This window comes from Pinus tabuliformis, chromosome 6, assembly GCF_031772625.1.
Source record: "Pinus tabuliformis cultivar Carrire ecotype Pingquan chromosome 6, CPIR1, whole genome shotgun sequence".
NCBI lineage: Eukaryota > Viridiplantae > Streptophyta > Pinopsida > Pinales > Pinaceae > Pinus > Pinus tabuliformis.
Window position 1 is genome coordinate 896182006 of NC_142292.1, and position 72089 is coordinate 896254094.

At 37.7% G+C, this 72089-nt stretch overlaps 1 pseudogene; it reads left to right on the top strand.

The window, feature by feature from the left end:
- The first annotated feature begins 14113 nt into the window (after window positions 1-14113).
- LOC149261814 (uncharacterized) lies at window positions 14114-47244 on the top strand (annotated as a pseudogene).
- The last annotated feature ends 24845 nt before the right edge of the window (window positions 47245-72089 follow it).

Consider the following 72089-nt stretch of genomic DNA (forward strand, 5'->3'; position numbering starts at 1 on the left):
ATTCCGGATGAGACTTTATTTCTCATCAGCACCCTCGATCCCTGGTACGGTGATATCATTATATATCTACAAACGTCCTCCTTTCACTCGGGCGTGTCCAAAGACGCTCGGCGAAGGATTCATCATCAGTCTCAACCATACCGTATCATTGGAGATACTCTATATCGCCTCGGCACCGACTTTGTTCTCCGCCGATGTTTAACTCTCGAGGAAGCTGAGCATGTCTTGAATGACTGCCACTCAGGTGCCTGTGGTGGTCACATGTCCGGATATGCTACTGCCCAAAAAGTCCTCTGCGTTGGCTACTTTTGGCCCTCTATCTTCAAGGATTGCATTCTTGTCGTCCGCTCTTATCATGAGTGCCAGATATACTAGCGGAAGATGCGAGCGCCCCCTGCTCCATTGCACCCTGTTGTCACCGTCGGCCCTTTTGCAAAATGGGGCATTGATTATCTGACCTGTAACCCTCGCTCGGCTGGGGGGCATGGGTTTATTATCGTTGCCATCGATTACTTTACTAAATGGGCCGAGGCGATGCCTACATTAACTGAAGACGGTCACACAGCGGCGCAATTTTTATTTAACCATGTTATCTCGCGATTCGGCGTCCCTCAAGCCATCATCACTGATCACGGGAAGCATTTCCGTAATCATATGATGTCGGAATTAACAACCCAGTTAGGCTTGCAACACGATAGTTCAACTCCATACTACCCTCAGTCCAATGGCCAAGTTGAAGCTATCAATAAGATTTTGGTTACAATGCTTCAACGTACCGTTGGCATGCATAAGTCTAACTAGCATTTGATGTTGTTCCCTGCCTTGTGGGCCTACCATACCTCCGTGAAGGATGCCACTGGTTTCACTCCATTTCAACTAGTTTATGGACTAGAGGCTACCCTTCCAATTGAATGTGAAATCCCTTCATTAAAATTGGCTGTCGAGCTACTTCCCAACACCACTCCGTTAGAAGAGCGCCTTCTTTACTTGGAACGGCTAGATGAGACTCGTCGCCTGGCCTCTTTGGCCATCGAAACACTAAAGAAGCGAGTCAAGACTCAGTTCGATCAGACCGTACATCCACGCTCTTTTGTTGAGGGTGATTTAGTCCTGCTCTACGATCAGGCAAAAGATAAGCTAGGAGCAGGAAAGCTCGAATCTATGTGGCTAGGCCCTTACATTGTCAAGAAAGTTTTGCAGAAAGGGGCCTACGAGCTAATTGATTATGAAGGGAACCCTCTTGGGAAGCCACGAAACAGGCTGTATTTGAAAAAGTACTATGCATGATGCTGGTACATTTTATTTTGTACATACATGTACTCTAGCAAGTGTGTTGTGTGTATATGTGTCAGTTTTAAAGGTGTAACTGCCACTTATTGTGTCTTTTGCTTCTTGTGCAGATGTCTGATGCACCTTATGTTGGTTTCGCTGATGGTGCCTGCCACAGTACTCGCCACTTGTCCTCTGCGGCGTGGGTGATCTATGATCCTCATGGCGAGCCGATAGATTTTCAAGGTGTGTGCTTGGGTCGTACTACTAACAATGTCACCGAATATTGTGCTGTAATCGAGCTACTTGCTGAAGAAATTAATCTCGGCATTCGTGCATTGGTAGTGAACCTGGACTCTCAACTTGTCGTCCATCAGCTCAACGGGCAATATTCCATCAGAGACCATCGCATTCTAAGGTTGTATTTACATGTGAGATTGTTAGAAAGGAACTTTGATTTTATCACATATCAGCATATTCCATGACAATTAAACACATTATCTGATGCATTGGCTAATCATGTATTAGATAGACATTTGCGTAATTTGTAATCAAAACATTATACAAGTAAGCACATGAAAGCACAATAATAAACCATAGGCATATGTATATATATACGTCTGTATCATAATGTTTGCGCCACGCGCATTACATAATCCAAAAAATAATACATGTCCGAATCTTATATGGCCGCAGACAACATGTCTCTCAAAAATATGCAAAAATGAAACCTAGGCGTCTAATCACGGTGATGCTCATGATAGCATGTCACCGCTCGCACCAAACGTCTCAGCAGATGATGGACGCGAGTAGGTACTCCCACTGTGTGCCTCTGGTATGCGAAGGGCACATCTGCCAATCTGGCATAGTCTGGAATCCCTCGAGTGAGTGCCTCAAGGTTCTGTACTAGCTCATCACCCGCACCACCCTCTACTTGAGGGTCGGCTGCAGGTTGTGCCCTTCGTGCTATGTGAGACAGCTCAGCTGGTCGCTCTGCACCAACATCTGCATACATATATATAGCTGTTGTTAGAAACAGACATGTATTACAAAAAAAAAAACTTAAATACAAAAAAAAACATCAAAAACACAAAGAGTTCTTACCAAGCTCCTCATCCCAGTCTTCTCCCGCAGGCAATGGGAGATCTGGGTCTCCAGTAAAATCGGTGCCCGCATAGGGCCAGTCCTCTATAACGATCATCTGGTGACGGAGCCATATGAAGAACTCGGGCCTCCAGGCCATCTGCTGGCCCCCTCCTCCTCTGGGCATGAGTGCTGCCCATCGAGCCAACCTCGGCTCCCGTGGCACTGGATTTGCCACTATACCTCCCTGAATCCGGAATATCGGCAGTCGCTCCAAAAAGAAGGACACCACAATCGATCCGTACCCGAACTGTTTTTTGCCTCCACGCTTACACTTCGTAAGCTGTCTCTTGATGTTAAGGGTCACAGCCGTGGCCCAGTCAAACAGTGTAGGATGGAGACACTCGGTTGCCAGCAGTAAATGATTCTTGCTGGCCTCGTGGGGCGCCTATACCCCTGCCATCTGTGTGATGGTGAATAGTATCACCTGTAGCACTAAGTCTGGAACTGTGCCGATATCTACCTTGGCACTGTTCGATCCGAACTGTGCCCATGGACAAACCCGTTCCATCACCTCCCCCATCTTTTCTCAGGAAGGCCTACTTCTAGTCAAAACGGGTCGTGCACCTCTCCGCGATAATCCAGTAATAAAATAGACATCGGAAACATCCAGCTCCAATGTCTGATCCTTCAGGCAGAATACCTGATCCTCTATGTCCCAAGCATCCACAATAAATCGTAGAAGCTCCGGTTGTGCACGCAAATAGGAGGTAAGGAAGAACTTTTTTAAGCCACAGTCCCTCAAAGCCTCCATGCAGGCTTCATCTTCTAGTGTCATAGCATCTATGGCATCATGCTCTCTTTCTCTCCATTCTACAACCATTTTGGCGGGTCCCTGCAACCATAAAGTCAAAAATATCATCATTAGATCACTGGTTAAACCAAAATTGAAAGAAAATTGCAAAATCAATGGTTGAATCCATGGGAAAATTAGGTTGCGCGGTTGGCGCGACTGTTTTCGAAACAATCGCGCCAATGTTGCGCCCCCTTTGGGAAAATAATGCGATTGGCGCTATCCCAAGCGGGAAACCTGCGCCAATGGCGCAACCCTAAATTTTGCAAATCCTCTTGCAGGGGATCCATCTGTGGATGAAAAACTGAAAAAATGGAATGAAAATGAAGCTAAGGACAAGGCCTCTTACCTGCTTCAGACGGCGGCTCGATTGCTCTCCTGGATTGATCACGATCAACGGTTGAAGTTTGCACCCAAAACCCTCCAATGGTAAACTCACAAGGTGAAAAGTAAAAAGTAAATTTGTTTTTTTACCATTTCACTATTTTATAGCATTTTTTGACCTAAAATACATTAAAAATGTTATTTTTTGGGTTAAAATAATTTCTTTTAAGTGTATTCTGAATATCAAAGTGGGTTTTACGCTGTTTTTGTATGATAACAGGTATTGGTGCAACTCAAGCAACGAGACGAGCTCCTTTTTCTACTTTTTCAAGCTCGGTAAAACATGTGAAAAGGTTACTTTAAGGTCCGCTTTCAGCCCTTTTCTGACCGTTTAAAGATGAAAAGATTACCGAGTTACTCCTCTTGACTCGTTAAACGTTAATAAGGGGCGGTCATTTTAAGTTCTTTTTGTCGACCATTAAAACATAAAAAGATTACCCGGTTTTTGTCGTTTCAGACTCGTTAATGGTTACGAAACGACGTGGTTTTGATCACTTTTTTACTTTTTTAGGTCGAAATCACTATTTATGAAAAGTACTCCTCGATCGTAATGGTCGGGCGGTTCTTTCGAGCATTGTTTTATACTTTTTCGGGCTCGCGAGACACAACTTTACGAAAAAGGACACCCTTGGAGTTTCCTTTTCTGCTGTCTTTTCAAACTCTCTAAACATGAAAAGACGCCGAGTTCTTCCTTTGTCAGACTCGTTAAAACCTGATGACATCAGATTTTGTCGAAATGACGCACCACAAGCATATGTTATCCCCATCAAGCTTGTTAAAAATAATTGGGGTACTCGCCAGAAATGGCGGGGGAAAAAAGGAACCATAATTATTGTCGTGTCAGCACTATGTCGCTCTTGAACATGGCACTTGTTTGCTTTCGTGTCTGGGTGGGGATATCTCATCTCATTTTTCACTTGCCTCCGTGGATTTGGATAATCCTATTTGACCTCTCATCTGCTCATTGCCTCGTCACCATGACCTCTGATCCATTGATGTCAAATACTGCCAATTCCACTGTTGTGCCGCCGATACGTTCAAGAGAAGTTGACCTCTGCAAAGAAACAACCTCCCTCTGATAGTTCACATAATCTTGATTCATAACATTATCTCTCTGTCTCGTGTCGATGATGTGGGAAACATTATGGCCCACCTTCGATCAAGGTCACTTCCTGTCGACTTCAACTCATTATCCAGGAAGCTGATCTAGAGACTCCCTTCCGGTGCCTTGGAGCCTGCATGCCTCAATGGCAGGTTCTTCATGTTCGACGTGAGGTTTTCATCATTGGCCTCCGATCGAATGATTCTACGGGTGTTCAACGTCAGATCACTAATTCGCACGTCGTAGATTGTACCTGTAGTACCTTGAGGGCCATTGTCATTATTGGTGGTACCTCTCGCGTCTGTTAACAGTTTTCAATATTGACTGGTAATCAGACGATGTTCATGCATGTTCGACTTCAGCTCATATATTCGCATGCTTGAACTTGTACTTTTGTTCGGGTTGAGATGGAGCGCAAGACCATGGATTTTGTCTGTTGTAATCCAAGCGTGATTCTTGATACATGACTCATTCACTGGATGGCTACGACCATACCTGAGTCAATTCATTGATCCTAACCAGTTGGCTGCGTCCATACTATGGATCTAGATTATTATGTACTCTCTTATGGATGGCTGCGACCATACCACATATATCATGTACTTGAGCTATCAGTTGTGTCTCTCAATGCAGATTCTCGGCAGCAGCTATGTGTGTTCTTGTAAATCATTTCACCCCTTTCTCTCTCTCGAGCCTCATGCTTTAGGGGGCATCTGTTACACAGTAATTTGTCACCATTGGTCACCGTCCCTATTTCCCCTGTTTCCGTACTTTGGAGGACTCATTCCGGGACCTGTGAGCAGTGACATAACCTAAAAACACTTGAATTATGTTCCCCTAAGTATGTACTTCATGTTCCCTGAAGACACCTCCTGCAAAATATCCCTGAAAAGTGCCCTTTTTCCATTAGAGCGGGTCCACAATGTATTACTCGCGCCAATCAATGAGATCCTCAAAAGAAGGTGCGACCATTGGCGCTCTGTCTTAGAACAACACCCGCGCCAACCAAGTTTGGTAAAGATTTTTGACAAATGCGCGCCTAAATGTTTTTTCCCTTCAAGTCATGAAGTCTTTTGAGGATAAAGCTCATCTGATAGATGTCGAGAGTCATCATCTATCCTTGACATCTATCCATAGCGGTTTTTTGGAGATAATGCCAATCCGTAATGGGTGTCCTGGTGCATTGTATCTTCTTCCCCTTCTCCATCTATAAAAGTCTGTCCTCATGCATTTGACAAGCTAGTTTTTGAGTAATGCTAGTTGTGATAACGCTTGTCTTGAGTGATAGTAAGAGTCTTGAAGCATAGGGAGGTTATGCTGCCGGAAGTCTGAGAGAGAGAAGGTCTATTGCAAGACATACATAGCTGCTCGCCCAGCCAGAGGAGAGGTTCAATGTCAGAACCTTGGTTGTATCTTTCTCTGTTGATTATTCATTAATAAACGACTATCATTATGGTTCCGATCTTACTGTTCATTATGATAATGTTTGATCTATTTCCTTTCTGACTGATATATAGTTGTATTTTAGTGGATTTTATGCTTGTATTCGCTTCGTTCTTTGCATGTGCAGGTATCCATTTGCGGGGATCATGAGGATTGTGACCTGCCGAAGCAAGGGAACGGGAGTATCAACTCTTCTTCGACATTAGCGTTGGACTCCAGGTTGGTTCTCGTAATCCACTTCCGATTTGCAACTAGGAACTTGCGTGGTAGCGTGAATTGATTATTGCTAGACCCATTTTGGGCTAGTGGGATCGCCTCTGTCCGTAGAGGGGATTTACCTCTCCAACAGTCACTTTCGTTCCTTTTCAACTCTTTAAAAGAAAAGGTCCATCTGAGCACTTGTCACTTCAGGCTCATTAAAAATTGAAGGTGACTAGAGTCATCCTTAGATTTTTCTCGACTCTTAAAAGTTGAAAAAGCAAAGTTGTGTCAAAGCGTCATTAAAATTTATTTAAATCAAAATAACGTCCCTGTTCCTTCATTGATCTTAGGTTGAGATAATGGATTCCACCAATCAAGGAACCCCTCTTGGGGGGAATCCTAGTCCTTTCTCTTATTGGGGAGACTGGTGCTCTGTATATGGCTACATTGTCCCTTCCAGGCATCACAATTGGCCTACCAGTATGGCTATTCTCAACCTCTGTCGTTCAAAATACTCTGATTCCTCAACAATCGAATTAGCAACCAGATGATACTGAAGTTGTCCCTTCACCTTCTACTTCGCTTGTTTCTCCCTCCCCTTGTTCCTCTTCACTTGGTGAAACTAGTGACACTAAAAGCCATGTAGCTGAGAAGAAGAAGAAAGGGAAGGAAAAGAAGAAGAAGAAGTCAGTTAAGCAAGGGGGCAACCATGCATCATCCGATGAAAATCTGCACACCGAACTTTCCAAGCATAGATCTCCATGCATAATTTTCAAGGGAGACCACATTCATCGAGATTTTCCTTGCATTCCGCAGATCTTGAGAGAATGGTCTCCCTGTTCGCACCACTCGGTGTCGTCAACCTCTGGCAATCAGGTTGACAGCTCACCATCAACTAGTGAAAATGAAGTCAATGGATAGAAAGAAAAGGTCATATTTCCATGTAGGTTATGTGAAGGTAGTCATGCTCTTCACCGTTGTCCTTTTTTGGGTGAAGCCAAAAGTGTCTTTGATAACCTTCCTACTTCAATGTAGCGACTTCCACCTGGATACAAGAAACTCTCACCAAGTCCGTCGCTAGTTGAAAACGCGACTGGCATAACTCAATTGTCGGTCAAAATGCCTATCATTGAAAGTAAACCTTCTAAGTCCATACCAGACCAAAGTTAATGTGTAGAGATGGCAGTCGACCGAGTCTTGCCTTAAAAGGTCCACCTTCAGATGAAACAATTTCCAAAGACAATGAGAACGATACCATTCAAATTCTTTTTGTCAACACAGAGTTTGATGAACTTGGGGGTAATTCACCCATTCCTTTATAATAGGGGAAAATCCCCCCAATTCATGAGGTTCATCCAGCCGTTTATCTAGTACCTCCTCCGAGCAGTCTAGTCATTTCCTTTCATTGGAATCAACTAGCAAGACCTCACCTTCCATCTAATGTACCATTCCAGATCATAGTACAAGTTTACAAAATAATAATTTCTAGCACTATTATAGTTGAAGGGGCTTTAGTGAGTATCCTTTCCTCAACTGCTTGGAAAGCACTTGGTTCACCATCGCTTCTGCCCGAGACACAAAATTTGTCAGGCTTTAACAAAGGAACCAGTCGACCATTAGGGATCCTTCCGAAGTTGCCGATAACTTTGAAAAGGAAAAACATTCACTCGAACATGATGGTAGTCCAAGGGCCATTAGATTACAATCTACTCCCTTGGTGTGACTATGTTTATAGCATGGAAGCTATTATTTCCACACTCTTTCGAGTGATGTGTTTCCTGCATGAAGGCCAAATGGTACAGCTTATCAACCAGCTTTCATTTCCCAGTTCAAACACAGCTACGAGTCAAACATCATCCCTAAATGGTCTCTTTGCATTGAGAATGTCTCTTCAACCTTCATTCCATCCACCTGATTGCAGCGAGTAGTCTGGTGAATGTAACGAAGCTTAGGGGGCCTGCACCCTGGTCTGCCTCAGCGAATGAACCCAGCTGAAAAGGTAGATTTCCTTGTAGGTTATGTGCTTGGTCCAAAACACCATTTCCTTGTAGGTTATGTGCTTGGTCCGAAACACCATTTCCTTGTAGGTTATGTGATTGTTCTGAAACACCATTTCCTTTTAGGTTATGTGCTTGGTCTAAAATACCATTTCCTCATAGGTTATGTGATTGTTCTGAAACACCATACACTTTTGTCCGCTATGGGGGACAAAGCCAAGGAAGTTTTTTTGTCTAACCGCTGACAGAAACAATCCTGCCTAACCACAGTGACTTCCATATGGTTACCTGGAGACTCTCCTTTTCTCGATACATGGGGGCATGCAAACCTTTTTATGCAAGCAAAAAATGACCAATTTAATTTTTTAGCTTTTTAGCATTTTAGCTTTTTAGCTCTTTAGTTCAACTTCTTAGGATAGGTGATTGGTTTGATCCACCATTCACCTTTGTTTGTAGCATGTAGATGAAGCAAAGGAAGTGTTTTTTCTAGGCGAAAGATAGAACTATCCTACCTAACCTCAGTAGTTCCTTAGCTTTAGTGTAGTTAGCCTTGTAGTTTGGTCATTTCTAGCTTACATAAAAAGGCAATGAGCACATGTTATCGTAGAGTTCAAGCTCACTAAAAAATAAACCTACCATTGAGAGACATATTTAAACGAATGGTATGAGAAATGTTTCTGCAAGGTTCAAGCTCATTAAAAAATAAACTCACCTATGAGCATAGTCTCTCCCGGTTCAAGCTCATTAAAAAATGAATCCACCCTCGGTAAATAACCTTTGTGATTGCCCTACTATCTAGTTTTTGAACCTTGGTTGTGTTCCTACCATCCCCTCCATTCATTTTTCCAATCATACACTTCCACTTGATTGTTTACCCTTTTGAGGAACAGCTGCGACAAGCGGTCCTGTTAGCCACCCTCTTCACATCACCATGTTTTGAGAAGTTCCAAGCTTACCAGGAACCAGTTGCCAACCCAAAACACCACTCGTTCCTCAAAAGTGAGTCTCTTTTCAACTCTTTTTAGACTCATTAAATAGAAAAAGATTGTCGAGCTATTGGCCTTTCCAACTTGTTGAAGTAAGGGGAAATGCCATCCCTCCTGTACATTTTAATCTTTTTGGACCTAAGGGATTATCAAACAAAAAGATCGAGCGCTTGTCTTTTTCGACTCACTAAAGCTATCAAAAAGTCATCCCTTTCGTATTATTTTATACTTTTTCAGAATTAAGGGATTATGCTACAAAAAGGACTGCGGGAGTTTCCTTTTCGTGCCTTTTCAAACTCTCTAAACATGAAAAGCACTAAGTTATCTTTTTCATTAAACTTGTTAAAACAATAGTGACAAACTTGTCCATCCAGACAAGAACGAGTTTCACTATCACTAGGCTCGCTAAAACATATTGACAGGTTTGCGTGAAGAGCAAATTATAGAACAAGCATATGTTATCCTCCTCAAGCTCAACAGAAAATAATGAGGTACGGGTCGACAATGACTAGGGAAAAAGGGAAGAAAACTTGAAGAATTTTATTGGTAGCAGGTCGCTCTTGAACATGACACTTTCATTCCATCACAATGATTGAGTCGGGTTGGGTTATTCCGTTCACTGGTCATATCATTGTTGGTCCTCCATACATCCATCTTTTGGGGTTAACACTACCAATCCATCTCAGAGTCACCGACATGTTCAAGAGAAGTCATCCAGAGAATTTACCATCTAGCTAATGCCTCATCCACTACAATACCTTCACCCTTCATTTTTGATGACCGCCATACCTGAACCTTGTATCATCAGATTGTTTTCACCTCTAGAAAAATCATTTGCCTCGTTTCATTTCATAGATGTGGGATACATCAAGGCCCTCCTACAATGGGTCACTTCTTGTCGACATCAGCTCATTATCCAAGAATTTGACTTGGAAACAAACCTTTCAGTACTTTGAAGCTTGCATGCCTCAATGGCAAGTTTCTCATTTCCGGCGACATGTTTACATGAATGGCCTTCAACTGAAAGATTTTTCATGGTGTTTGACATTGAATCATATATTCACACCGCATGAATTGTACTGTAGTACCTTGAGGTTGATTATCGTTATTGGTGATTCCTCTCATGCTTGTTAACGGGTTACATTATTGGCTGGCAATTAGGCGATGTCTTTCCATGTTCGATTTTAGAACATCTTTTCACATGGATCGACTTGTACATCGGGAAAAGATTGAATGAGTTTTGAATACCCCGGATCTAGTTTCATCCATCTAGGCTGTGATATATTCAGGAACATAAAGACATCAAGTGTACACAGAAGCTACACAGATAGTCATCTAAGCCAAGGAAGATGACTCTTCATGTGAAGAATCACTAGTCTGCAATAGCAGACTATTTTCTATCCTATGTACATGAAAATGAATCTATAAAACTGAGCATGGGAATTCCCACCTCAGCTAGATCACGAAAATAACATGATGATGATGTATTATATTGTCTCTTATTCAGGTCACCTTCCAGTTCGAATACCTCAGATCCTCATGATAAAGTATTTCACCTGACATCAAAAGATTTACAACTTCATGCTTCAGGGGGCAACTGTTATAGACATATTTGGGCACTTCAACCCCAGTCACATATGTTGATAAACCAAGGGCTCTTTAACAACTAAAAGTTTTGTTTCATACCCTAAAGGATCATGGTAAACTAATTAAATCATTTCCCAGAAGTTTGACCTAAAAAACCACTCAGAACTGGCCAAAACTAGACCATACTGACTGCTCCATGGTCAAGGTATGATGCATACTGGCTGCTACACTAGCCAGGTGTGATGCATACTGAAGAGGCCTTCTGTAGGGTATGATGAGAGAGAATGGACAAATGGCAAAGACAATTTGCTAAGTGGAGCTCATGGAATCTTCTAGAAGCTTCTCCCATGGCACTCTAAATTCGCCTAGGAATGAGTAAGAGATCAATGAAATCTCCAAGTGGAACCAAGAACTATCAGTGGAATGACACTAATCAAAAACCCAGAGCTGACTCACACCCTTGTAAGACATCTATAAGTGGATCCCTCTTCTGAGAGATCTAGAGGCTGGAATTTTGTAATTTCTAAGGAAGTGTTGTTGGTCTATCTTTGAGAAGAGACATTGTATTGTTGGGTGATCTTGCTTTTCATGAGGTGAAGAGGGCTTTGATGTTGGGAGGATGATGCTGGATCAGATAGATGGGTTGTAATCCTCTCTTCTACTATTAATAATGTTCTTCGAGTGTTCCTCCATATAATCGTGTATTTGTGAATCTTGTTATTTGTGAATGCAATTGTATGGTCAATGTATTTCTGATTTGGCATTGTTTATGGTATTATAGGTCAAGATGCTTTGATGGTGTTCTGTTATTGTGACTCTACAGGTATTCTCTAAAGTGAGACGAGCAGGAGAGGAGTTGCAAACTCTATCAAGGGAGAGAGAAATCAAGGAAAGAGCCAAGCGGAAGATCCAGGTTGGTCCCCTTTGCTTCTCTCTTATTTATTATACATAAAGGAAATCACAAAATGCTTTGATTGTTTGTTTCTAAGAGAGCTACCTGTTTTAGTGGGACTAGCAGATCAAAAAGACACTAGTTTTCATATAAAACTACAGTTTCCTAGATTGATAGTGGTTTTTCCTAGCCTTTCCATTTCCTCAATAGCCATGGTGTTGTGGGTTGAGTTATTAGTTCCTGGAAGACTTTTTTGGACAAATGCTCCAGGAGCGCTGTAACAATTTGGGTTGAGTTACTAGTTTTCAAAGCCTTGGTTGTAAAAATTCTCTAGAAGCCCTTGGTGAGTTGATTTACTAGTCCTGGAATCCTTGGTTGGAAAAATTCTCTGGAAGCCCTTGGTGGGTTGTGTTACTGGTCCTAGACACCCTTGTTGCAACACATGCTTCGACATCCTAGAAATATTAGGTACAGACCAATATGGTGATGGTTACTGATGTCCGACTGTGAGGTGGAATCACTGGTTGAGGGTTGAGGTGGTTTGGCCTATGAAAGCCCTAATTTGTTTTAATTGATTTCTTTTATGAGATCCCACATTCATGCTTGGAATATGGCATGGGGTTGACACACTGAAAGAAAGATTTAGTTCAGCCTAGTCTATGGTTGGGTGGTTCGTGGAAGTCCCATATCTGGTCCTTTTATGAAATCATAAATAAGAGCTCTTCCTCCTTGGTATTTTAAGGGTAAATATACTTATTTATATGTGGCTTATATGTATGTTATATATTTGATATTTTCGTTGGTTATAACCTGGTTGTGAGTGAGTTTTTTTACAGTGAGAATGTATGGCTCTCCTCATGTTTTGGTTAATCACTAAATGTAAAATGAATATATGGCCTAATATATGGTAATGCAGTTACTGTTGTGAGGCAACAATGCTTCTTAGTGATTCTCAGATAAATGTGAGACCCCTATGCTCAAATTTGTTGTTTAAACCTATAGAATGCGTATTTCTGACATGCCTGAAAAAATGTCTGTCATGGTTATTAGGGGTCCAGTTAAGTCCTTGTTCAAGTATTTTAATTTTTATCATTGTTCTAAAGTTAATTTTAAATTCCAGACGTTTCATGGAGTTATGGGTGGTGGTTGGAGTCCTCGCCCTAAAAAAGTGGCACAAAATTTGGAGTCGCTGACACAAAACTTCCTAGAAACGTCCTTAGTTGTAGGCATGCCTTATTGTGGGAGCGACTATACGTTCCAATTCACATGTAAGACCAAGTAAAGGGAGCAACTGAGGCTTTAATTCAGCAAAATGTCACTTTTTCTCAGTGGTCGATCATGTGGATGGGTTGGATGCCTCCTAGCGGCTTTGTTACATGTGTAGAAGGTTTGGTTGGTTGTGTTCCATCGGGTTGACTTCCTTAATTGATACATAGGGAGTTGAATCATATCATAATTACTCTTCATCACATGTTTACCTCAGTTGGCCAATTACTTGGGTAGATGTGGGAAGGTGGTGTTACAGACTTGTGCCAGAGCATGGTTCCATTCTCCTTCAGCGATGTCTGGTTTCTATTTCCCTTGGATGAATGTGTTTTCCTATGTACATGTCAGTTGTATATAGGTCCTTGTGCTTGTTGTGTATACATGGAAGTGGTCATGATTGTAGTGGCGTTGCCATATGAAAGTTGATGGTTCCATTGTTGAATGTATTGGTTGTGATTGTATGTCGGTCATGCATTAGTTATCTATGTTAGTGTCTTTATGTTGTTATGCATACATAGGTTGGATGATGGTCATTGTGCATGAAGTCATGTTATGTGGTTAGCATAGTCAGGCATTAATAATTGTGTAATGGCTGAAAAGATGCTTATATGTTGATTTGATTATGTTTATATATGTATTGTGCTAATTTGGTTGGTCTTACAGATGAGACACCCCCCTAGAACTATACTAAGGTATGTTGGTTTGTTTATGACATGGTTTATTTGACATGATTTAGCTTGCAGGAAGAAGAGATCAAAGATGACTAGCAAGATGGTAGACTACATAAATTCTCCTTACAAATTAGATGAGCAACATGATGTTGGGCACTCTTATTACTTAGAGGACACACTAAATAGTTTGAAGGGAGAAATAAGCAGTTTCATAGTAGACAATGATAGAATGATGTAGGCTTGGGAGAAACAAGCAGAAGTCAATGCAATAATTCTTTAGAGTTTGCCAGAATTGTAGAGATAGGGACAACTTTGGATCATCTATGGATAGGAGGATATGAATAATGGGGCCTATAGAAGTAGACCCCATAGTTGGAACATGTCAGATAGAAATGACACGATCAAGGATGGTAGGTTCTTGGATACTTTGGATAGGAGGGGTTATGGACACAAGTATTATTCTAGTTATGGTTTTGACAGGTATCATGGTTATCATCATTATCATCGTTATAGGAGAAGTGATAGGGGATATTTTTTGGATGAGTTCAAGAAAGAAAATCTACCTACATTTGATGGGGACATGAAGAAAACACAAGATGTAGAGGCATGGTTGCCTGGAATGAATAAGTGCGTAAAATTGCACGATTACTTAGAGAACATGAAGGCCATAATAACTACATTCTATCTTAAAGGTAAAGCATATATATGGTGGGAAGATGTAAAGAACATTAGAGATATTTACGAGGAGGAGTTGACTTGAAGTGAATTTAAGAGACTATTCAAGAATAAGTGTCTTTTTCTTTCCAGGTGAAGATAATAGGGAAAAAGAGTTTTATGAGACAACAGGGAAAAATAGTTCTTCAAAATTGAGTTTAAAGCAAACAAAAGGGAAATATCTGTTGAATAAGGATATTTAATATCCTCAATATTCTTTGATGGAATCTTCACTAGAATACTCATTGATCCAAGGATGAAGCAAGTGTTTCAATAGAAACTCACATGCAAGTCATATATTTTTGTTCCATTCAATGATAACTAGAAAACTAAAAGATTCCCTCTTAAATCCCTCTTAAAACTAATTGCCTGCACAACTCCAAAGTAACAAACTTCTACAAGAAATGCACACAAGTTGCTTAAGGGAAACCTAAGATTCAACATTAGGGGTGAAACTACTTTAAACTCAATTTCGAAGAACTCTTTTTCCCTATTATCTCATAAAAGATATTTAAGATACTCAAGATTCCATGATGGAATATTCACTAGAAGATTCACTAATCCAGGGATGAAGAAAGTGTTTCAATAGAAACTCCAACCTATGGAGGTCATGAATAATGTTGTGATGACGTAAGATAAGTTCAAGGGGTTGAATATATTTCAATCAATGAAGTTGTTAAAAGAATCTTGGACAACCTAAAGGTAAAATTGTATGTATACTTGTAATTAAGCTTTATAATGTCATGTCACATGGTTGCAGATCAATAATTTTATCTTGAAAAGCAAGATCAAAATAAAAAGGATCTCCTCCTCTAAAAGGATGCAGAAAGACATAAGTCACACCAATTGAAATCAACATAATATGTTCTCATATGAAATATGAGGTGGTTGACTACAATTACATAACTCTGATTAGAAAACTCTAAAAGACACCTGGGAATATGTAAGGAAGGAATAGATTGTGAGAAATGAAACTCTAATGAAGGCAATCAACATCCAAAACTATTAATAATACTTGACTAAAAAATCTCTCGGAAATATATGAAGACTCTCATGGAAAATATGTAGACCCTTGACTATGGATATCTTTGGGAGATGTGTCAACATGAATGAAGGATGCTGATACCTAAAGAAAGATGTCATGATGAAGAGCCACCTAGTAAGCTATGATTTGATTTAATGATATATTTTATTTCTTTAATAATATCTGGATAATTTCATGCAGGGCTAATTACAAGTACAACTAGAATTGATGTGATGAATGGAAGAAGCATGATGAGAAAGAAGTAGTCAAATGATGAAGGTTCCATATATGAAGAAGGCCACACTCCATACAGAAAGGAATGACATGATGAACTAAGGAGGAAAGTGATTGATGATTGTTGCCCTACAAGAAATAATCTCAACTAACTTTCATGACATCAAGGAAAGTAGTTGATCAAGCAAATGAAGGACCCACGAAGAAGAAGGTGTCCCTAGCTAAGAGGGTGCTCTTACAAGTCGCTCATCAAGAGGGGGCTTGAATTAGATCACTCTTGATTACAAAGGAGTGACAGTTGTGTTTTTCTATTTCACGTGTCAAGCACTAGACCAAGACTAACAGTGGTAAGTCTAGGTGAAGGCCATGAATGGAAATGAAGAGACATGATAGACACAACATTCTTGTCTTCACCTAGAAAGAAAAAGAGTTTTATGAGATCGAGGTGGGCTCTATGACCGATGAGGAGTACACTAGCATATTTTTGGAGTTGTTGAGATATGTTCCTTACCTCAAGAAGGATAAGGTCGAGATTCATAGATTCATCAATGGGTTATTGATAACATTCAAAGGTAGGATTGAGTTTGATGAGGCCAGATCATTGAAGGAGACCGTCCTGAAGATAAAGAATTGTTATCAGCAATCAAAGCATAGATATGAGAATAAACCAGATTGGAAAGGTAACGCAATGAATAAATGAAGATGGGATAAGAAGCAAGCAAGGCCTCAAGACACGGGTAAAAAATAGAATGATGCACCACAAAAGAAGTTCAATGAATCTAACAAAGGGCAAGGATTTTATTTTGAGGAGTAGAAAAATGGTGCAAGTTGGAAGCCTATACAATGATGAACTTGTGGCAAAGATCATTGCAGGAGAGATTTTCCACAATGTCAGGGTGGTAGACCACAGATCTACAATGCTCAGGAAGCACAGATAGTGGGGGATTTTGGACAAATCATTCCTCGTATCTATGCAACATTGGATAACAAGCAGGAATATCACCATGAAACTGTTATCGATATGGATAGTAAGTTGTATGATCAAGTTGTTTCTATATTGATTGAACCTAGATCTAATTATAATTATGTTAATCCTAACCTGGTGGATAAATGTTGTTTGAATAAAGAAGTGCATGAAAAATCTTTGTTGGTACAGTTGGCTATAGGTACTAAGAAGCGAGTTCATCATTGGGTAAGAGCCTATGCATTCGAGTTGAATGGTATATCTACATCAACACATTTGAATGTATTTTCGTGGATTCGTATATCATGATTTTGTGTATGGACTGGTTGTATCTCCATAGAACCAAGGTGGACCGTTATGATAAAGCTATTGAGTGCTTGGATGACAATGGAGAACAGACAATCTTACATGGTAAGAAGAATGAAACATTAGTTAGAATTGTGACAACTATGCAGGTGAAGTGTACTCGTAGGAAAGGGTGTGTGTTATTTGTGGTACATGTTTCTAGTGAGAAAGGTAAGGAAATTGAGGATGCGTATTTTTTGAGTAGGTACCCAGTTTTATAGAAATTTCAGGATGTATTTCCCACAGATATTTTAGAGTTCCTGCCTCACAAGGAAGTGGACCTTTTTATTGCGTTGGTACCAGGGGAAATTCCAGAATCAAAAGCACCATACTCGATGAGCACCTCGAAGTTGGTAGAGATGGAGTTCCAGTTGAAGGAAATAATTGACAAGTGATACATTAGGCCAAGTGTATCACCATGGGGCACACTGGTATTGCTTATGAAGAAGAAGGATGGTACTCCCAGGTTGTGAATTGATTACAAACATTTGAACAAGGTGACCATTAAGAACATGTATCCATTGTTGAGGATTGATGATTTGTTCAATCAATTGAAGGGAGCAGTAGTGTTCTCAAAGATTGATATGAGATCATCATGGATGCCTTAAAGAAGATGACATTCACAGGAAAGTTTTATGGAAGAGGTATGAGAATTATGAGTTTTTTGTAGTTCCATTTGGTTTGACTAATGCTCCAGCTAGTTTTATGTGTTTGATGAATAGTGTGTTGCATCCTTATGTAGACAAGTTTGTTATTGTATTCATTGGTGATATATTGATATATTGTAAGAATGAGGAAGAGCATGCCGAACATTTAGCAGCATTGTTGAGATTAATAAGAGAGCATAAGTTTTATTCTAAGCTTAACAAATGAAGTTTCTTTCAGACAAAGGTACATTACCTGGGGCATGTTGTTTCCAACGAAGGCATAACAATAGATATAGAGAAGAAAAGGGCTATCATGGAATGGGAAGCTCCTAGGAATATAGATGAGGTAATATCATTTATGGGATTAGTTGGTTAATATAGGAGGTTCAACAAGAACTTCTCTCACATTGCACATTCGATCACATCATTCCAGTGAAAAGGTAAGAAGTTTAAATGGACAGAAGAATGTGAAACAAGTTTTGAGCAGTTGAAACTGTTGTTTAAAAATGTTCCAATAATAAAGATTGTAGATCTGGACAAAGAAATTTTTGTATGCACAGATGCTTGCAAGAGAGGACTTGGTGCAGTTCTTATGCAGGAATGATAGGTAGTATGCTATGAATCATGAAAACTAAATGAGCACAAGAATAATTATCCAACAAATGATCCATGCATTGAAGATGTCGAGGCACTATATTCTTGGTATAATATTTGTATTGATGAGTTATCATAGTGGATTGAGGTATCTATTTGACCAACCAAATTTGAATGCTAAGAAAGCTAGATGGTTAGCCATGGTACACGAGCTCCACTTTGAGATCAAGTACATTAAAGGTAAAGATAACAAAGTTGTTGATGCTCTTAGCATGGGGATACAGGTGAAGCACATAGAAGCTATGAGTTCTTATAAGATAGATTTATAGGCTTAGATCATATAGGCAGGTCACCAGGACAACATGTACGAGTATAAGTGCAGGGATAGATGCACAGGATGTGGGCTATCATCTCACAACATATGTCTTGGTTAGATTTAGGAAGAAGATATATGTGCCAAATGATAGCGAGCTGTCAAAGCTTATCTTGATAGAGTTTCATGTGAAACTGTATTTAAGTCACTTGGGATATCGAAAGACATTGACAATAGTGAAGAAGCTCTACTACTTGGCGAACTTGAAGAAAGAAGTGGGAGAGTTTGTGGTGAGGCGTTTGGGTTGTCAATAGGTAAAGGCAAAGTTTAAGCATCTAGGTGGGTTACTAGAGATGATCTTGATTCCATAGTGGAAATGGGAGGTAATTTCCATGGACTTCATCATAGGTTTTCTGAGGACATCTAGACATCATGAATCGATTATTGTTGTGGTTGACATGTTAACAAAGGTAGCACACTTCATTATAGTAAATTATACTTATTCAACCAATGATGTAGCATAGGTTTTCATCAGAGATGTAGTGAGGGTGCATGGTGTCCCGAAGAAGATTGTGTGAGATATGGATGTTAAGTTCACTTCCAGGTTTCGGAAAGAGTTATTTATGGGTTTGGGTACAAAGTTTCCCTTCAACACAACTTATCATCCACATACATATAAAAAAACAGAGAGGGTCAATAGGATATTGGAGGATATCTTGAGGATGTATGTGATGCATCATAAATGAAAGTGGGAAGAGCATATTCCACTGGTGGAGTCCTCTTACATTAATGGGTATCAGGAGTATTTAAGGATGAGTATGTTTGAGGCACTCTATGGTCAGAGTTGTAATAATCCTATCAGTTGGAGTGATCTAGTTAATAGGGTATTGATAGGATTGGATATGTTGGAAGAAATGGAACACTAAATGCAGCTAATCAAGAAGAATCTAAAGGCAACATAGCATATAAAGAAAATTCATGCATATCAAAACAGGTTGTGTAAGGAGTTTCAAGATGGGGAATATGTGTACTTGTGCTTCAAGCCCAAGATGATCTCGTTGCAGATTGGATCATGTGCCAGGTTGCCACCTCGGTTTTGTGGACCTTTCAAGATTCTTGAAAGGATTGGACTAGTATCCTATCAACTTGCACTGCCTCTGACAGTAAAATTCCATGATTCTTTCCATGTATCATTTCTTAAAAAGTATGTTAAAGATGTTGATCATGTGATTGATTGGTCTGTATGGCAGGTGGAGCTAGAAGGAGAATTCTAGCTGAAACCTCAATGTATATTATAGAGAAAGATTCTCACGCTCCAGAACTGAGCAATCGAGCAATTTAAAGTGTAGCGAAAGCACTTTAGGCCTAATGAAGCTACATGGGAGATGGAAGATTAGATGCAGGCTATGTATCCTTCTCTATTCATCCTCTCACATCTACCCACTTTCATCGGCTTACCTGGGGTAAACATGAGATGAGGTGATACTATCATATCACTCAACCTCCTACATGACCATAAGGAAATGGAGTCAACACAAATAGACCTTATTGACTTCTCTCAGGTGCCATAAGACCCCCAAGAGTAACCTAAACCCTCCAGGTGTCTAATCCCTAAGGAAACTCACATTTTTCTTAACCTACAGCCCCAGTCTCTCCCTTTCCATGGCCTCCATATGACTATGGGTTCCCAGACACTCTCATAGGCTTCCATCAGTGCAATTGTGGCCTTTTTCTACCAGTGTTGTGCTATTGATTGTGAAAATTAAGGATATTTCCCAGGGCTGCAGCTTAGACTCTACCAAGAAGACTATGAAACTTCGAGAACCCATAAAAGACATGAAGACAGTGCTTGTAAAACAAAAACTGGAACCAAGAATTGATCTGACCATCCCTAACCGGGACTGACATTCTACCAAACACTTGGTAGATATGCAACCTACAGGTCATGAATGCAAGTCTAAACATGAGGGCTTAGGTTTAAAAAGATTTTTATGGGAAAGAAAATTCTTTAAAAACATTTTAAATTGCTTTAAAAAAATAAAATGCTTTAAAAACAATTTATAATGATTTATAATGCTTTAAGAACAATTTAAAATGATTTAAAAACAATTTAAAATGCTTTAAAATACTTTAAAAACAATTTAAAGTGCTTTTAAAACATCTTAAAATGCTTTAAAATCAATTTAATTTTTTTTAAAACAATTTAAAACACTTTAAAATGGTTTAAAAACAATATTAAAATGCTTTAAAAACAATTTGAAATGTTTTAAAAACAATTTAAAATGCTTTAAAAACAATTTAAAATGCTTTAAAAACAATTTAAAGTGCTTTGAAAACAATTTAATGTACTTTAAAAACAATTTAAGATGCTTTAAAATTCTTTAAGAACAATTTAAAATGCTTTAAAATGGTTTAAACAATTTAAAATATTTTTAAAATGCTTTGAAAACAATTTAAAAATTGTTTACAATACTTTAAAAGGCTTAATGAGATAATAGGGAAAAATAGTTTTATGAGATAAAGATGGGCTCTATGAACGATGAGGAGTACACTAGCATATTTCTGTAGTTGTTGAGATATGTGTCTTACCTCAAGGAGGAGAAGCCCAAGATTCATAGATTCATCAGTGGGTTTCCGATCACATTCAAAGACAGGATTGAGTTTGATGAGCCTAGATCATTGGAGGAGACCATCTTGAAGATAAAGCATTATTATGAGCAATCAAAGCGTAGATATGAGAATAAACCATATTGGAAAGGTAATGCAATGAATAATGGAAGATGGGGTAAGAAACAAGCAAGGCCTCAAGACACAAGTACCAAAGAGAATGAAGCACCGCACAAGAAGTTTAAAGCATCTGATAAAGGGTAAGGATTTTAGTTTGAGGAGCAGAAAAAGGGTAAAGGTTGGAAGCCTATATAGTGATGGACTTGTGGCAAAGATCATCGTAGGAGAGATTGTCCACAACATCAGGGTGTTAGACCAAAGATCTACAATGCTCAGGAAGCACAGATAGTGGGGGATTTTGGACAAATCATTCCTTGTATCTATGAAATGTTGAATAAAAAGCAGTCATAGCACCATGAAATTTTCATCGATATCGAAAGTAAGTTGTGTTATCAACTTGTTCCTATCTTGATTGAACCTGGATCTAATTATAGTTATGTTAATCCTAACCTGGTGGATAAATGTGTTTTGAATAAATAAGTGCATGCAAAATCTTGGTTGGTACAGTTGACTATAGGTACCATGAAGCGAGTTCATCATTAGGTAAGAGCTTGTGCATTCGAGTTTAATGGTATATCTACATCAACACATTTGAATGTATTCTCATTGTATTCGTATATCATGCTCTTGGGTATGGACTGGTTGTATCTCCATAGAACCAAGGTGGACCACTATGGAAAATCTATTGAGTGCTTGGATGACAATGGAGAATAGAAAATCTTACATGGTAAGAAGAAGGAAACATTAGTTAGAATGGTGACAGGTATGTAGGTGTAGTGTAGTCACAGGAAAGGGTTTGTGTTATTTGTGGTAAATGTTTCTAGTGAGAAAGTTAAGGAAGTTGAGGACATGGATTTTTTGAGCAGGCACCCCGTTTTATAAAAATTTCGGGATCTATTTCCCATAGATATTTTAGAGTTTCCGCCTCACAGGGAAGTGGATTTTTCTATTGAGTTGGTACCAGGAGAAACACCAGAATCGAAAGCACCATATAGGATGAGCACCCGAGAGTTGGTAGAGCTGAAGTTCGAGTTGAACGAAATGATTGACAAGTGATACATTAGGGCAAGTGTATCACCATGGGGCACACCGGTATTTCTTGTGAAAAAGAAGTATGGTACTCTCAGGTTGTGCATTGATTACAAACATTTGATCAAGGTGACCATTAATAACATGTATCCATTGTTAAGGATTGATGATTTGTTCAATCAGTTTAAGGGAGCAGCAGTGTTCTCGAAGATTAACATGAGATGAGGATATGATCAGGGACACATTAAATAAGATGACATTAACAAGAAAAATTTATGGAAGAGGTATGAACATTATGATTTTTTTGTAGTTCTATTTGGTTTGACTAATGCTCCAGCTAATTTTATGTGTTTGATGAATAATGTGTTGCGTCCTTATCTACACAAGTTTGTTATTGCATTCATTGATGATATATTGGTATATTATAAGAATGAGGAAGAGCATGCTGAACATTTAGCAACAACGTTGAGATTACTAAGAGGGAATAAGTTGCATTCTAAGCTTAACAAATGGAGTTTCTTTTAGACAAAGCTACATTACCTGGGTCATGTTGTTTCCAATGAAGGCATAATAGTAGATCTAGAGAAGAAAAGGGCTATCATGGAATGGGAAGCTCCTAGGAATGTGGATGAGGTAATATCATTTATGGGATTAGTAGGTTAATACAGGATGTTCAACAGGAACGTATCTCACATTACACATCATATCACATCATTGAAACAAAAAGGTAAGAAGTTTCAATGGAAAGAAGAATGTGAAACATGTTTTGAGTAGTTGAAATCATTGTTTAAAAATGCTCCAATGCTAAAGATTGCATATCTGGATGAAGAAATTTGTCTCTGCACAGATTCTTGCAAGAGAGGACTTGGTGTAGTTCATATGTAGGAATGATAGGTAGTATTATATGAATCAAGGAAACTAAATGAGCACAATAATAATTATCCGACAAATGATCTTGAGCTGTCAATGATCATCCATGCTTTGAAGATGTCGAGGCACTATATTCTTGGCATAATATTTGTACTGATCAGTGATCACAATGGATTGAGGTATCTATTTGAGCAACCAAATATGAATGCCAAGAAAGCTAGATGGTTGGCCATGGTAAACGAGTTCCACTTTGAGATCAAGTACATTAAAGGTAAAGAGAATAGCATTGCAGATGCTTTTAGCACGCAGATACATGTGAACCACATAGTAGCTATGAGTTCTTATTAGATAGATTTATAGGTAGGTCAGCAAGATAGCAGGTACAAGTACATGTGTAGGGATAGATTCACAGGATGTGGACTATCATCTCACAACAAATGGCTTGGTCATATTTATGGAGAAGATATATGTGCTAGATGACAACGAGCTCTAAAACCTTATCTTGATAGAGTTTCATGCGAAACTATATTTAAGTCATGTGGGATATCAAAAGACACTGGCTGAAGTAAAGAAGTTCTACTACTGGCCGAACTTGAAGAAATAAGCGGTAGAGTTTGTGGTGAGACATTTGGGATGTCAATAGGTAAAGGAAAAGTGTAAGCATCTAGGTAGGTTACTAGGGCCAATCTCAATTCCATAGTGGAAATGGGAGGTCATTTCCATGGACATCATCATAGGTTTTCTGAGGACATCTAGACAACATGAATTGATTCTGGTTGTGGTTGACATGTTAACAAAGGTAGCACACATCATTCCAGTAAATTATACTTATTCAACCAATGATGTAGCATAGGTTTTGATCAGATATGTAGTGAGGTTGCATGGTGTCGCAAAGAAAATTGTGTCAAATACAGATGTTAAGTTCACTTCTAGGTTTTGGAAAGCATTATTTACATGTTTGGGTACATATTTTCCCTTCAACACAACTTATCATCCACATACAGGTACAATATCTTCCACTAGTAGAGTTCGCTTATAACAATGGGTATCAGGATTCTTTGAGGATGAGTTTGTTCGAGGCACTCTATGGTCAGAGTTGTAAAACTCTTATTAGTTGGAGAGATCAAGTTAAGAGGGTATTGATAGGACTAGATATGTTGGAAGAAATGGAACGAGAAATGTAGGTAATCAAGAAGAATCTAAATGAAACATAGGATAGAAAGAAAACTTATGCAGATCGCAAGAGGTTGTGTAAGGAGTTTCACATTGGGGAATATCTGTGCTTGTCATTAAGCCTAAGAAGATCTCCTTGCAAATTGGATCATGTGCTAAGATGGCACCTCGGTTTTGTGGACCTTTCAAGATTCTTGAAAGGATTGAACGAGTAGCCTATCAACTTGCACTGCCTCTAACAATGAAATTCCATTATGTTTTCCATGTATCATTGCTTAAAAAGTACGTTAAATATGTTGATCATGTGATTGACTCGTCTGTATGGTAGGTGGATCCAGAAGGTGAATTCTAGCTGAAACCGAAATGTATATTGCAGAGAAAGATGCTCATGCTCCAGAACAGAGCAATCAAGGAGGTTAAAGTGTAGTCGAAGCACTTTGGGCCTGATGAAGGTACATGGGAGATGAAATATTAGATGTGGGCTATGTATCCTTCTCTATTCATCCTCTCAAATCTACCCACTTTCACTATCTTACCTAGGGTAAACATGAGATGAGGGGATACTATGATATGACTCAACCTCCTACATGACCTTAAGGAAATGGAATTGACACAAATAGACCTTAATGACTTACCTCAGGTGCCATAGGACCCCCAAAATTAACCTAAACCCTCCAGGTGTCCAATCCTTGAGACAACTCACATTTTCCCTAACCTAGATCCCCAATCTCTCCCTTGCCAAGGCCTCCATATGACTATGGGTTCCCAAACACTCTCATAGGCCTACATAAGTGTAATTGTGGCCTTTTTCTGCTAGTGTTGTGCTACTGATTGTGGGAATTAAGGATATTTTCCAGGGCTGCAGCTTAGCCTCTTCCTAGAAAACTATGAAACTTCGAGAACTCATAAAAAACATTAAGACAATGCTTGTAAAACAAAAATTGGAACCAAGAATTGACCTAACCATCCCCAACTAGGATTGACATTCTGCAAAACACTTGGTAGATATGAGATCTACAAGTCATGAATGCAAGTCTGAACATGAGGACTGAGGTTTAAAAGGAAGGGTCACTAACTTCTCTCATTATCTTTCTTAACACCAATTAGGTCTTGCATCCATTATTCATTTAGTTACAAGTAAAAACATGATTAGAGAAATGACTGAGACCTTTCATATAATGATGCTTATAAACAACATATAACGAGATAAATAACAATGAGAGAACAACCATTAAAGCTGTATAATATCAAGTAAATTTACACATCAAAGTAAGAGAAAATTAACTTTTACTAAACATAGGCAAAATCCAACTAGGTTCGGGACTTCTGCTAACCACCTGATCATAGATTGGGGGAATCAAAAATTTCTTTCAGAAAATCACCCCTGTGCCATACTCCAAGCATGAATGTGGGACTTCATTGGATAAACCAATCTATAAACAACCAAAGCAATCCAAAGGTTAAACCATGTCCACCATCATGATACAATGATCTCACCTAGACTGGTCCCGAGATCACAAAACCAAACCGAGCTTGGATTCCTCCAGATTCCTTCTCCATCCTTGATGAATTTTCTCATATCCACCCTCAAGCTTTATCATGTATCTCGTCATTACCGATTAAGGGAATCCTAGGACTTTGGAAATTTTCCTGAGACCACCTTAGCATGGATTTTGAAACCATCCAACAATCCAAAGCTCAAACTGAGAAAAATCTGGTCACACCATGGCTATCCAAAAATGGGAAGGCTAGGCTAAAATCCATTGTCGAAACATGGAATGATACATGCCAATGACAACAAAAGAACCATTTACCAACATGCACATACCATGCATCTCAAAACCAACTAGGAAATCACACATGGAATCTGTTACTTGCAAGTATTCCCATTGAAGCTACTTGATCCTTGCATTCCTCACCTTTCCTTTCCTTTCCTTGATTTTCCATTTATTTTCTTTATTTATTAATTTCTTTCTCCTCTTGGTGTTCTTTCCTCTTTGAGACAAATTCTAACACTAAATAGAAAAAATGATAAAACTAACAAAAGCCCATGAACTAATCCTCTTAAGCCTTTTCATTAATGAGGCTTCTATTTTCTTCTATTCTCCATTATTTTCCTTCATTTTCCTCCTCACATGCAACAGGTGACCTTTCACCTTCCTTTTCTCCCGATTTGCATTATTTTCATAAATAATGTGCCAAAATAACCTTTTTGCCTTTCCAAAACCTTAGCAATTTCCTTTGCCAATTTCCCCTTATCCATAAACAGATCAAGTGATGCCCACTAAGATAATTTTCCCAACATTAATCTTGGAATAAGTGTCCCTTGCCCGTGGTCTTATTTTATCTTTATTGAATTTTATTACATGAACTTTTAATCGGAGGTTGTTACAGACCCATCCCCCTTAGGGGAACACCTTCCTTGGCGTCCTATGACACCTACAACCAACAAAGCTACTAAAAATAAAAAACATACTGCCTCTGGAGCTTTAGAACGCAGCTCGTTGTAGTATTTACAATGAACAACCTGTTGAATACATGACAATCATACCGTGTATTGGGGCTTTATAACACAATGCATTATGATATCTACAATAACAACATCATATACTTATGCACATTTTCTTCAACCAAAAAATAACCATAATGTCAATGGAGCTTGATAAATCTAGCTCGATACAATATTTACAATAGTATACACATATGCACATTTTCTCAACCAACAAGTAAAAGGATATGATGCATACATCCACAACAAGGGAGTCCATAGGTCCAAACCTCCACCCTCAAAGTAATACTAGGATTCACCTCCTTCCCAAGAAGTACATAATCCACTGCCAAAGTCAACCAATATCCAATGCCCAGTGCTACAATCCTATGCCACTTGTCCTCTCACTGAACAATTATTGGCTCATTGTTCTAGGGCATACTCACAATGTGCATTTGATTCCATTTGGAAATTCTAATGACCAAAAAAATTCATTCCCTAGCCTTCCCTTCTCTGTTACACAGTCCCTCGGGAAATCCAGTCACCCCTTTTGTGCAATCACTCACCATCCAAGTTCCACAAAATTCCCTATCACGGATGATCTATCCCTTGGCAAAGCTTCCTCACATCAGAAGGTCAAACAACCAAGGCATATACCTACCTCAGAACTATCATATCGGCCATAGCATGCTCATGGAAATGAATGGAAACTATTGGGTACCAGTGTCCCACAATGGCCCTTCCCTTGAAGTGTTTTACCAACATATCATTGCATGTTACAATACCTTATGTGATTGTTGCTAATCATTTCAGTCAGTTTTAACCACCCAACGAGACATTTCCATGCTTTCCTTCACCAATCATATAATTTCCATTAGACAAAAAAGAATTGAAATAAATTCAATCATACCTCATTGGTGGCCCATCAATAAGGTACACTTGCAATTCTGTTTACTTCTTCTCACAACAACTCAAAACATATATTTTACCAAATCACCATGTATAAAAATATCACATCCAATTAGCTCAAAATGAAACCATCATAAATCATAATCCTAGGTCAAATGTATATTTAAAATTGAAATAAAATACTGATACTTATCCTTCAAATGGTTCTTTGTTTTTGCCTTATTTCTTTGTCCTTTATGTACACACTAAATCGGTTGGCAAACCCAGAAAGCACCTAGCACCTTCTCTTTAAGAAAGAAGGGAATCTGCAGATTGAACTGCCTCCTCCCTCTATATCAACAACAAGGGTATCCCAGGACTAAACTACCTAAACCCTCAATAGCAACACAAGGGCCTCGACAATCCCATATATTTCTATCCCATTACACTTTACAACACATACAAATAAAAACTGTACAACACAACAGATACACCTACCGCCAGTGTACAACACGACACATACACTCACACCCAATGTACAACACACACATACACCCACACCTGATGTATAATACAACACATACACTTACACCCAGTGTATAACACAACACATACACCCACACTTGGTGTACAACACAACACATATACATACATGTTGTACATTACCATGAATACACATATCGTGATACAACAACTACATAATACATGTAACCCATACCAAATATACACAACACAACATGTACAACGGGTACATAATACCACATGTACAACAATACCACATGTACAAGATGTACACCCTACCACCTTTACATAGTGCCACCTACACAATGTGTACATAACACCACACATACATGACACCACGTCAAAACATGTGCACAACACCACATGTACACCACACCACCTACACAGCGTGTACACATCACCATGTGTGCACAGTACCAATCATACGACATGTACATAGCACCACATGTACACAACACCATCTGTGAAACATGTACACAAATCCACCTGTAGGAAACACGACATGTACCACGTGTACATAGCACCACATGCATGCAACACCACATGTAAAATCATCCACACCGCACAATATGTACACAATACTGCATGTACAACCTGTACATTTAACCATATGTATATAGAACTGTGTATACAACATGTATACTACATGAACTATACATAGCACTGCATTCACAACATGTACATAACACCATTTGTACATATCAGTGCAGATATGACATTTACTTAACACCATCAGTACCCAACATCGCATATCCAATCCTGCACACAACACTATATATGCAACATGCACACAACATCATACATGCAACATGCACAAAACATAATATGTACAAAATAGTGCATATGCTACATGTACACAACACCGATATCCACATCTTAAGACCACATTTTCGTTGCCAAGAAAGTTTTATTCTAGTGTCTTATCCATGCTTGTCCCAACATGTTGCAGATCATACTGCTTTCATTCCACCTATGTATCCCTCATCATTACCTGTCCATAACATAAACATAGACATAATATAATCACATAATATCAATTCACATCCACATCATACTAACCTCATAGATTTGTTTGGGCTACTATTTCCACTGGATGCTAGGAACGTCTTCATACCATTCACCTGCATAAACAATCATTCCTCCAAAAGAATGATCTTTGATGACCCTATCACACAACGACATACATACATATATATACACATATAAACATCAACATAAAACAATCATGACCTCTGATGACTCGGTAAGAAAAATTTCATACATACATGCATATATATAATCATTATCATAAATAAATCATGATCCCTAATGACCCTGTCAGACAATGACATACATACATACATATATATACATATATACACATTAGCATAATAATGATGACCGCATAATTACCAGATGTCGTAAGGTCTACACTTTTTTCGTGCAACACATGAACAACATTGAGAACAATATTTCCCAAAATAACCAAGGCATCTAATGCCCCAAATCCATTTACCTTACCTTTCCTATTACCTTTCTCATGAATTTCCTGCCACTATCCATTTACCCCAATGGACCCCACCAATCCAACCGACTATCATACTATTGGATTTAGTTTCCCTCATACATGCACTAGGCTTCATCTAGGTCTTATATTACCTATTAGACTTCATTCATCTCTCCCCTAGATCCACTAACTTTCCTCTTTCACCAACCAATCCAAAAGACCCTCAAAAAATAAAAGGAAATAACCAAAATCAACCAAGAAGAAACCCATGAAAACCAATACCAATACGACACCACAAACAAAGTGGCATGACCATACACTAAACATAACTAAAGTTGCAATCAAGCACAACAAACCACAAAAGAGAAAAAGAGAAATACTAGCAACAAACACCATAACTCAGTCCCCATGGCTTTCCAATACTTCCAAAGGAAATCTCATCCTAATCCTTCTCCAAGATTTCATGGCAGTCTCTTTTCCATGTAATTCCTTGTATCATACTGCCCTAAGCACATAACTATCATTTTATAAATAAATATAACAATATACCAGTTATCCTATGATGTGCCAAGCATGTTGTGCTGTAATTGAACACACATGTCAACCACATGTTCCAAATATCAAGACATTGTATCTATTAATTCGAAATCAACCTTTACCAAGTCTAACAACTATGTCATAATGAAAAATCAACTCACATTCATCAATCATAATACAAAGTGATAGAACTATCACCTACTTACACTCAAGTGCATATTAGTTTTTCTCAGCACATATTTGTTAGTGCAAACATCTCAAACAAGATCATTCCTTCATGCAATATTATAGATACAAACTCATATCATGCAACTAGTCAAACATTAAACCAAAAAATAGATGACACAATAGACATCAAACAGTAAAAAACCAAACGTATGACATAATCAAGCATTCAAGCACCAAGTAGATAACATAATAGACACCAAACACTAGAAAACCAGGCAGATTACATAATCAAGCATTCAAGCACCAACTAGATGACATAATCAAACACATACCAAATAGGCGACACAATGAAACACTCAAACACCAAATAGATGACACAAGCAAACTCGTCCCTCATTGTATCTAAGGGGAGCCTATCTTGTCTGCACAATAAATCTAGATTAGAATGATATAACTTCACAACATATCAACCCAAACATAATTAAGGTCATGATATCCATAACAATATCTAGCTAACACATTCACATCATAAACTCTTAATCAATTGTTATTCATGCATAACAATCACATATACACAATCAATCTAGATTATTATGACACAATATCATAACCATATGGACTCGTACCTTAATGTCATAACCATAACCATATGCATAGGCCAATACAAATTAGGATGATACACATAAAATCAAGATCCTAAGTACAATAACCATAACCGCCATGCATATGACCACAATGCATATAACAATAAGTTACTATCCTTCATGACTAACCAACATAGGTACATATGATCACAATGATTAACTAACATCTATCATAGATGTAACTGCAACAACCATAGACTAATAGACATGTACACAGCCATAATGCTTATAACAATCATTAACCAACATATCTGCGTGCCAACATACAACACCTATATGATGATCTACTCTTACCCTAAATTCTAGTGCTCCAACCTTGATATGATGATCTACATCTCTTGCTCTATCTTGGAAAAATGTCAGCCTCATAACATACCAATGGAATCATTATGACATAAACTGCATGAAATTACCTCATTCACGATAACCTTAACCATGAAATTTCACGCATAACAACATGCATCTAGCCCATCCATTCCAAGTGTTGAACAATGCTATAATACCACCTTGTAACATGCCTCCTCTCACATCTACCCACTTTCACCAGATTAACTGGGGTAAACATGAGATGAGGGGTGACTATGATATGAATCAATCTCGTAGATGACCTTAAGAAAATTAAGTTGACACAAATAGACCATACTGACTTCCATTAGGTGCCATAGGACCCCAGGAGTAACCCAACCCCTCCTAGTGTCCAATGCCTAAGACAACTCACCTTTTCCTTGACCTAGAGACCCAGTCACTCCCTTGCCAAGGCCTCCATGTGACTATGGGTTCCAATATTCTCTCATAGCCATGCATCAATGCGATTGTAGATTTTTTCTACTAGTGTTGTGCCAACGACTACGATAATTAAGACTATTTTCTAAGGCTATCACTTACCCTCTACCCAGAAAGCTATGAAACTTCCATAACTCATAAAAGACATGAAGAGAGTGCTTGTAAACCAAAAAATTGAACTAGGAGATGACCTAACCATCCCCAATCGACATTGACATTCTGCTAAACACTTGGTATATATGCAACCTATAGGTCATGAATGCAAGTCTGAACATAAGGGACTGAAAACGTATTTGAGCTTGAACAAGAAGGGTCACTACCTTCTCTCATTAGTTGTATTAACACCAATTAGGTATTTCATCCATTATTCATTTAGTTAAAATTTAAACCAATATTAGAGCCATGAATAAGATTTGCCATATAACTAGATAAATAGTAATAAGAGAACAACCATTAAAGCCACATAATAACAAGCACATTTACTCATCAAAGTAAGAGAAACTTAACTTTTACTAAACACATTCAAAATCCAACCATGTTAGGGACTTCCACGAACAACTCGACCATAGATTAGCTAAATGAGATATTTATTTTCGGAAATCACCCCCATGCCATATTCCAAACATTAATGTGGGATCTCATGCGATAAACCAATCCATTAACGAACAAGGGAATCCAAAGGTTAAACCACCACCACCCTCGCCATACTGTGATCTCACCTAAACCGGTCTTGAGATCACAAAACCAAACGGAGCTTGCATGCCTCCAAACTCCTTCACTATCCTTGAGGAATTTTCCCATCTCCAACCTTAGGCTTTACCATGTATCCCTCCATTACTGTTCAAGGGATTCCTATGCCTTTGGGAATTTTCTTGAGACCACCTCGCCCTGGATTCTGAATCCACATCACAATCGAAAGATCAAATCGAGAAAAATCCCATCACACCATGGGTACTTGGAAATGAGAAGGCTATGCTAAAATCTACTTTCGAAACCCAGCAAAATCCATGCCAGTGACAACAAAAGAACCATATACCAACATGCACATACCAAGCATTTCAAAACTAGCTACAAAATCACACAAGCAATATGTTACCTGCAAGTATTCTTGCTGAAGTTGCTTGATCATTGCCTTCCATTTATTTCCTTGTCCTTCTTTTCTTTCTTTCCCTTTCCTTTCTTTTACTTTCCTTTCTTTTACTTTCTTGTTTTCTTTCTTTCTTTTTGGTGCTTTTACCTCTTTGAGACAAATTCCAACATTAAACTGAGAAAAGACTAAAACTGACAAAAGCCCATGAGTTGATCCTCAGAAGCCTTTTTATTAATGAGGCATCCATTTTCTTCAATTTTCCATTATTTTCCTTCATTTTCCTCCTCACATGCAACATGTGACCTTTCACCTTCATTTTCTCCTAATTTTCATTATTTTCATAAATAATGTGCCAAAAATACCTTTTGTCTTCCAAAAACCTTAGCCATTTCCTTTGGAAATTTCCCCTTAGCCATAAACGCATCAAGAGATGCCCACTATGATATTTTTCCCAACATTCAACTTGGAAGAAGTGTCCCTTGCCCATGGTCTTATTTCACCTTTATTAACTTTTATTACACGAAATTGTAAACCGGGGCTATTACATATGTCTTTGATATATGCTTGGTATGATGTTTTGTTATATGTAAATAGGTATGTTAATGTAAATATTGACACAAGATATGTTATAAAGAAACAATAAGTGGTATGGGTGTCATGTCATTATGGTTGCCATGTTGTTATGTTGTTATGTTGGCTTGCTTCTGAATAGGTTGATCATTGTAAATATTGTAACAAGCTATGTTATAAAGCTCCATGGGTAGTATGTTTTTCTTTCAGTAGCCTTGTTGGTTGTAGATGTCTTTGAACATTGAGGACAATGTTCTCCCTAGGGGGAGGGTGTTGTAACAACCCTCGTAAAAAAATCCATGTAAAAATTAATAAAGGTAAACTAAGGCCTTCGTCATGGGACACATACTCCAAGCTGAATGTTGGGAAAAAACATAGTGATGGGAATTTGCTATGAAACCAACTCACAAAAGATAGAAAATATAGATCAACGCCTTAGAATTTAGCCTCTTCAAGGGGGAAACCTCCTTTACATTACACAAATGAACAATTCTTGGATGATACAAATGACAAGACCTCCTTTCTATATATAGGAGTCTAAGGGGTCATAATATAATCAGAGCCGACATAACAATAGTAACGTAAGGGCACAATAATAACAATAGTGGGCTTCTATGGGGCACAATAATAACAATATGGGGACTACATGGGCACAACATTATAAAAAGGGGGTTGCATTAATAACAATAAGGGGTTACACTAGTAGTATAGGGACCCAACATGCCCCTCTCCTTCAAAAAATGTTGTCCTCAATGCTTGAGTAGTTCTTGATGCTTCTGTATAAATTCTTGTCCTCCCATGTGGAATCTTCAGTGGATAAGTTCTTCCACTTGATGAGATACTCTGAAATTGATTGATTTTTTAGCTATCGGTTTCTTGTTTCTATGACTGCTCTAGGTTCCAATATGATTTTTCCTTCCTCATCAAGTTCTCGCAATATTGTTTGAACTCGGATCTTCTGCAACTTTTGAATGAGTGGCCACACTTCTTTGTCCTTCTTCCATTCATCCCTTGCTTCATTTATCCCATTTGGTTGGATAATAGAAATAGAAAAAAACAATTCTTCCACATCCTCATCCTTTCTTGAGAGTGCATTTGCAACAACATTTTGCTTCCCTCTTTTGTAGATGATTTCAAAGTCATAACCCAACATATTTGTGACCCATTTTTTTGGTTCTTCTAAAGATAATCTTTGTTCTAAGAAGTATTTAACACTATCATGATCCATTTTTACCTTGAAGTGTCTTCCCTTTAGGTAAGGTCGCCATTTCTTAAGTGCATGTAGTATTGCCAACATTTCCTTTTCATAAATATCTTGCTTGAGATGGATCCGTAAAAATACCCAATCACGTACATCAAAACTTCTTTCACTGCTATGTTGATATTCCTGTTGTTTCATTCAATTCTACCAAAGTTCCATTATCCTTTAAAAGTTGGAGAACTTGTTGTTGAAGCTCGATGTGATATTTCACTTCTTGAATCTTTTTCTTCTTGATATGTCCTTCTATCTTGAGAGTTTGAGGAGTGGTAATTTCTTCCAGAAGATATGGCTAGATTCATTTCTTGATGCTCGATGTGATCTTTGACTTCTTGAACATTTTTCTTCTTGATATGTCATTCTATCTTGATAGTTTGAGGAGTGGTAATTCCGGGAAATGCATTACAAGATATGGTTGGATTCATTTCTTCTATATCGATGTCATATTTTGCTTCTTGAACCTTTTTCTTCTTGATATGTCCTTCTATATTGATAGTTTGAGGAGTGGTAATTCTTTCCAATGCTTTACAAGATCTAGTTAGATATATTTCTCGATGCTCGATGTGATCTTTCACTTCTTGAACATTTTTTTTCTTGATATGTCCTTCTATATTGATGGTTTGAGGAGTGGTAATTCTGGCCAATGCATTACAAGATATGGTTGGATTCATTTCTTCTATCTCAATGTGATATTTCAATTCTTGAACCTTTTTCTTCTTGATATGTCCTTCTATCTTAAGAGTTTGAGAAGTGGTAATTCTTTCCAATGCTTTACGAGATATAGTCAGATTCATTTCTTCTTTCTCTAGGGTTGGTTCCTAGTGTATATACTCTTCTTATGATGTTTCTTGATCCTTTTCTTCCTCCTCTTCATAATCTATGTAAAATAATTTCTTCTCAGCACACTTATGACCTTTAGTGTATTTGCTATCACAATTGTAACGAAGCCCTTTTTCTCTTTTTTCTTCCAATTGTTGTGGTATAAAACTTGTAGGTTGTGGAAGGATAGGAGAAAAAAACACTTCCATAATTATAGTAATGAGTGGTGGGATTCCTTGTTTCCATAATTTCGCTTTCAATTTTTCTTTCCAACCTAAATGCCTTCTCCAATGAATTAGGTTCCCAAAGACGAACATCATGTTGAATGTTATCCTTTAAAGTCCCTATGAAGACATCAATCCTTTTCTTATCTAGAATATCATTTACCCTTATATTCAATTTTTTGAAATCCTCAATGTACTCTGCCATTAAACCCTTTTGTTTGAGAATTATCAATTGGCTAAAGAAGATGTTACTCTTTCTATCCTAAAATGTGATATCATTTCTTCTGTGAAAATTTACCAACTGACAAGTGCTTTATGAAAACATGGCCCTTTATACCATAAAAATTGATCCAGATCTAAATATGAAGATGTAATACGTACCTTTTGTAACAATTTCACCTCATGTAGATCAAAATATTGCTCTATCTGTAGTATCCAATTTACCAGATCCTTGCCATCAAACTTACTCATATTTCCTTTTCTTGATTTTAGGATATCAATCTTCAATCGGCTGTAACTCTGTAATTTCAGATTTCGTAGTTCTAAAATCGTGACCTATAGTAGCCATCTGATTCCTCTTTCTAATGCCACTAGTCTGATCGAAATTGGATTCTCCATGAAAGAGTTATGCACAATCTCCCAAGATGACCTAATTATATACCATTTCAAAAGAACAAAATTGTATGAAGTGCCACGTGTCACTCTTTTGACGTTCAAATCTAAAAAATATAAGCAGGAAACTATAGTGCGTCCTATTTTTGTGACTTCTTACAAAATTTCAATGTGATGCTTAAAGTGAAAGTTATGACAATTTTCCCAAGGTCACTTGTTTAAGATGTAATTAGGGAGTCTGCAAAAACCCTAACTTCCTCAGATCATATATCCTAAAATATAGTTATACAAGATCTAAAATTCAGACTCAATATTTAGACCGATTTCTTCTCAAATGGGTTTTTTTTTCACCTTCTAAAGCTTCGTAGCGAAAAATTAATTGCAAAAATTCCACGATGACCTGTTTTAGATGAAATTTTGGAGCTTGCAAAACCCTAACTTCCTCAGATCATATCAGCGAAAATATAGCAATACAAGATCTGCAATTCGGACCCAAGGTTCAGAAATATTTCCTCTCAAATGGGTTTTTTTTTTAGCTTCTGAAACATCAAAGAAAAAAAGTTATAAGGAGAATTCCATGATGGCCTATTTGGAGCAGCGAAACCCTAAAATCTAAAGCTCTCATATCAAATGTTATGAAACCAACTCACAAAAGATAGAAAAGATAGATCAACGCCTTAGAATTCAGCCTCTTCAAGGGGGAAACCTCCTTTACATTACATAAATGAACAATTCTTGGATGATACAAATGACAAGACCTCCTTTCTATATATAGGAGTCTAATGGGTCATAATATAATCAAAGCCGACATAACAATAGTAGTGTAAGGGCATAATAATAACAATAGAGGGCTTCTATGGGGCACAATAATAACAATATGGGGACTACATGGGCATAGCAATATAATAAGGGGGTTGCACTAATAACAATAAGGAGTTACACTAGTAGTATAGGGGCCTAACAGAATCACTTGTGATTAATTAATGCTATGGAAATTGGCAAAGGCAATGGGAAAGGCTTTGGAAAGGCAAAGAGGCATTATTTCGCATTTTATTTATGAAAATGACATAAATTAGGAGAAAATGAAGGTTAAAGGTCACAAGTTGCAAGTGAGGATGAAAATGAAGGAAAAATAATGGAAAATGAAAAAAATGGAGGCCTTATTAATAAAAGGCTTCTAGGGATTAGGTCATGGCTTTTGACCATTTCAGTTTTGGAGCTCTCATTTCTCTCTCTCTCTCACACATAATCTTAGACACTTAGAGTTTTCATGGAGCACTCTTGGATGATTGTGGCATAATTTGGATTTGGAGCAAGAAGGAAAAGGAAAAGATGGAAAGTGCAAGTGGACATCTGTGTCAACAACTAGAAGAGATTTTTCTTGTAGGTACCAATTTGCATGTATGATTTTCTTACTAGTTTTGACATGCATGTCATATGCATGTGGTTATTTGGTTATGATATGTCATTAGCATGGAGGATTTCATGGATTGATAATGGTTTTACCTAGCCTTTCCATTTTTTGGATAACCATGGTGTTGTGGGTTGTACCTTTATTTTCTCATTGGTTCTCATGTTCCTTTAGTTGTGGGTTGAGTTATTATTTCTTGGAAGCCTTGTTTGGATAAACACTCTGGAATCCCTGTAATAGCTTGGTTTGAGTTACTAGTTTTAGAAGCCTTGGGTCAAAAAATGATACAAAAGCCCTTGGTGGATTGGGTTACTAGTTTTGGAAGCCCTAGTTGGACAAACACTCTCGAAGCCCGATGACAACTTTGGGTTGAGTTACTAGTCCTAGAAGCCCTGGTTGGAACAAATGCTCTGGACCCCTAGACAACTTGGGTAGAGACCAATATAGTGATGGTTAGTGATTTATAACTGTGAGGTGGAATCACTGGTTGAGGGTTGTGGTGGTTTGGCCTATGAAAGCCGTGGTTTGCTTTTGATTGATTTTTTTATGAGATCTGACATTTATGCTTAGAATATGGCACGGGGGTGACTGAATAAAAGAAATATTTGTTTCAGCCTAGTCTATGGTTAGGTGGTTTGTGGAAGTTCCATACCTGGTCAGCTTATGGAATCATCAATAAGAGCTTTTCCTCCTTGGTATTTTATGGGTAAATATACTTGTTTATATGTGGCTTATATTGTTGTTATATCATTGGTATTTCAGTCGGTTATGATTGAGTTTTATGACAGTGAAAATGTATGGCTCTCATCATTCTTTAGTTAATCATTGAATGTACAATGGATATATGGGTTAATAGATGGTAATGCAATTATTTTGAAGAAGCAACGATGCTTCTTATTGATTCTTAGATAAGTGTGAGACCCCTAGGCTTAGATCTATTGTTTAAACCTGTAGAATGCATATTTGTGATATGTTTGACAAAATTCCTATCATCGCTAATAGGTGTCCGGTCAAGTTATTTTTCAAGTATTTACATTTGTTTCATTGTTTTGATATTACCTTTCATTTCTGGAAGTTTCGTGGAGTTCTCGGCAATGGCGTGAGTCTTGGCCCTAAAAAGTGGCACGAAATATAGAGTCATTGGCATACAACTACCTCGAAAGGTCCCCAGTAAGAGGCATGACTCTTTTGTGGGACTGACTAGAGGTTCCCATTCACATGCATGCGAATGTCAAGGGAGTGACTGAGGATTTAATGAAGATAATAAATTTCAGTTTCTCTTAGGGGATGGTCAATTGGATGGTTTGGATAGCTCCTAGGGAATCTGTTGTATGTGTAGAAGTTCAGGTTGTCTATGTTCCGTCGGTTCCACTTCCTTAACTGATACATAGGGAACGGAATCATATCATAATAACTCTTCGTCATATTTTTCCCTTGTTGGCCAGTTACTTGGGTAAATATGGGAGGAGGGTGTTACAACTTTCATACATCTCTTCATGATGTAATTGGAATACTAATCATATCCCACTTTTAAATACTCTCCAAGCTTCATATACAAAATTAGGTTCCCATTACTTTAAGCTCATTCATTGTATATCCATCCCTATGTTTTAATTAGTCACATAAGTAACTTGTAATGTCCTTAATTCCACCTTGTCCCTTCTTGTTTATCCAAATCCTACCTCTACATACTACACCATAATAATATTATTCCACTTAAAATTCTTGGTGTAATTTACATTATGTACACAACATACTTCATAATATATGTATCTTATGTTTTATATATACCACACCATAGAATTGTTGTCTCCCTTCAATCCTATCACAAGATATATATATATAAACATTTGAACTATATGTATGCCCAAATGGGGTTGAGGTTGTTGGTTTGTTTTGATACCCATGTGACTATTACCACCTGCCAACTTATCAACGAGCTAACTCACCTTGCTCACTTGTCATTATCATTCTATGGTGGTGATGAATGAAGATGATCTAACATATGTGATCAAAGAAGGGTTATACGACAAAGGTATGGATGCTTTACCTTTGTTTTGTTGTTTCTTTCATCACCACCATTCATTTTTTTCTCTATAGAGGTCCAATTGAGGTTTTGAAACTCGACGTTTCACTCATGATAGGTGTTATTTGTCACCCTTAGCTATTTGATGTTCAAATTGTTTCTTTTTGGTTCAACATTTTTATCCCCATGAGCCGAAATGAATGGTATTCAAAGGTAATTTCATGTCCATTCTTTTCATTTTGATAGGGTTTATATTTGATATTTTCTTCTATCCTAATTAATTTGTCTAACGTTTTCTAGTGTTCTTTATTTGTAGGCTCCATGAGGATTCATGACTTTCACCGCAGTGAATAATATTTCCAATGCTTCTATTCATTTTCATAGAGAAACATTGTCTAATACTTTAATGCATTCTAGGATTTTTGCACAAGAATGCACCGTCAGGTATTATTCTCCTAATTTTATGCCTAATTTACTGAACCTCATGATTTAATTTGTCTTCTTTTCATTATCTTTTTCTCTCCAGACTTATGATTAAGGCTCTCACCTATATTTTTCTCAAACTTTATGAGTGTTTTCTTTTTATTTTTTATTATGAGATCTCAACTAATTTCCCAATATTACTATTCATCCTCCTATGCTCTAGGGAGAAAATGGACCATTGTATCCTTGGTGGTTCACCAAATATAATATAAGCATTCTATTTTGCTCTTTCATTTCCTCTACACATCTATTTTGTTTTTATTTCCCAATATTACTATTCATCCTCCTATGCTCTAGGGAGAAAATGGACCATTGTATCCTTGGTGGCTCACCAAATATAGTATAAGCATTCTATGTTGCTCTTTCATTTCCTCTACACATCTATTTTGTTTCTATTTCCCTTTGTAGTGTAATATGTTCACTTCCTGTGTAATCACTAATAAAGACAAAATGGAGAAATTGAAGAAGGATCCAAGATGACAGACTGGATTTGTCATCGAGTCAATTACCGTGTCATCCAAAAACTATGGTTTCATAATTTACCACCCTGTTACATTTTCCTTTTTAAGATCCCCTTTAAAACGTTTTTTCAATATTTTGCAAATTAATGATGCATTGTGTGATGATTCAATTAACTTTCTTTCTAGGTTTAGCTGAAATGAAACTATTGACATTAATTTACACCTTCATATGTAACTTCTAGTGTCAATGAAGGTGTGATACCCCCAATAAAGTACCATTCTTTGAGGAAACCGTGAGATTCATCAGGTGTGTTTATTTCAATGTCTTTTTATTGAAAAAAAATGTCCCAAGTAGAGGGAATTAATGCTATTTTTTGTCTCAATAACAATTATTCATAGGCATGTTTCTTGTATTTAAAAACACAAATCCCTTTATGCAATTTTAGTTGATAGCCATGATTTTATAGATTGTTGGCTTGATTGGGTAACCTAATCATTTTTTTTGAAATTGTTAGAACAATTAATTAAAAGCTAAGTTAAACTACTTCATATGTTGTATTGTGACAAATCACTCAAGTATATGGATTTGTTGAAGTGCCCCATGTTGAAGGAGTATCACCTTCAAAACAATATGTAAAATCTAACACCTTCGTATCAATGGTTTCTTATTTTAAGAAATACATCTCATAGAATCTATTTGGCTAAGTTTTCATTCAATGAGACATTGTTTCTATGCAATCAAACTCATCCAAGGCTTGTACCTAGCCTCATCCACCCATATTCAAAGAGTTTTGAACATGAGTCCCAAATTATTATAAGATTGATCACCTTATATGTTGAAGTACACCATACTCGCCATACTCTTGTTGGCCTCTCATTGTATTGTTTTTTCTTCATTTATTCAAAGTTGTTAGTGCCTTTGTTCTCGGATGATTAAGGGTGTTTTGGTAAGTTCTTGAACTTTAATTTTTTCCGCTAAGAGGTGCCCTACAAGCCATTATAGGGGAGATGTGTGTAATGTAAGTAAGTAATGTAATGTAAGTTAGTCAACATTTATTAAATGTCTGAAAAATATATGTAACAAAAAAAACCAAAACAAAATTAAGTGTCTAGCTCATATTCAAATTAAAACGTATGTAAATGTCAAATGTAACATGGAGTCTAAAGTGAAAAATATATAATGTAAAATGTAATGCAAAATGTAAACCTTAAAATCCATAAAAATTAAAATAGTGATTTTGTAACCATATTTAATTTAATTAGTATCCACGTAAAAAACTTAATACTTACAATAAACTTACAATATAGCAAGATTTTTAACCATGCATATTCACCCCACTTTACCATGGATATTATTAATTTTTAAATATGATTTGTTACAATACCATGGGCCAATACCATTGCTTATCATACAAAATGCCCAAAAACTATATTTAAATTTAATTAATAAGCACATAGAACCTTAATACACATAATAAACTTACAATATAACAATATTTTTAACCATGGATATTCACCCCAACTTTACCATGGATATTATTAACTTGTAAATATACTTTGTTACAGTACCATGACTTATCAATATCAGATGCCCAAAAACCATAAATCATTTCACAATCAAAATAATTTAATTTTATAACATTTTTTTAATTACATATAAAAGAAAAAACTTATAACTAGTTTTGAAATATATTTAAACCCTCTATCCTAACAGCTACTAAAAATGTTTCTTAGGTATTCTAGAGAGAGAAGGAGAGAGGGAGGGAGAGAGAGATGTAGCTTAAGGGGTGGAGAGAGGGAAGGAAGAAAAAATACATAGAGAGATAGAGTTGGAGAGAGACACTCAGTGAAAAGGGAGAGAAAGAGAGATGGTGGGTAGACAAAGGGAGGTGGGACAAAACGGGAGAGAGGGGAAGGAAGAGCGAGAGGACTTGACAGCGAGAGAATGAGAGAGTGAGCGAGATAGGAGAGTGAGAGGGAAGGGAGAGATATTACTTTTAGATATAAAGCATATATAATTTATTTGAGCCTTAAGAAATCAAAGCCTCAAGTGAGGTGACATGATTAACACTAGCAAGGGTTGTATAGAGACTACATCCAATCATTTTAATGTTCACATACATGTATAGAAGATATACATTTGGAAAATTGGGTTTATGATACTAGGTAATCATGCTACAAGTGGACAATAGTGTATATGATAAATGGTTTAGTGGTAAATTATAAACAACTTCAAAGTTGGAAAAATAACATTTAACTTGGTTATATTTTTTCTATGTGTTTATGTATTTATATTAAACTAAAAACTAAAAATATTATTTGTTTAATAAACTAGCCTAGATCCATTTAACTCTAGATCTACCAAGCACTGTGGATCAAATCCCTTGAGGTGAAAACTTATTTTAGAGTGAAAAATTATTTTATCCCTCTAAGTGCTTAATAGATCCATAGTTAAGATAGATCTAGGTTGGTGTGTATTGAAGTTTTTTCTGTGACATAATTATTTATCCTTAGTCTAGTTATCCTAAAAAAATTATTCAAAGGGCCAATTCCTACTGATTTCAAGTTAGAAAATACATTCTTAAACATAACTTCATTGTTGTCGTGAGTTTACTTCTATACGGATTATTATGATTTTTAATTTTGTGCCACATCTTTCCATTGTCATGTAACCAAGGTGTGAGCAATTCTTCATAGGGATAATCATTTTCCATTAGAAATCCCCAAAATAATACGACTGCAATTATGTTGGTATCACACCAGAATATAAACAAATAAATTGTGGAAACCCATAATAATTCGATCAGGTAGCACTTAAACTTATTGGTCTCCTTCAAATTCAGCACAAGCCGTTTTTATTTTTGAAAAATTCGATGGGTTACGTTTTCAGTTGTTTCCTCTATATAACTTTAAACAAATAATGCATTTTGCTAAATGTGCTTGCACTAGTGTTTGAGTTTACTACGTGACTTACCCTTCAATTTTATTTTATGGACAGGGCATCACTGCTATCACAAGAGAATCCAATGATGTCAAAGTATGAATCCTTGTTTTAAGGCCTTTTCCCTATCTTTATGGATACACACTCAAGCACATGTATATAGATGGATGGATGGTAAATTGGTATTGAAGAGTCGAAGTGAGAAAAGGGTATGTTTGTGCAAATATCTTCGACATCTAGTTAGCTTATGGGATTTTGAAGGTCCATATATTGTTTGTTATAATGACACCAAAGACTCCAACATTATAACTTGCTATTGAAAAATTCCACGTGTATTGTGCACATATATCAAAAGGGTTATTGCATATTGCCCACAAAGAATTTCTTAGACAGGTTACTTGCTTGATAAAGTTTTCTTTGGCTACCACAATCAACACGATGTTCCTTGATTTCACAATGTACATTGTATTTGATCATTGCAACCAGCCAGGAGGCTGGCAAAGAAACCTCAATATTAAATTCCAAGCATCTATATTTTTGGCTTATCTTTACAATTTAGTTTTTGTGTGGTTCTGGTATGTTTGATTTATAATGCCCAACATATATATGATTGATCTCAATCTGAATGCATAAATTGTAAACATACTTGTCATCGGGAAATAATCAATTTATGAAGTTGTGTTACTAGATATTTTAAGTGTGAATCAATTGTTCAGGAATTAACCGCAATGGTTGGCCTTTGATAGTTTTGTCATTAGTCCCTTGAAATTCAGGGCTTCTTTCTCCTTGTCTAGATCCTTAGAATACAAAGTGGTATATTTTATTAGGACTAGATATTTTCCTTTCGGTCACAGCCCGTAGTCACCGCCATGGGCCTTAACCCGATGGTTATTGTACTGGAGGAGTAAATTTTCTTCATTTCAAAATATATGTTTGTATATTTTGATCAAGAAAAGCAAGTTTGATGTGGGCAAGAGCATGATAATAATAGCCCACATGAAAGAAAGGGATATGATATTAATGAAATATGCAGCATTCTTCATAAATATATGTGGGGATAGCATGTGGAAGAAGCTCTTAAGAGGATCAACACTAAGCCTCATCTTGGATAAGTTGTAGAGGTACTGAAAAGGAAGAAGAATGTGTATATGGCAGTAAATTATTTTAGATGGGTCCAGAAACAAAATGGTAATCAACATAGTCAAGAAGCATATGGTGCACTTTTAATATTCCTCGCTAACAACAAACACTACAATAATCTGCAAGAAATATTTGAGGAGATGGGTATAGCTGGATTTGAGCCAAAGAAAGTTGCTTGTGTTAAACTGGTACAGATATTTATAAATTCTAAAATGTTGTTGAAAGTTGTTGATATGGTTCTTGCTATGAGGAAGCTTAAATTTAGGCCTGCATTCTCTACCTTTACAACCCTCATTGGTGCACTTGTAGAAGCTCATGAACTAGACATGGCACTTATAATGTTTAGGGAAATGCACAAGATAAGGTATGAAGTGAATACCCACCTATTTACTTATATTTGTTGGATTAAATCAAAAGAAATGGATTGGGTGTACATATTGTCTTGTATAATCTCTGCATAGATTGTTTTATCAAGGTAGGTAAAATAGATATGGCTTGGAAGTCCTTTCATGAAATTAAAGAAAAAGAATCACACCAGATGAAGTAACATATACAACTATGATTGGCATACTTTGCAAGGAAAATAGATTGGATGAAGCAGAATAATTGTTTGAGAACATGGAACTCACCAGAAAGGTTCCATTTGTTTATGCACATACAGCATTAATTATGTGATTTGAAAATGCTAGAAAGTTTGATGAATCTTACACTTTACTAAACAGAGTGAAAGAAAAAGGATGCAAACCTGACGCCATAGCATATAATTGTATTCTTGCGTTGTAAAGCGAGGCTACGTGGATGACACTTATAGCATTTTCACTGAAATGAAAAACGATGCAGAACCTAATCTCTCCGCCTACAATATTATGATTGATATCCTATGCAAGGTAGATAGATTAGGTGTTGGTTACAAAGTGCAGGAGAAAATGGAACAGGTGGGTATGTTCCCAAATGTAATGACAGTTAACGTCACGATTGATAGGTTGTCCAAGATTCAACGATTGGATGATGTTTGCAACATTTTTGAGAGTTTAAGAGAAAATTATTATAGGCGAGATGCAATAACATATTCTTCTCTAATTGATGATTTAAGCATGCAACACAAGGTTGATGAGGCATATAGGCTATTTGAAAGGATGTTGGATGAAAACCATGTGCATTGTGGTATATGTATCTCTTATTAATAATTTTTTCAAGTGGGGTAGGAAAGATGGTGGGCATAAAATCTTAAAGGACATGATTCATAGAGGTTGCACACTAGATATAACACTTTATAATGTATATCTGAACTTTCTTCTTAAAGCAGGGGAGATTGACAAGGCCCACAAATATTTTGAAGAAATTAGAGAGCATGGATATGTTCTAGATGTTTGTACTTACATGGATGTTCTTGTAAAGGGTGGTGAAGTAGATGAACCAATATACAAGCTGTTTTATGCAATGAAGGATCAAGGTTATGAACTTGATACTCTTGTATATAACACTACCATAGATGGTTTTTTTGTAGATCAAGAAAGGTGAACAAAGCTCACCAACTCCTTGAAGAAATGAGGATAAAGGGTCATTCTCCTAGTGTAGTTTCTTATGGAGCACTTATTAATGGAATTGCAAAGATTGACATGCTAGATGAGGCATGCATGCTTTTAGAGGAAGAAAAATCCACAGGCATAGTTTTAAATATAGTTGTTTATATCAGTTTTGTAGATGGGTTTGGAAAGGTAGGTAGAATAGACCAGGCATACTTGATTATGGAGGAAATGATGTAGAAAGGCTTGAACCCAAATGTATATACATGGAATTGTATAGTTGATTCTCTCGTCAAGGTGGAAGAGATAAATGAGGCATTAGTATGTTTTCGGTCAATGCAATATTTGAAATACTCTCCAAATCTTGTGATTTATAGTATTCTTATAAATGGCCTTTGAAAAGTGTAGAAATTTAACAAATCTTTTGTGTTTTGGCAAGAAATGAAAAAGCTTGCCCATCCCTTGATGTGATTACGTACACCACTATGATTCATGGTCTGGCTAAGTCTAGGAATATAACATAGGCCTATGATTTATTTGAGAAATTAAAAGCCAGAGGTCGTAAGCTTGATTCTGCGTGTTATAATTCCTTTATAACTCGGTTGAGCAATGCAAATAGAATAATGGAAGCTTTCAAGGTTTTTGAGGAAACATGATTGAAAGGTTGTAAAATACGTGTTAAAGTTGTATTATGCTTCTTGATGCCCTTCACATGGTTGAAAATATTGAGCATGCTTCCATTGTAGGTGTTGTTTTAAGGGAATCAGCAAAATCTCAGGATGCTTCAAAATCTTTGTAATCGTGGATTACATGAAGGTCCAAAGCACAAAATATTATCATAACATAGTGGAAGGCATATGCTTTCTTCTAGGCCTATTCTTGAGCTTCTTGAAATCCCTTTGTTGGGAAGGTGCCTATTTTCCAATTATTGGAATTTCTATAAATGCTGACACCGGTTGAAGGGTTGCGTGGCTTAATAATTGGTGATTCAATTATTTTCACCGTTGAAAGGAGATCACGAAGTATACATGTGTAGGAGCCCAAGTCCTCAACTAAATGTTTGATCTCCATATGTCTAAAATATATATTTTTTTGTTTTGTTGTTAATAAACCTAGAGAATATCTCCCAGAAGAATTTTCTACACTAAGATTTCGACCAGGAAGACTTTAAACTTGTTATCATCTATTACAAAATTGGAAAATTTTGAAAGACCAAACTAATTTTTTTCTACTGAAATTGGGCTTTGAATAAAACATGTTTCTAGAAATTTATGTTGGTGGGTCTGATGTTGCTACTTGAATTTCCTTTCAATGTGATCTAACAGGTAATGTGTCACAGGAGAATCTCATTACGTCCCGTATGAATCCTCTTTTTAACTTGAAAGGTCCTTCCTCTATTTGTTATGAAAATAAGTATATGATAAATTTTATTTTAACAATCTACTTGATAAATGTTATTTAAGAACCTAAATAATAATAAAAGAAATTGTAAATTGATGCATTGTTCAATGAGTCTGCATATATTGCTGGAAAGTGAATATGGAACTTATCATGTCATCTAGAAAGAAAAAAAATTCAACTTTGTCCTTTGTGTCTATGGCTATTGCATTAGTTTGCTTCCATTCTAATTTTTCTTTTTGTTTATTTCCAAGTCTTATAATTTATCTCTCTGCAAAATGAGCCCACTCTGCAATTGAGACCCTTGTTTCAATATCCTGCATCTAATCGGTTACTAGAATTGATTAGTTCCATATTTTGTCGTTTATGATATCTCTCTTGGCGGCTGATATTATGGCCACTCATTAAATTTATTGTTGTGCCAAGATATGAAAGGGATAGTTGTTCACCCACCCCCAAAAATTCAGTTGATTCTTATGAGTTAATAAAGAGTCCTCGCCATTACATCCATTGTTGAAACATTTGTTCCACGTATTTTTTTCTTCAAATTTCACTCCTTTCAACTCCATGAAGCTCCTCCAAAACTTAATGGTCTAAAATGTTGTAAGACGAGGAAAGAATTATTTTGTTAGACGTTGAGCTCTTACCTCGTATTGAACTTCTCTAGTGAGGCATGGTTTTGTTATTCAACATTTCATGCATTTCTTTTGAAGCACATCCCACTATAAAAGACTAATAAATAGAAAGGAATTCCTTAAATCAACATTGTGCAATCTCCTTTTTGGTTTCTTGTTTCTTCGCATTGGTAATAGACTAGTTTTGTAAAATTGATGTGGGGTTTCCAAATGTCAACGCAGTGAAACTCTATCCCTAGGTTTCTAGCAGGCTTAGCTCACAACATGTTAAATTTGTACTTTGGCACTTTGTACTTTTTTTTGGTTGTTGTGTAGTATTTCTCCTTTTTCACTGTAAAAAACTCATAAGTGACTCACTCAAATTTGATCACACGTTTAAATATGCATATTTTGTTTTACAACCTATGTGTACAATACAAATCTGTTCTCATACTAGCACACTTTCTCTTTCTTGAATGCACGAAACCATCTTGCATTGTTGTAACTAAAATCATATCAATTGGTATGATAGCTTGAAGACTAGGGCTTTTCACGAGCTTTGTAATTGTAGTCTTATTTGTAATTTTTCTTCCTAAACAAGATTATGGTGTGAGATCTCTAATGAGTTTGAAAAATCTAGAGGTGCATCAACATAAATAATCCATGTCCTCAAGCCATTGACACATAGGTATGTTTTTATTTCTTATGTTTCCCTTTCCATTTCACATTTTTGCAATTCATTTATGCAAAAAAAATTATAAATATTGATGCAATTGCACATTTTGTTTGCCATTGTAGAACCATTGGTTTTTACACCTACTCTATGAATTTTACACCTATAACATTGGTTTTACATTTGTACCATTGGTTTTTCACATAACCCACAATATTTTCCAACACTTGTCATCTTTCTTAGTGGGGCCCATTTCTATTACTCTAGGCCATAGATAATAGTTTCTAGTTTGAAAGTAACATCAAATTATAACTCAAACGCACATCTAGGATTTGTGTCATTTTTCAAAAGACCAACAAATCCCTTGCTCCTAACACTGCTCAACTTTTAGTAAATTGACAACAACAAAACCAACTCTTCATAGCTTCATACCAAAATCAAAGGAGACATTATGGCTATTTTCTAGACCCTAGATCATCAATGACATGTCTAGACATAAAATACTTTCAACTCTTTAACACTATGGTCCACACCTTTTACCCCTAACCGTGTTCATGATCATGCACCAACATCTTCCACCCCTACTAGCATTCCTCTTGAAAACATAAGTATGCATAAATAATTTCCTGAACTAAGGAAATCTCAACTGTAAACCATTACTATGTCCACTATTTTCCAAGAACATGTGTTACTATATTAACCTCCATCCTCATTAAACCTGATCTTACCTAAAAATTAATGTGGGTTTAAAGAGTATCAGGAAAAATGTAAGGGAATGCATCTACTTATCTCAAAGTTTGTCAATTATATCCTAAAGAGGTATATTTGGTTGTTTCATCTTGATATCCTCTTTTGATGGCTTTCTCGGTTGGTCCATCAAGCTAGGTTGGAAATGAGGTTGTGTGGGGAGAAAAAAGAGTATATTTCCACCTATATTTCTCAGATTTGTAGGAGTGTGGGGAAACGATAGAATTTGGCTCTAAATTTGAGTTTCACTTTGAAGAATTTATGGATACCTTGTCCCTAATAGCTAGTATTCAATAGAGGGAGGTGTCCAGGGGGTATTATAATATTGGACAATTATGAGATCTTCCATTTCTGCATTTATTATTTCTTTCTTGATTTTAATTTCATTAAGGGTATCAATGGAGAAGTTTTCTTGGTGTTTAATATCTTTTTCTCATCCTCATTAAAATTGATTTGACTAAAAAATTAATTTAGGTTTAAAGAGTATGAGGATTCATGTAAGGGAATGCATCTGCATATCTCAATGCTCATCAATTATGTCTCGAAGAGGCATATTTGGTTGCTTCATCCTCATATCCTCTTTTGATGGTCTCTTTGGTTGATCCACAAATCAAGGTTGGAAATGAAGTTGTGTGGGGAGGAAAACGAGTGTATTTCCACCTCTAGTGCTCAGATTTGTAGGAGTGTGAGGCAATAAAAGCATTTTTCTCTAAATGGGAGTTTGAAGAATGCATGGATACATTGGTCCCGACATTCACGATTCAACAAATGGAAATTTCTAAGGGGTATTACAATATTGATGAATTCTAAGATCCGCCATTTCTGCCTTTATTCTTACTTTCTTTCTTTTAATGTCGTTAAGGGTATCAATGGAATTTTTTTCTTGGTTTTTAACATCTTGGTCAACATGTAAGCAAGGACTAATTTCATGGCCTAGAAGATGGAAAAGGGTGGTATTTGAATCTAAAAAGATTACCACTACAAGGAGTTCATTGCGAAAAACAGGTATTAAAAGATTGGCCAAGTCTAAGGTCTAGTTTTATTTAACTTCATTGAGGGTATGAATGACCAAGTTTGCTTGGTGTTTAACATCTTGGTAAACATGTGAGCAAGGGCCAATGTCATCAGCCAAGAATATGGACAAGGGTGGTATTTGAATAAAAATATGGCCACTATAATGATTTAGTTAAAAATTAAATAAATGTTTTATTGATCTTGAATCTTTTCGTAGTAAGCCCAAGAAAAGTACGTCCTTTCCATTTTCACTGTTTTGGTTAAAAAGATTTCCATTGTTCAGGGCTTACTACAACATTATTTTTTATTATATTCTCTAGTTTTTATTATGAAATGTCACAATGGACAACAAGATAACAACCTAGTAGTCTACAGGTCAAGGACAAGGTTGCTTTTTTTTCTAGTAAAGGCTAACAATTATAAGATGTAGCCTTTAAACCCCTAAAAAGAATAGTTGTAGAAAATAACCCAAATAACTCAAAAAAAACTCATTTAAAACCCATAAAATAATTTTCTATAAACCTAAATAACAAACAACAATGAAGAAATTAAGAAAACAACATGTAGAAGCTACCTTTATGGGTGCAAATATGTTGTAAGAGGTGTGTAATAGTGAATCGTTGATTGGAATTTACACAAAACCTGTTGTCTTTGCTGCCCTAGATGCCCAGCTTTATTGATGCATAGCCAAAATGTGTTAGTGGGTACTTCTAGTGCCTAGATTTACCTCAGGCTGAAAAGGTAGGATCCATGGCCAACATCAAACCACGTTCAACCTCGTAGCTAGCCCTACGAGGACAAGAGAGGGCTCTCTACGGGTCAATCTCAGCAAAAGATAATCGATGGGGCTTGAGATGGTTGAAATAAAAACTGATTTTAGACTAGGTATGAAGTACAAGGCTTTGATTTGATTTTTTGGGGGTTTTGTTGGAATCAAGGGGAAAGCAAATTTTGGGGTGCGGGGATTGAGGCTCAGTTCTGCAGAGATCTTGATGGGGAAAGGTAGGCGATCATTTTGGCACTTAAATTTTAATGAGATGGAGGGAAAAGATAGGTGAGGTGTTGAAGAGGGCAAGGGAAATCATGAATCCTCCCCAAACAGCTGAAAACATCAAACAACTAAAGCAAACTTCAAGTAGAGCATTGCACTTTCAATGAATTCTACTTACACTCTTGTTTGTTTAGTTCAGAAGAAATAAGATAGACGATGGCATACATAAACAAAATTCACAATTACAAAGAGAAGCACTGTACCAATACCAATTGGCACATGAATCCCAAAGAGTGCTGCAAATCCTGGTCTCAATTCCTTAGCCAAAATACTCAAAGTGAATGTACAATGAAGCTCAAGGCTTTCACAAGAGTCCAACCATGCTAATGACTGAAAAACAACATAATATAGACAAACATAGCTCATGCTTGCCTCTAGGGGTCGAGCTCATGAGTCTAGGAGCTGATCCAACTGATTCTAAACTGAGAACTAGAAACTAGGCAAGATAACAACATGCCTCTAAAAACAAGGGAACTGATTCATTCAATTTCAAACAACCACTAAACTGATGAATCTACCTCTACAAGTGAAAATCCAACATATTTACATCATAATCCATCAAACTTCATCAAATTACATCATAAATTTTCCATTAGGAAAGTGAAAAAGTCAAACTAGGCAAAACTGGGTGAAAAACAGAGCAAAACTTGGTCAAACTGGCAATTTTTCCTCTATGCGCTGTGTGTGATTCTCCATGCATAGCGCCTGTTTGGACCCATTTTTGGAATCCTTCTCGATGTTCAAATGAGCTCTAGGTGTGCTTTCTGGAAAGGTCTGCCTGTATGCTCTCCAACCCAAGTGGAATTTTTCAATTTGGCCTCAATTTTCCCCTCCAAAAGTCCATTCTCCCAACACTACTTCCTGTGTGTCAAAATAGGGGCAGTGAGGTCATTTTTTGAGTGGTTTTTGACCTTTTGAGGGCTCAAAACCTACCCAAATTTCTTGGCCATAGGTAGGAAAGCATAACTTTCCATGGAAAATCTAGAAATGTAAAGTTTTGTGATTTAGAGCCCTCTAGCAAAAGCGAGCACCACGTGGCGTGACACATAGGGAGGAAAACTCTGTTTTTTGTGCCAAAAATTTACAAAAATGCAAAAATTGCTCCAAATTTCTTGAAATTTGGGCCGAGTCTTCTCTATTAAGTGTTTTGATGGGCTAAGGAAGCCTCAGCCAAGATTTGAAGTCCTTCATCCTCTTTTTTCCTCTTTGATACTGTCTTTAGCTTTGCTTTCAAATTCCTAATTCTTGCTTGGCACACCATGTTTTGGGACAAGTAATGATATGGCAAGTTTCTAAGCATATTCTTCTCATTTATTACCTTCTCTAGCTTCCTTTTCAAGTGGATATTGACCCTTTCGAGCCATGACTCCCTATCGACATTGATCTCTTGCTCCAAGGAAGTGAACTCCACCCTCCTCCTTCGAGCACTTTGGTAGTTTTGTTGAATGTTCTGTAACTCCATCACCACCTACTAATCCTCAAGCTGCTTGTTCCTCTCCTCCAAATACTGTATAGTCCACTGGGCTCTATCCAAGTTGGTGGACAAGGCATCAATATTCCGCCTGCTGCTCCTTGATGATCTGTCTAAGGTTTGCACTTTTTGGGCCCATGTCAGTATCATCACCCTCAATGAGGATGAAATCAGTCTCTCGCTCACCTAATGGCCCTTCCTCCTGTAGAGGCCTCTTGCCTCAGTCCTAAACTTGCTGTGCTAATGGAGGAAGCAAGGCCCCTTCCACCCCGGGTGGAGATAACACTCGCTTTGCTGCTGCAAACAATCGTCTAGTGCCTGTGAGATAGGAGATGAACACAAGCATACTAGTGGTCTCATGGATCTACTGATAAGAAGGTCCACCTATCTCATGCCCAACCTCTGAAGGTCCCTGTGAAGCTCTGAAAAGCTCACGAGAGATGAAGTCATCCCAAGTGATGCCCTGTAAACCAAGCTGATGAACAACCACAATTTTGATGAGAGAAAAATGATAAAGGCTGTTAAACTGTTGCTGAGGGGTCTTGTGCTACACAAGAGTGGTCATCCTTTGTATGTTTCGGCATATGAAATAAGGATTTTTCATCATCCCTACCCAAGTGAAATGCATCAGCAGCCTGATGTGATAAGCATACAAGCAGGAGAATCAGCCCTCACAGGTGAAATACTTCATGATGAGTTTCATTAAAGGAGCATACTCATCCTTGAGAAACTGAAAAGGAAACACTCTCTTGAGCTGCCTTAGAAAACCAGGTTTGATATATGGTTCATAGTGTTACCGGTCAATCTTGTGCCTCTTATTCCATGGTTCTCCAATGTTTGGTATGCCAGTTGCCAATGAAATGGTTTATGGTGTTAATGTGAAAGTAACACCAACAAGAGTGGCTTGATCACCATGCAAATGCAACATAAATAAGCGGGCCAACTCATGATGAAACTGAATATTAGCAACCTTTTCACAAAATTCATAACATGACTGATGCTGGAAACAAAAGATGGCAAGAGGGCAAGCCTGCAACTCAGCAAGAGTGGTCGGTTCTTATTTGATATGTCTGCCACCTCTATGAGGCCTCCTGGGTGCATGTCCCTCTGCGGGTGAATCACTTTGAGTCTCTTCTTCATAATAATATGAAGGATTAGATGCCATAACTACTGAAAGGAAAATTGTCTTGGAGAAATAGGTGCTGATGTGTCAAACTGTGCTGGACTGCCTTTGATGATTGTTTGACCTCTCCTACCAAGGGAAAACAGTGAAACAAGGGACTGTTAGGAGAGGGAAAAATAATGGGAATTTAGGGACTATTGGGACAGAGTTAGCTAGGAAAAAATGGGACATTATGGGAGTTTTGTATAGGGTTAGGGTTTGGAATTTTACAATTAGGATTTTGGGAAAGGGAACTTGGGATAGGGGATTACTGAATTTAGGGGGGTTGGGGAACTTAGGGAACAATGAAATTCAGGGATAAATGGGATAGGGGAGTAATGGAGGGATGATGAATTGGGTAGCAAAATAGGTTATCAAACCCTAGGTAGCAAGTTTTTTTTTTTAAAGTAGGGTTTGATTGCTTCTCACAAGCACCATAAAAAACACACCATCAAACCATCGTCAAACTTAGATGAAATATGGATTTGAAGATTGTACCTACTTGTGTCAAGACCGTTCCAAGCGATTTCGAGCAATTAGAGGGAGTTTGGAAGTCTTTCGAGCTCTTTGGCTATGTGCACCGCGCAACACGCCCAATGCGCCATGCCCCACCAATGCGTCGTGTCTGTGCAAAAATACACTGAGTTCTGAGGCCCTGTGCGCCGCGCCGATCACCACGAGCGATTTTCACCCAAATTTTTTCCTCTTGCTCAACAAAATCACTTTGCATTACTTGTCTTTTGCAAATGAACTTTATAAATGAAGGCATTGCTTATAAACCAAGAGCTTTTGAAATTTTGGCTCATGAAACCCACTTTTATAATGTTTTGGATTTGACTTTATCTTTAAACTCTGTTTTTGAACTTTTTCACTGCTTTTTCCACTTTGTGATGAATTTAATGACCCAGGCTTGCTTGTTTTTACAGGTGTTGGAGCTTCTGGGCTAAGGAAAGAAACCAGGATGAAGATGAATGGATTTACAATGGGGAAAATAAAAACTTTCATGATTTTGTACAATAAATGCTAAATACTCTGTTTTTTCCTCAAAACTTTGTTTTGAGGAAAAACACATTTTCGGACATTTGGCGATGTAATTGATTGATGTTGAAACCTCCTCATGGCCTACTAGCAATTATTGGACATTTTAACACATTTTTTGACGAAACCCTAATGAAACCCTAGACCTAATTGACCATGAAACCTTAAAGACAACTTTTGCAATTTTTGAGATAAAAGGAAGAATGTATATGTTTCTAAATGAACAAACATAAGCCATTAGGTAGATAACATGAGGGAAACTGGAGGAATACCACTACCGTCAGATGATCTATGCGCCTAATGGAATGCAAATGACTCAGCGGGACACCTAATATGAAATGCAATACGAGGATTTGATCTCTGATGGAGGGATGAAGATACCAAAAATAACATTGGCTCTAATGGGGATGGTAGCTCCTTGGAGGTGCCAAGAACAATAGATATCTGGGAAGGCAGGTAGTGCCTTTCGTCCATTGGGCTATGGAGTCAATAAATCAAGTTGAAATGCATGACTAAAAACTGATGACTCGACGACACAAACTGACTCTCACTCAACTAAAAACTGACTCGACACTTAAACACAATTGACAAACTGGAAATGATGCTTAAAGTAGAGCTTATTCATCAAAACCTACTCTAACAATTTCAGTCTCCACCTGATCAAGTGAAATGAAACAACCAATGCAACCAGGTAAGTATTCCGGCTACCATTTGAATTCTCTCCAAGTGCTTGCTTATGAACAACAAGAGAGAACTACTGAAAGGCAACTCCCATGACAACTTGGAAATAGATCCGTTGAATGATATGGATTCTCTATCCGCCTCCAAAAACACTGCATAAGGATCTTGAAGTTCCTGCACACTCGGACTTAGCTCATCCAGTGGATTACTTCTCTTTTCCTCATACCATGAATGCAAACTTTCATCTGAGCTTTGTGACGAAACTCCTCTTGAAAATAACAAAGAAACCAGCTGCCAGATCAAGTTTGTATCAATACAAACTTCAAGCTCACATGTAGTCAGTGGAGAAGGGATTTGACTGCAGACATCATCCAACACATCAACGATTGGATCGTGAAAAACATGAAAAGATTGCTGCAAACCATTTTCTATTATTTCTGATGAGATTACATGATTCCCTACAGGCTGCGCATCCTTTACTGAAAATGTATTATGCAAATTTTCCTTCAAAAACTGAAATGATTCAAAACAAAAAGGTACGAAATCATCTTGGATCATCCAATCATATTTTCCATCTTTGAAGTCTTTATTTGCAACTTGACAATCAAAGGCATTGGGGGCTACTAATCGGGATATGAGAAGTTTTGAACAAGGTTTTCATTGCCCTAAAAAATTTTCAGATCAAGACTTATCGACTATTGACTTCTGATTGCATGAATGTTGCCTCTGATGAACTGAAATGAAGCAAAACAAAAAGGAAAAGATCCTTCACTTACTTCAAAATTTGCTGCACTTTCCTTGTCATTTCCATAGCTGATATGTGATGGTTGAACATTGTATTCGAGCTGCTGAAAATGAACTTCCTCCTCCCAACAACTAGCTGCTGATTTTCCTAAAAGATTATCTTCTATTTTGAGATCATAATCATCATCATACTGATCAAACTGAGGCAAATCATCAGTATAAAATACATCATCAAGCATACATTCATATCAACATATCTCTCTTCTCCAAGATGATATACAAAACAATCATGATCAGATCTATGACAACTAGGATAAGAAAGAAGATGTTTTGGATCAACAACTTGTTCTTCTTCAATCAGCGAGCCATCAGCTTGAACATCATAATCATTCCTTGTGATGATCCTTTGCATCATCTCTTCCACTGCACTTACCAAAATGTCAAGCTTTACCTCTAGGGATGTTGATTCTTCCAGATCTATGTTTTTCATCTCTTCTTCCTTCAACTTTGCCCTTCGGATCAACCAATGAGCCTCTACATCTACTGCACTATTCTGCATCTCTTCAAGTGTTGCAAGATTGCTTTCTCTTAGCTGAAACTCCATTTGTAGATCAAAGGCACCCGGGTAGTGCAAGAGAGGGGATCGAGGAGGAGGTCTTATATTAACAGGCATCGAATAATAAACTTTGTTAAACCTAGCAGAAAACTGTTGTACTATCTCCCCTGGAAATCTTTTCAGCTGGTTATACTCTTCTATAATCACGAAAGGGTTTTTTCTTACCACCCACCTGTTGAGGAAAACTTTGACGAACTGGTGGAAATCTGAAATGCTTGCATCAGGTAGGGTTTTGAGCCAACGCTTGACTTTTCCTTACAAAGAAAGAGAAAAAAGCCTAACACTCACATCCTCTTCATCAACTTCAAAAAGGTCAAGAAAAGACTCAAAATTCAATACATGTCTCTTAGCAGTGATATTGTCGCGTTCACCATCAAATCTTGGTAGATATAGATCATGACTTTTAGGGAAATCATGGGATATAGGAGGTAAAATCAGAGGCTTGTATCAATCTGGAATTTTATAAGGTATAGGGGTATGTACAGAAGGTATCGAATCAGTCTTGGTCTCTTGGGGCTCATCAGTTTGAAGATGGTCATCTCAAAATTCGGGGTCTTGATCAAGCTCAAAGGCATGCAAATCTTTGGAATTCACAATCTTCAAAGGAAAGGAATCAAACGCAAGCAGAGGATCTTTTCTCAAATACAATATACTTTGCAAAGCCTTCTCGACATTCTCAGGAAAAGAGAAGAAATAATTTATAACAAAGAACAAAATGTCTTGGATGAAATTCCAACTTGAATACCTGATCTTTCCATATTGTCCTTTCATGTTTCTGCTGGTCAGGATCATCCTCCAGTGGAGTCTTTGGATCTGATCTCAAAAATGATTTGGAATCGCCAGGTGAATGATTTCAGCCTTTCCAGTGTCTAATCGTTGTCCACCATCAAAAATCAAATCTAAACTTGATTCATGTACTGGGGCAATTTGCAAGTCAGATGTTCAGCTTATAAGACTAGACCGGAGATTCACTGAAGCAACTTTTATCTACTTTTGCTAATGCAAAGCAAGAGCATTTCCAAGGCTTCCTGGCATAACTTTAGGCTCCGGCTGTAGTTTATAAAGAAAGAACACTAACAAACAAATAAGTTTTTCTTCCCCAATATGGTCGCCACTATGTTAGTGCCTAGATTTACCTCAGGCTGAAAAGGTAGGATCCAGGGCCAACATCAAACCACACTCAGCCTCGTAGCTAGCCCTACGAGGACAGGGGAGGGATCTCTCCGGGTCAATCTCAGAAAAAGACAATCGATGGGGCTTGAAATGGCTGAAATGAAAACTGATTTTAGGTTAGGTATGAAGTACAAGGCTTTTATTTGAATTTTTGGGGATTTTGTTGGAATCAAGGAGAAACCAAATTTTGGGGTGCGGGGATTGAGGCTCAGTTCTGCAGAGATCTCGATGGGGCAAGGTAGGCAATCATTTTGGCACTTAAATTCTAATGGGATGGAGGTAAAAGACAGGTGATGTGTTGAAGAGGGAAAGGGCAATCATGAATCCTCCCCAAACAGCTGAAAACATCAAACAGCTAAAGAAAACTTCAAGTAGAGCATTGCACTTTCAATGAATTCTACTTACACTCTTTTTTGTTTAGTTCAAAAGAAATAAGATAGATGATGGCATACATAAACAAAATTCACAATTAGAAAGAGAAGAACTTTACCAATACCAATTGCCACATGAATCCCAAAGAGTGCTACAAATCCTGGTCTCAAGTCCTTAGCCAAAATACTGAAAGTGAATGTACAATGAAGCTCAAGGCTTTCACAAGAGTCCAACCATGCTAATGACTGAAAAACAACATAATATAGACAGACATAGCTCATGCTTGCCTCTAGGGGTCGAGCTCATGAGTCTAGGAGCTGATCCAACTGATTCTAAACTAAGAACTAGAAACTAGGCAAGTTAACAGCATGCCTCTAAAAACAAAGGAACTGATTCATTCAGTTTCAAACAACCTCTAAACTGATGAATCTACCTCTACAATTGAAAATCCAACATATTTACATCATAATCCATCAAATTTCATCAAATTACATCATAAATTTTCCATTAGGAAAGTGAAAAGGTCAAACTGGCAGAAACTGGGTGAAAAACAGAGCAAAACTTTGTTAAACTAGCAATTTTTCCTCTATGCGCCACGCCTGATTCTCTATGCGTAGCGCCTGTTTGGACCCACTTTTGGAAGCCTTCCCGATGTCCAAATGCGCTCCAGGTGTACTGGCTGGAAAGGTATGCCTGTTTTCTTTCCAACCAAGTGGAATGTTTCAATTTGACCTCCATTTACTCCTCTAAAAGTCCATTCTCCCAACACTGCTTCTTGTGTGTCAAAATAGGGGCAGTGAGGTCATTTTTTGAGTGTTTTTTGACCTTTTGAGGGCTAAAAACCTGCCCAAATTTCTTGGCCATAGGTAGGAAAGCATAACTTTCCATGAAAAATCTGTAAATGCAAAGTTTTTGTGATTTAGAGCCCTCTACCAAAAGTGAGCACCACGTGGTACGACGCATAGGAAGGAAATTTCTGTTTTTTGTGCCAAAATTTTACAAAAATGCAAAAATTGCTCCAAATTTCTTGAAATTTGGGTTGAGTCCTCTCTATTAAGTTCTATGATAGGCCAAGGAAGCCTAAGCCAAGATTTGAAGTCCTTCATCCTCTTTTTTCCTCTTTGATACTCTCTTTAGCTTTGCTTTCAAATTCCTGATTCTTGCTTGGCACACCAAGTTTCGGGACAAGTAATGATATGACAAGTTTCTAAGCATATTATTATCATTTACTTCCTTCTCCAGCTTCCTTTCCAAGTGGATATTGACTCTTTCGAGCCATGACTCCCTATCGGCATTGATCTCTTTCTCCAAGGAATTGAACTCCACCCTCCTCCTTCGGGCACTTTGGCGGTTTTGCCGAATGTTCTGTAACTCCATCACCACCTGCTGATCCTCAAGCTCCTTGTTCCTATGCTCCAAATACTGTATAGTCCACTGGGCTCTATCCAAGTTGGTGGACAAGGCATCAATATTCCACCTACTGCTCCTTGATGATTTGTCTAAGGTTTTCACTTGGTGGGCCCATGTCAGTATCATCACCCTCAATGAGGATGAAATCAGTCTCTCGCTCACCTAATGGCCCTTCCTCTTGTAGAGGCCTCTTGCCTCGGTCTTGAACCTACTGTGCTGATGGAGGAAGTGAGGCACCTTCCACCCCAAGTGGAGATAACACTCACTTTGCTGCTGCAAACAACCGTCTAGTGCCCCTCAAATAGGAGATGAACGCTGACATACTAGCGGTCTCATGGCCCTGCTAATAAGAAGGTCCACTTGTCTCATGCCCAGCCTCTGAAGGTCCCTGTGAAGCTCTAAAAAACTCATGAGAGATGAAGTCATCCCAAGTGATGCACTGTAAACCACGCTGATGAACAACCACAATTTTGATTAGAGCGAAATGATAAAGGTTGTTAAAATGTTGCTGAGGGGTCTTGTGCTGCACAAGAGTGGTCATCCTTTCTATGTTTTAGCATATGAAATAAGGAATTTTCATCATCCGTACCAGAGTGAAATGCATCAACAACCTGATGTGATAAGCATACAAGCGGGAGAACCGGCCCTCACAGGTGAAATACTTCATGATGAGTTTCGTTAAAGGAGCATACTCATCCTTGAGAAACCGAAAAGGAAACACTCTCTTGAGCTGCCTTAGAAAACCAGGTTTGATATATGGTTCATAGTGTTTCCAGTCAATCTTCTGCCTCTTATTCCATGGTTCTCCAATGTTTGGTATGCTGGTTGCCAATGAAATGGTTTTTTGTGTTAATCTGAAAGTAACACCGGCAAGAGTGGCTTGATCACCATGCAAATGCAACACAAATAAGTGAGCCAACTCATGATGAAACTGAATATTAGAAACCTTTTCGTAAAATTCATAACATGACTGATGCTGGAAATAAAAGATGGCAAGAGGGCAAGCCTGCAACTCAGCAAGAGTGGTCGGTTCTTCTCTGATATGTCTGCCACCTCTATGAGGCCTCCTGGGTGCATGTCCCTCCGTGGGTGAATCACTTTGGGTCTCTTCTTCATAATCATATGAAGGATCAGATGCCATAACTTCTGAAAGACAAATTGGCTTGGAGAAATAGGTGCTGATGTGTCAAACTATGTTGGACTGCCTTTGATGATTGTTTGACCTCTGCTACCAAGGGAAAACATTGAAACAAGGGACTGTTAGGAGAGGGAAAAATAATGGGAATTTAGGGACTGTTGGGACAGAGCTAGCTAGGGAAAAATGGGACACTATGGGAGTTTTGTATAGGGTTAGGGTTTGGGATTTTACAATTAGGATTTTGGGAAAGGGAACTTGGGATAGGGGATTAGTGAATTTAGGGGAGTTGGGGAACTTAGGGAACAATGAAATTCAGGGATAAATGGGATAGGGGAGTAATGGAGGGATGATGAACTGGGTAGCAAAATAGGTTATCAAACCCTAGGTAGCAAGGTTTTTTTTTTTTTTAAAGGTGGGTTTGATTGCTTCTCACAAGCACCATAAAAAACACACCTTCAAACCATCATCAAACTTAGATGAAAGACAAGTTTGAAGATTGTACCTACTTGTATCAAGACTGTTCCAAGCGATTTCGGGTGATTAGAGCGAATTTGGAAGTTTTTCGAGCTCTTTGGCTATGTGTGCCACGCAGCATGCCCAATGCACCGTGCCCCACTAGTGTGCCGCACCTATGCAAAAATACATTGAGTTCTGAGGCCCAGTGTGTCGCGACTCACCAATGCGCCGCGCCTCCTGCCCAGTGCGCCGCGCCGGTTAGAAGGAGCTATTTTCACCCAATTTTTTCCTCTTTCTCAAAAAAATCACTTTTCCTTACTTGTCTTTTGTAAATGAACTTTATAAATGAAGGCATTGCTTATAAACCAAGAGATTTTGAAATTTTGGCTCATGAAACCCACTTTTATAATGTTTTGGATTTGACTTTATCTTTAAACTCTGTTTTTGAACTTTTTCACTGCTTTTTTCACTTTGTGATGAATTTAATGACCTGGGCTTGCTTTTTTTGTAGGTGTTGGAGCTTCTGGGCTAAGGAAAGAAACCAGGATGCAGATGAATGGATTTACAATGAGGAAAACAAAAACTTTCATGATTTTGTACAATAAATGCTAAATACTCTATTTTTTCCTCAAAACAGAGTTTTGAGGAAAAACACATTTTCGAACATTTGGCGATGCAATTTATTGAGGTTGAAACCTCCTCATGGCCTGCTGGCAACTATTGGACATTTTAACACATTTTTTGATGAAACCCTAATGAAACCCTAGACCTAAATTAACCATGAAACCCTAAAGACAACTTTTGCAATTTTCAAGATAAAAGGAAGACTGTATATGTTTCTAAATGAACAAACTTCAGCCAGCAGGTAGATAACATGAGGGAAACTAGAGGAATACCACGATTGTCAGATGATCTATGTGCCTAATGGAATGCAAATGATTGGGTGGGAGACGTAATATGAAATGCAACAAGAGGATTTGATCTCTGACGGAGGGATGAAGATACTTACACTAACAGGTACCCTGGATGGGTTAATTTTCCCTCCTATAGTTATGTTTGTCACTTGTAGTCAACCAATAGAGGAAACTCACTCAAACACATAGAAACAATATGGAAAGTCACGATCTAGAAGGAATTTATGCTTTCCCTAGAGAGTATGAGTTAAAATTACAGGTTAAACAATGTGATTGTTATTGAAACTTGCACGTCAAATTATGGGATCATTCATCAAACTTGCAACGACTCAGTCAAACTTTGCCAATCATAAATTTCACTTTCTTGATTAGGGAAAACCTTTTGTGGTCCAATCTTTGTTGAAATTTGGTACCGGAGGACAGGTGGTTCCTTAGGCTTTGATCTTTGGCCTAGGGAAAAGTGTCCAAAAGAATTTAATTTTTCTCCTAAAGTAACTTTATAATTTTTATAAAGTTAAATCTAATTTAAAAGTGACTTTAAGTGATAAAGTTATTAAGTCTAATTTTAAAGTGACTTTTATAAAGTCAATGAAAAATTAGAAAGGAAAAGTGACTTTGGAAATAAATGACTAAGTGGGTCTTTATTAAAGTGGGGTGAATTAAAAAATAGAAAGTGACATTTAAATGAGCATTTAATCTCAGCCTTAGATCTCAATCTATTTCAGCCATTGGATTTAGGGATCACCCAAAAGTCACTTGGTGTTAGATTAAAGGAGGAAAAGGTCATTAATTCTTTCATGAGCAGATTGAGAGAAGGAGAGCAAGAGAGCAGGGGAGATTTTTGGACAATGAGCTGCGGAGTATCAGCAACAGAGTTTTAGCAGCGGAGTTTCAGTAGTGGAGTTTCAGCAGCGGAGTTTCAGCAGGGCAGAGTTTCAGCAAGGCTGAGTTTCAGCAAGTCTGTACAGCGAAGTTTTAGCAGGGCAGAGTTTCAGCAAGGCTGAGTTTCAGCAAGTCTGTACAGCAGAGTTTCAGTAGGGCAGAGTTTTAGTAAGGCGGAGTTTCAGCAAGGCTGAGATAAGTTGTAAAAGTTTGCTTGCTGATTTTTGCTGAATATTTCTCTTATTGTAAAAAGGCATTTTCCAGAAATAAAGAAGAGCTCTCAAACTGGTTTTCCCCAAGAGCTGTAGGGGGTTTTTCCAGGGTCACATTGACAAAAAATCTCAGTGTTTAAATGTGTTTTAATGGCTGTTTATTACTGCTTATTTTTATTTCTACAATTTCCAGCATTCTGTAAAATTTCCAAAATTTGTGTTTTCAGCAAATTTATTTTTTCCAGTTTGTTAAATGTATGGTTATGGGAAAAGGAATTTAACTATATGGGAGAAATAAGGAGAAACTGAAAACCGAGGTGGGAAATGAGAAATTTCTACATGGTATCAGAGCTTGAGTGTTGAAGGACATTTTGGGACAGCAAAAGGAAAAATTATAGCTGCTGATGACAGAGTTGTTAGAGCAGTCAGGGTGGGGACACTGACATTTCAGAGGGAGTCCAAACCTCCCTTGAAAGTGTTAGATGTTCTTTATGTTCCAGGGATGAGGAAGAATCTCATATCCGTCTCAGCTTTGGAGGACAAAGGATATGAGGTACTATTCAGGGGAGGACAGGTGTTGATGTATCCCAGGGGTACTCCAGCTGATTCAGCTAGATTGATAGGTGTATGCCATGCAAATTTGTACAAGTTTGCATTCGAGCCCCTTTTGGCATTGAGCATTAGTATCGACAGTAGAGCTAGCAGTTCTGAGCTGTGTGAGATTCGGCACCGCAGGACGGGACATATGTATCATGGAGCCTTGAGGACATTGCGGGAGATCACTACAGGTGTGCCAGATTTCAGTACTGATCACTTTGATACTTGCAGAGGTTGTGCGATGGGCAATTTTTCCAAATCCCCTTTTCCCAGCAGTGGTAGCAGAGCGACTGGGATACTTGATTTGATTCACTCCGATGTCAGCGGTCGGATGTCTCATGTTTCCTTGAGTGGATATGAGTACTATGTTTTATTCATTGATGATCACTCCAGGAGGACCTGGATTTATTTTTTGAATACCAAGAGTGAGGTCTTCAAGCGGTTTCAGGAGTTCAGAGCTCTTGTGGAGACATAGACAGGACGAAAGATCAAGTCCCTGATGTCGGACAATGGAGGAGAGTACACCCTTGGAGAGTTGACTATTGTACGGAGGCAGGCATTAGGAGGGACTTCACTGTTCCTTACAACCCCCAGCAGAACGGGGTTGCAGAGAGGAAGAACAGTTCCATCATAGGGGCTGCCAAAGCCATGTTACATGATCAGGGGTTGTCATTGTTCTTGTGGGAAGAGGCTTGCAACACAGCTGTTTACTTGCAGAACAGGAGTTTGCATCGTGCCTTGGGGCACATGACTCCGGAGGAGGCTTTCTCTGGGAAGAAGCCTGATATTAGTCATCTTCATATCTTTGGATGCATTACATACTCCTATATACCCAAGGAGAAGAGGACCAAACTAGAGCCCACCGCAGAGAAGGGTATCTTTGTGGGTTACAATGAGACCTCAAAGGCCTTTCGGATTTACATTCCTGCACAAAGGAGAGTTGTTGTCAGACGGGATGTGAAGTTCGAGGAGGACAGGGCCTTTAGGAGGTCACGGGAGTTAGAGTATCTGGATTAGCCAGACCCTCAGCAGCAGTTGAGTCAGTTGCAGGGATCCAGTGGGCAGGGATCAGGAGGATCAGGAGGATCAAGAGGTACATCTATGAGGATGTCAGGTCCGTCAGTGAGCAGTGGCTCACTGAGCCAGAGGGGTGGTGCTCTGGGCAGCATGCAGAGTAGTTCACAGAGCAGTTCATTAGGGAGTCCACTGATGGACAGTTCACATGGTACCTCAGCTTCTACAGGTTTAGGTGCAGGCAGGAGGACATCAAACAAAAAGTCAGGAGTCCATGCTCCTGATGATGATGAGGAGGAGGAGTTTCATTCTCTGGTGGGAGAAGTGCGCTAAGGGAAGAGGAAGCCCAAGTGGCTTTAGGACACCTTGAGAGATGCCTCATCTGTTGCTGAGCCAAAGAGGCTGGTCAGAGAGAGTAGACCACCTGAGAGGTTTTGTATCTATATGGCGATGGTTACCAGCATCCTTGACTCTGAGCCTTCTAGCTATGAGGAGGCAGCTAGCTAACAGGTCTCGAGAGAGGCCATGCAGGAGGAGTATTCTTCTATCATGAAGAATGATGTTTGGGAGGTGGTGCCAAGGCCTAAGGGAAAATCCGTGGTTACTTCCAGATGGCTTTACAAGGTAAAGCATGCTGCAGATGGCAGCATTGAGAAATTCAAAGCAAGGTTTGTGGCTAGAGGGTTCTCCCAGGTAGAGGGAGTTGATTATGAGGAGACCTTCGCTCCCATGGCTTGATATACTTCGATCCGCCCCATTATATCGATAACAGCAGAGATGGGTTGGAAGATCCACTAGATGGATGTGAAGACTGCATTTCTCAATGGCTTCATACAGGAGGAGGTGTACATTGAGCAGCCACAGGGCTTTGAGGTGCATGGGAAGGAGTCCCATGTGTGCAGACTGAAGAAGGCCCTTTATGGCCTGAAGCAAGCTCCCAGAGCTTGGTACTCCAGGATAAATACATATTTGCAGGGGATGGGTTTCACAAAGAGTGAGGCAAATCCGAACCTTTACTTTATTGTGATAGGTGAGGAGCCTCTCATTCTGGTGTTGTATGTGGATGAATTGGTCATTACTGGTGTAGAGAGACTCATAGAGCACTGCAAGAGAGATCTTGCGACGGAGTTTGAGATGAAGGACATCGGCTTGATGCATTACTTTTTGGGTTTGGATGTGTGGCAGGAGGAGGGGCATTTCTTCCTGGGGCAGGGGAAGTATATTGTGGAAATCCTTAGCAGATTCCACATGGAGGATTGTAGACCCATGTCGACACCGATGATCACCAACTGGAAGAAGCTTCATGCTTCGGATTCCGAGTTGGTGGATCCCACATTGTACAGGCAGCTGATTGGTTCCTTGATGTATTTGGTCAATACTAGACCAGATATCTATTTTGCAGTCAACACAATGAGTCAGTTTATGTGTGAGCCTAGGTAGGTTCACTAGGTGGCTACAAAACACATTTTGCGGTACTTGCAGGGGACAGTGGATTATGGTCTGGACTACAGGCAGGGAGATGGAGTGAGATTGGCAGGATACACTGATTCTGATTGGGCACGTTGTGCTTCTGATAGGAAGAGCACTTCAGGGCGCTGTTTTGGGTTGGGTTCAGCAGTAGTGTCATGGTTCAGCCGGAAGCAGCAGTTAGTAGCACTGAGTTCAGCAGAAGCAGAGTATATGGCAGCCAGTCTAGCTAGTTGTGAGGCTATCTGGCTTCGCAAGATGTTGTTTGGCTTATTTGGTCAGCCGTTGAGACCTTCAGTGATTTACTGTGATAATCAGAGTTGCATTAAACTCATGAAGAATCCAGTATTTCATCACAGGTCAAAGCATATCGGGATCAGATATCATTTCATCAGAGACTATGTTCAGAAGGGAGCTGTGAAGCTTGAGTATATTTCCACTGATGAGCAGGTTGCAGATATTCTTACCAAAGCCTTACCACGGGGCAAGCATGTCTACTTCAGAGACAAGATGGATGTGGTGAGGAACACCTTCCTCGGTAAGAGGGAGTGTTGAAATTTGGTACCGGAGGACAGGTGGTTCCTTAGGCTTTGATCTTTGGCCTAGGGAAAAGTGTCCAAAAGAATTCAATTTTTCTCTTAAAGTAACTTTATAATTTTTATAAAGTTAAATCTAATTTAAAAGTGACTTTAAGTGATAAAGTTATTAAGTCTAATTTTAAAGTGATTTTTATAAAGTCAATGAAAAATTAGGAAGGAAAAGTGACTTTGGAAATAAATGACTAAGTGGGTCTTTATTAAAGTGGGGTGAATTAAAAAATAGAAAGTGAGATTTAAATGAACATTTAATCTCATTCTTAGATCTCAATCTATTTCAGCCATTGGATTTAGGGATCACCCAAAAGTCACTTGGATCACCCAAAAGTCACTTGGGGTTAGATTAAAGGAGGAAAAGGAGGAAAAGTTCATTAATTCTTTCATGAGGATATTGAGAGAAGGAGAGCAAGAGAGCAAGGGAGATTTCTGGACAGTGAGCTGCGGAGTATCAGCAGCGGAGTTTCAACAGCGGAGTATGAGCAGTGGAGTTTCAATAGCAGAGTATCAGCAGTGAAGTTTCAGCAATGGAGTTTCAGTAGTGGAGTTTTAGTAGGGCAGAGTTTCAGCAAGTCTGTACAGCAGAGTTTCAGCAGAGCAGAGTTTCAGCAAGGCTGAGTTTCAGCAAGGCTGAGTTTCAGCAAGTCTATATAGCAGAGTTTCAGGAGGGTGGAGTTTCAGCAAGGCTGAGTTTCAGCAAGTCTGTAAAACGGAGTTTCAGCAGGCCAGAGTTTCAGTAAGGCGGAGTTTCAACAAGACTGAGATAAGTTGTAAAAGTTTGCTTACTGTTTTTTGCTGAATATTTCTCTTACTGTAGAAAGGAATTTTCCAGAAATAAAGAAGAGCTCTCAAACTGGTTTTCCCCAAGAGTTGTAGGGGGTTTTTCCAGGGTCATATTGACCAAAAATCTCAGTGTTTAAATGTGTTTTAATGGTTGTTTATTACTGCTGATTTTTATTTCTGCAATTTCCAGCATTCTGTAAAATTTCCAAAATTTGTGTTTTCAGCAAATTTATTTTTTCCAGCTTGTTAAATGTATGTTTATGGAAAAGGGCATTTAACTATATGGGAGAAATAAGGAGAAACTGAAAACCGGGGTGGGAAATGAGAAATTTCTACAATCTTGTGCTTCTTCCCAACTTAGTGTCATGATTTTTAGCTCTTCTTTGGATATTTGAAATGTTAGTGTGCTAGATTGACTAGTAAAATATTATAATGATAGATAAAATTTAGTTCTCTCAATGAGATTCCATTAAATCCATATAATAAACTCTAATTTGAACTTCAATCCTGCAAGTCACTCTGACACTTGAACTCATTGCATCCTCATTTTGTTACCAATTTTTCATTTTTTTTAGACCACCTAAAATTTATGTGGGTACCAACATATAGCATATGAGTCAATTAGTAGTGATCATAGACATTAAGGAATTTACATCAAAATAAGTATATCAATGACAAGACCTTCAACTAGCCAGTTTTTGTGATTGTTGCTATGATGCACATGAGATGTAGAAATATTGACCTTAGAAATATAACTTGGTTTAAGTATCAATCAGCACACAAACATAACTCTTGGTGGCCTTTGCGAAATCCCATAAGCTGTAGAACTCAAGATGTCGTGGAATATAAATTGCTTTATTTTTTTGTGGCTTAACTCCAATAACTATAAATGCTTTAAGGATTGTAGGTGATGTTGCCAAATTCTTCAATTGATGTTTTTTCATTTTAAATAGTTCCAAATAAAGAATATTGAGAAATTGTGACACCCCTTGTATATAAAAAAAATTGTTTGATGAAAAGATCAACCTTTTTGACTACTTCCCATTGATAGCACTAGTTAGTAGACTTTTGAATGTTCTGAGAGAAGTGGAAGTCAATCAACTGATTCCATTCAATGTATTGTGTCTTTTATAATTATTCTACTAATAAGATTTCTTTCTTGCAAACATTATTTGATTTTTATTATCCACATGGGATGATATAAATGATCAAATTTTACTATAGTGTGATTTAAAAAATTCCTGAATTATTATGCATCAAATTTGACAATGCATGTAAATCAATTTTTCATTGTTTCTGCAACATGTAGAATCATAATTTTTTTTCTTACATGGTGGTTTCCCACCTTCGATTGACACATTATATAACATAAAGAATTCTAACCCTATTCAAGAAGTTCCACATGAAGGCCCCATGTGCAAGTTTTTGTTGTTTGATCGAGACAATAGATGTGGATGGCGAATCTCTCCATGTGGTGCAAGGTATACATTTGGACACGTAAGATTTATTTATGTGCATTATGAACATGTTGTTTTTTTCAATGAAGGTTCATTTGCATTAACACATGGAATTAACCATAACCTCCCTTCTTGCACATGCATACATTGTTGCATAACTTATGTGGATCGAGCACTGGATGAAGGTTATTTTTGTGTGTTTTTCAGATGAAAATAAAATCTTACTATCTATATAAACAGATCGTGAAATTTAATGACTTTGTGGCTTGAACTCATCGAAGTAAGAAGCTAAGTACAATGTTTTTAAGTGTATTAAGAGAGAGTAGTATTTGAATTACAATGTTAGAAATGGAGGCCATTACATTCTTCTTTAGGCATAATAGTAGCACTTACTCAAAATTGAGCTTACCTTGAATTAAACTTATGCCCTTTTTCAAATTCCATATCAGTTAAATATAGTAGAATTTAGGTTGAAGGAAAACTCATTATTATCTTTATATTGTTATTATAGAAGTTGTCTCATAAATATGGTCCTTTTTTCAATCGGATAATATCTTTCTTTTGTCCTTGCCTATGTGATTTGATTTTATCATATACTATTCAATTTTAACTCATAATGTTTTGGGTCAAGTGTCTTGCATATTTTCTTTTACATATTACAAATTAACATATAGGCAAGTGCAACTATAGATTCAAAATATCTACACGGTCTATTTTAATTTTAAATATGTGACTTTTGCTAGGAAATTGGTTCCCGCCCTTAAGGCTATGGAGATGATAAGTAGTCATGAATGCAAGTGATTGGCACAATTGGAATCTTGAGGCGGGCTTCCTTCCTTCTTATTTTTTTTTAGATTAAGAAGCATAGAATCAATGAACAAAATGCTTACTTCTTGCTTCTTACCAGTATTTACTAGTAAAACTCCTTTGAGTTGGGGTTTGTATATGTAAAGTTTATTTATTAGATGTACATTTTATTCGATTCATATATACATTGGAATGAGAATGTTCTAGATAGTGGAATTTTTAACTTCGTACATACGACTGCCACTATTTCACCATGTAGAGAAACATTTTCATAAATTCCACAAGGGTCATCTTACAACGTGTTTTAGGAGACTTTAACCCATGCATATGGGGACAAAAAATGTGTGCCACACTACTTGAGCTAAGTTCCTCTGACACTTGCTTTTGAATTTTAAACATTAAATGTAGTTTGAAAAATAATGGGTGCACCTCAGCATGCTATGATCCATCTACAAACCTGCATTTATTCTATCGTGGATCCCATCTTTTATGTGTTATGGTTCTCAGTAGAATTTGGGGCACTTAGTTGAGCACTTTTCATCCAATATTAGGCATTCTGGAGATCACACTTATGACAAAGACATGTCATTAGGTAGTTAGAGTGTGCTAAATAGTTTGATGGACATAAATATAATAAGTGTAAGTTACAAAGGTATGGTGATATGAAGTCAAGTAAGAGTGTCTATATTAGACCTAAGATAAAAATAAAATAATTGAATATATTTGTTCAAGGGTTATGACAATGTTCAGTTTATCTCCCATTGTGCCTCCTTTTCACAAATGGTGTTTCTTATGTAAAACTATGATTTGAAAATATAGCCTTGAAAAATGATGTTTTGATATTCTATGGATGTTGGCAAGTTCAAGTTACACACTTGCTAAGAGTTTGGTTAAAACTTATCATGTTTGACTAGAAGTGAGTGCCCCTAGCTATCACCAATCAGGGATAATGGCCTATCATTTTGTTGCAAAGATAGGCTTGAATCTGTATACGAAGACCAATGTAGATATGCAATATTGATGCTGCCTTTTGTTTAATATTTTTCATTAGATGTATTTTAACCTAAGTTACATTTAAATGGATATGAATCTATTGGATTTTGTGGAAATTCAATGGTAGGTCAAAGGAACTAATATATCAAAAACAATAGAAATATATA